Source organism: Panthera tigris, chromosome C1 (assembly GCF_018350195.1).
Source record: "Panthera tigris isolate Pti1 chromosome C1, P.tigris_Pti1_mat1.1, whole genome shotgun sequence".
In the NCBI taxonomy this organism is placed as follows: Eukaryota; Metazoa; Chordata; class Mammalia; order Carnivora; family Felidae; genus Panthera; species Panthera tigris.
This window is the reverse complement of record NC_056667.1, coordinates 24,041,348-24,094,692: the sequence shown is the minus strand read 5'-3', so window position 1 is coordinate 24,094,692 and position 53,345 is coordinate 24,041,348. Positions and strand designations below refer to the sequence as shown.

Genomic DNA, 53,345 nt, shown 5'->3' with positions numbered 1-53,345 from the left:
ACCTTAGGAAGTTACTTGACCTCTCTGTGCCTCAGTTTTTTCAGTGTAAAAATGAGGGTAGTCTTAGTACCTATCTTCTGAGATTATAATGAAGATTAGTCTGTGTAAAGTACTTAGAACAATGCGTGGTGCACAGTACGTGCTATTTAAGTATTAGTTACTATTATTAGAACACGGATCTATTATGAAGTACAAAGAAAAGTAATGTGAATTTGATTGAAGACTTTGAAGAAATATCACCTGTAGCTCTCCCAGTTTCCCAGGAACTTGCTCTCTCTTCTGCCAGCAAGAATACTTACATCTGATTTTTATTACAAGCTCCACAAGAGAATCCATGTGTCTTCGTGTTCTTCTAATTTCCTGAGCCACTCTTACTTCCATGTATATATTAGTCTCTCCATCGAACATTCCACATCTCAGGGCTACTCATGCACCTGTACTCATCCAGACATTTGCTTTCCCATGTCTTATAGTATTACAAAGATAATAAATGCAAGCTTTAGAAAATACTGCATTTCTTTTAAAAATTATTTTAGAGACAGAGCATGCGTAGGGAAGAGGAGAGGGGCAGAGGGAGGGAGGGAGGGAGGGAGAGGGAGAGGGAGAGAGAGAGAGAGAGAGAGAGAGAGAGAGAGAGAATCTCAAGCAGGCTCCATGCTCAGCACAGAGCCTGATGCAGAACTTGATCCCATGACCCTGCGATCATGACCTGAGCTGAAATTAAGAGTCAGATGCTCAACGGGCTGAGCCACCAGGCTCCCAACAATACTGTATTTCTTGTTTAGGTTTTCAAAAATGAATAGGGTTTTGGGAGGTAATGCACTTGGAGGGGGGTGGGGCGTGCAATGTGATACAGAGAACAGCACGAGCAAAGGCCCAGAGGTAAGCTATGTTCCAGAAGAGCAAGTCCATTTCAGCTTGGGACTAACTGAAGATGGAGGTGGAAAAATAGGTTAGGTTCTTGAAAACTACATACAGTGAAGAGTTTGGACTTGATTATATTTTTCTAAGCCTGTTTCTTCTGTAAAATTAGGATGATTCCTGTCATTGAATTGTTGTGATGATTAATGACATAAGCAAACATGTAGGGGAGATATCCTATATAAGGAATGGAACGATTGTCATTACGAGTGGGGCAAAGGAATTCTTCTCTCCTTGGTATAAAGCAAACTATTCCACCTCTCAGGTGGCTTGCAATTTAGCCTACTGAGAGCTTATTTCACTGCAATGCACCTATTAACCACCAGGGGGAGCTTGGCACAAAGGAATCAGAGCCCCGGACTCCACAGGAAAATTGTGGTGGGGCCCGTTGGGCAGGGCATGTGGAATCCTGCACCCTATCCAGAGCTGCTTAATGGTATGAATGGGCCATGGATCTAGGTGCCCCCTCTCTGGCTCTTTTCTTCTTTAGACCAATCACAAGATCGATCCACAACCTAGAGTTCAGCAGCTGGCCAGATGTAAGCGGGGGGGTAGAGGATGAGGGCCTAATCTCATCTGGGGGTCTGAGCATCTATATCTCAAACAAAAAAAGGCTTTCACCAACTTTCCTCCTAAGTCACTGGGCCCAACTCCTTCTTAGAACACCTCGTGCAGGCCAGGTAGCCCAGCTAGACCTGGGAACCTTAGAAAAGGAGCTGGAGCTGCAGTGTGAAGAAGCAGAGGAGAGGCAGTGCCCTGACAGCCTTTAATGTTTATTTCTTTTTGACAGAGACAGAGACAGAATGCGAGTGGGTTAGGGGCAGGGAGAGAGGGAGACACAGAATCCGAAGCAGGCTCCAGGCTTCAAGCTGTCAGCACAGAGCTGGACGCGGGGCTTGAACTCACGAACCGGAGATCATGACCTGAGCCGAAGTCAGATGCTCAACCGACTGAGCCCCCCAGGCGCCCCTGCCCTAACAGTCTTCAGAGTGGCATCCACACTGCTCTGGGACTCCAGCTGTTAAGGTCTATCAAGAGAGGCCTAGCTTCTCCAATCACAACTAACCTCATATTTCATAGGATTTTCATAAAACCTCCTTTTGTCTTCTCCACTTAACCTGCAGAGAGTTAAGCAAGGACTTTTCTGTTACGGATGTTAAAACGAAGGCTCAGAGACCCTTAGCAATTTACTCAAGATCATGTAGCTCTCAAGGGCAGAGCTGGGCCTGGAAGCAGTAGGAGCAGCTTGGAGGGGCCCAGGAAAGGGAAGGCAGGCAGACAGAGCCATAGCCTTCAGAACTGCTGTAGCAAGCACTGGCTCTTGGCCAGACTTCATACCCGCCCCTCCAGGGCCAGCTCCGCTTCGAGGCCCCAGGCTGCCAGCCCTGCCTCCACACTCCCACCCCAGTCCCCTGAGAGCCCATCACCCTGGCAACAGCCAGAGAAAGGCCCAGCTAAAATATTTATGGCTCAAAACAGTTCAGAGGCTTCATCTGGGGGGAGGGAGGAAGGCTGATGTCATCCCTTCTCTGCTTGCAGGGCAAGTGACTGACATGAAGGGCAGCTGGGTGGGTGGGCCAAGGCCACTAGGTCAGGGCTCTCAAAGGAAGATCCCTAGGGCTGTAAGTGGTAATGGGAGGAGGCTGTATGTGACAGACGTGACAGGTGACAGGACTCTGGTAAGAATCACAAGCCGGGAAAGAGGAGGAAGGAAACTTAAGTGTTGAGCAGTATTATGTATAGACCCCCATGTTAGGTATTTCACACACATTCCGTTTGCCTCTCAGAGCCCACTCAGTGGACAGGGATTACTATCCTTTTAGGAGTAAACAGGCCCAGAAAAATATACTGCAAGTGATGAGCTAGGATTTGAATGTAGGATTTGGCTTTAGCTCTTGTGAGCTTTACTGTAATTCCACAGCTCCCAGGTAGACATCCTGTGTTTTGGGGGGGGGGGGGGGGGGCGGGGGTTGAGGGCGTGGCCTCCTAGGAACCTGGTGCTGGGTTTTCAGATAGTGACCCAGGCTCTGTGCCTCCATTTATCATTCAGATGCCAAGTGAATCCCTAACTCCCTGCCCCAAACTCCTCCTCTGCCTGCTGAACTGAAACAAGTCCTCAAATGCTAGATAAAGGAACTCTAGCCACAAGGTGACGCCTAAGAGACCCAGAAGCCAAGGAAAATGCAGCTTCAGTGGCCAGCTCTGGACGGTGTCTCAATGCAAACCTAAGTTGACAAACTCATCTTGGTTTGCCTGGGACTTTCCTTGTTTGGGCACTAAAAGTCTAATATCCCAGGAACCTTCTCAGTCTCAGGTAAACCTGGATAAGGTTGGTCGCCCTATACAAATGTCTCACACAAACACAATGCTTTACTGTTTCAAGGTACTTGTGGTGGTTAAGAGGTACAAACAGGTGAAAAGCAGGGACTATGAAGTCTGACAGCTCCTTTTTCTTAGCCTTACACAAGTTATTTATCCGTGAGCTTCTGTTTCCTCATCTGTAAAATGAGTATAATGGATCGGAGGATTAAGTGAAATTGTGCATATAAATACTTGACAAGGTGCCTGGTACAGTCTAAGCACTTAATAAATTATTAGCTCTTATTTATAGTAATCAATAATGAAGAGAAAACTGGGCTCAGAGGTTTAATAAGTTGCCCAAAGTAAATCAACTGATTTCAATGTCTGTTTCCCGCTAAGAACGAATCCAAGCTCATTAGAATGTCCTAGGCAATTAAAATGCAGACAGCCTCTCTTTCCAAACCCAGCCCTCTTCCTAGTTCCTTTGTTAGGATAAATGACCATAAGAGTTATTTTATTAAAGGAAGGATGTAGTATTAGAGGTCCCTAACTTCTGAGGTAGCTCAGGATAAAATCGACCTAGACACAGGCCACTGGAAACTAGAAGGCTATCAAAGGCTGACTTTCTAATCCTTCAAGAGCAAGTGTTAGGCCAAAGAGCTAGCTCAATATAGCTGGAGGAAGAGCGGGAGCTAGACAAGGTGCCTTGGCTCTCTCCCAGAGCTGACAGAAGCTACCAGAGTGGGACCATTCTTCACTTGACCAAACTTTATTGAGCTCCTCGGTGCCAGAGACGTGTCGGGGAAGGGCTAGACAGTACAGAAGTGAAGTAGGAAAAGCCCTGCCTTTTAAGAGCCTTTTGGACAAGGTTAGTAATCAGCAATGAAGAGAAAAACAGGCCCAGAAGTTAAATAACTTGCTCAAAGTAAATGAACCTTCTCACTTGGCTTTCCTCAGACTGTAACAGAGGTGACAACCAGCCTTGGGCACCTCCAGAGGGCTCCCAGGCTGGCACCCATAGCGCAGGTGTGGTATGGCGGGAAACAGGAGGTGGTTCCATCCAGTTTTGCTGGAGGCTAAGGGGGAAGCAGGCAATCTGGGAACGGACACAGTGGGAGTGACCAGTTTATTCAGATCTAGGAAGCTGTGCTTGGGATACTGTTAGTGCCCTTCAGCTCTTTAAAGTCCTAAGCAGGTTTGTTAGCATCACAGTTCCCTGCAGCCCTGAGGACTCCATTCTGGGCCTACAGACTCTCTTAGGGGATCCTAGCTGGCTTTCTGTGGGCAAATCAGACAGATCAAGAGGTGGAGTGGGAAAAGACTGGTGATCTCTCCTGGGTTTCTCTGTGCTCAGCAAATGCCCTCAGGCCAGCCATGACACAGCAGGCAGCTCTCTTGGTTTCCGGAGTCCTCTGATCGCTGCAAAGACACAAGTAGAAAATTAAGAGACATGAAGCTACCCTATCAGGGGGCTTCTTGGCCTCCCATTCGGCCAGGCTGCCTCCCTTACAATCTCCTCATCCCACAGCGCAACTCTAGTTACTTCATTCAGTACAGGTTTCTAGGTGCACAGATGGGTAGGCAGTAGGAGCTCACAGCTTCTAAGAACTGTCTTTTTGCTGTTAGTCAGGCAATGAAAAATGGAGCCTCACTTCATGTACCTCCCATCCTTGGCTACGCCTAAGCTGAGCGATTCAGGGCAGAATCAACTAAACCACTAGGGCCTTTAGCTATACAAGCTTTGAAACCACTAGGCCTTTAGCTATACAAGCTTTGGGGCCTCCAGCTATACAGAGGGGAAAATGGGTTTTGCTTTCCCAGAGATGTGAAAATGATAAAGAGCTTTCTTTAAAGACTTTGGAGGAAAGAGAATGAGGAAAATAGGCATCTTCTTACAGCTATTGTTAGCACCTCAGTCCTAAGCTCAGGGGTCCATCTCTTCTGGCCTCACAGCCCCAAATACCCAGAGTCATCTGCAGGAGAGACACATCCTAAGCCTGGGCCACAGGGCAGGGCCCTGCTCTCATGCCAAAGCCTGTTAGCAGCGCTGCTGTTCTTTTAAAAAAAATGGCACCCCCCCGCTCTGTTGGTCGTTCCAGCCAGCAAGTAGGAACCCTCCTTAATCATGTCCTCTTCTCCCACATCTGATCAGGCACCATACTATGTTTATTGTAGCTCTGGAAAGTCCTTGGATCCATTCGCTTCTCTACATTTTCAGTTATCACCCTATTATAGGTCTTCCTCATTTCTTGTCTGGACTAAAATAAGGTTTCCTAACAGGTCCTCAAAATCCATAATCCACTTTCCACTTAGGAGCAAGTTTTTTTTTTTTTTAAATGTTTATTTATTATTTTTGAGAGATAGAGACAGAGTGCGAGCAGAACAGGGGCACAGAGGGAGAGACAGAATCCACAACAGGCTCTAGGCTCTGAGCTGTCAGCACAGAGCCCGACACGGGGCTCAAACCCATGAACCGTGAGGTCATGACCTGAGCCAAAGTCAGATGCTTAACCGACTGAGCCACCCAGGCGCCCCAGCAAGTGATGTTTAAATTTAATCATGTTGCTCCCCACACCTCACTCCTGGATTCAGTGGTCTTCAGTGACGGCCTCAGAATAAGGTCCAGGTTCCTACCTCGCCTCAAACCTGCCCTCTGGGTAGACTGTGCTATGTATCCTTTCCCCGAACCATCTCGCAAACCCAAACCGTCTGCTTAGCTAACTAACCCTTCCTTTAGATGTCAGCTTAAACATCGTTTCTTTAAAGAGAACCCCCAAGCTAGGCTAGTGTGCCTGTTGTCTGTCCTTACAGCACCTTGTTCTTTCCTTTCATAGCCCTTGTCAAAACTGAGATGATGTATGTTATTTAGGAGGTTAATATTTGTTTAGTGTCTGTCTTGAGGACACTCAAGACATATTTGAGAAATATAAGCTCCGTGAAGGCAGGGACCTATTTTATCCTATTTACTTGCCACTGAATCTCCAGTGTCTAGCACATAGTAGGTGTTCTAATAATATATATCAGCCAATGCACTTATTTTATTTTTATTTGAGAGAGAGTGAGAGTGAGTGCACACAAGGCAGGAGAGGGGCAGAGGGAGAGAGAGAGAGAGAGGATCCCGACACACGGTTTGATCTCATGACCCCACATCATGACCTGAATCGATTATCAAGAGTTGGACGGAGGTTCAACCAACTGAGCCACCCAGGCACCCCAGCTAATGCCTTTAATAAAATGAATGAAAGGGGTGGCCATTTATACTGACCTCTGGAAAGAAGCTTATGAAGAATCCTATCAGAGCACAAGGTATTTCTCTTTCTCAAAGGCAGATGCAGAACTTTTTTTCTGAACTCCAACCCCAGAGAGCCTAAGAAACGGAGAGCGTCCATTCTGTACCTAAAGCTTGGCCATGAATGGGAAGCATGAAGGCTGCAGGAGCCAAAAGCCTGAGAGGAATTAGTTGTATCTGAAACCCAAACTCTTCTATCTCAAGTTCTCACACCACAGTGTCTGGAGAGAAGAGACTGAGGTGCTAAGTGGGCTGCAGAGGTTAACAAGGGAACAACAGCTCATACAGACTTCTTAATGCGGTATTGAGAACAGGAGGATGTCCAATTTCTTAGCAACGTGTTCTACTTAGGTGATTGATCCGGGTTGATGGCCTGGCTGTGTCTCAGACTCTGCCTGGACACGTCTCAAATGAGCTGGCTTTTTTCAGGAGTCTCCATATCCTCCCCAAGTTTGCCCTGGAAATGACGAGGCCTCCTTGTAGCAACAAGCTCCCTGGGGGTAGGTGGGGAGAAGCACTGGGATAGCTTGTGTCCCTGTCTGAGAAGTTCCTAGCTGCCCATCTCCTGCCTGAGACAGCAGCCAAAGACTCTCACCACAGCAGTATACCCACTGCTGAGAAGCTGCTATGTGCGGTCAGGGAATGTCAAGGAGCTGACCCTCAGCAGCATGGTTATGAAATCCAAGTCCCTTCCAGAGACAGTCTCCCTCCTCTTAGAATGGAGAGCTGCAGCTGGCGGAACACTGGATGAGAACATGGCCTCCGCCCTCGTGCCAGCACAGGTTACAGAGGAGACGACTTTCAGCCCAGGGGTCAGAAAATTGCTTTTAGAGGTCAGTGAACTTATCTGCTCACTACCCACCCCCCACCTCCCCAGTCCCCACAAGGTTTGGTCTGCTGCCTGAATGCAGCCTCCTTGGAAGCTCAGGGAGCAATCAGGTCACAACAGGACTAGGGTGCAGTGCCCACCATAGATAGGCCTTTGTTCCTAAGGAGCCTACGAGAGCTAGCCCAGGGAACAAAAGAACAAGTAGTTAGGCAGGGCAGTGCACTTCCTCCCCTTCCCCCCAACAGCTGCTGTCTCAGACAGCTGTATCCAGCCTGTCTGCTCAGGCTATTAAATATTCATCAGATGCTTGCTAGCTTTAAACATGCAATGACTATTAATCCAGAGAGCAAGAGATACATGAAGGTTGTGGAGAGAGAAAGGGAAGGCTTAGAAATATTCAATTCTTTTAATTTCACGAATCTGGAAACACAGCACGGGGTATCCATCCTGTACACCAAAGCTGGGAACTACTTTCAGTGTAAGCGGATCTTCTGGTGGCCACTGTAGGTACAGAGAAGAGACCAGGAGGCAGTTAAGTAAGAGCAGAGACATGGGTCTGAACTCCAGCTCTTGGGCCCTTTGGTCATCCTAGCCCAGACTCATCAGTTTCCCAGCCTAATCCCTGCTTCACAGGGTTGTCTGTGAGAATTAAGTGGGTCGCTGCATATGATAATTCCAGTGGAGTTAGCCTAGAATTAAGAGCTTAAAATGGAGGCAGAGACTTCACGCATTCAGGTCCCAGAGTGAGGAAGCAACATTCCTTAAGAGTGAAGTTTCTATCAGAGGGACTGAGTTCTCGTCTCCAATTCACAGGGTGGGTTAAAGGGACAGGATGTGGGAAGCCTCCCATGACATGTGGCAAAGGCCTAACATCCCACCCTCAAATAGCCCAAACGTCTGAGAGGAGACAGGATTATTCTTTCTGAAAAAGGTTAAGAACCAAAAGGCTTCTGGTAGGAGGAGAGCAGAAGGAAGGCAAGGTGAGGGGACAACATCCCTTCACTCTCTGGCAAAGAAATGGTGCCACTTTACCAAACTCTGCCCTTCTGCTTTCCTTTCATACCTACCTTGGGCTCAACTGCAAACACAGGTGTGTTCAAGTCACTTTCATGCTCAAGGCCTTTAACAGCTCCCTAACCTTTAGGATGAAGACCAAATTCTTTGCCTAACATTTAGCTTTTCAAAATGGGCAGCAACCTACTCGCCCAGCCTCTATTTATAGTTAACATTTACTGAGTGCTTGCTACAGGTCACGTTGACCGTTCTGCAGGCATTCACTCAATCTTTACAACAATGTTATTCGATAAACGATAACCTCTCATTTTGCAGATGATGAAAGTGAGACTCAGGGAGGCTAGCTCACCTAAGGCTCCAAAGCTAGTGAAACTACCTCTCGAGGCAGCAGGCACTGACATTAGTCTGTTTAAAGCCATAATAAGGTGCTAGGTGAATCTGTCTGCCTGGCAAATTCTTGGTTATCCTTTAAGACTCGACTTAAATGTCACTCCCCTTCTCCGATGCTCCCTAAGACTCCTCGGACAGCTCCCCCAGCCTCCTTGATATTCAGTTCAGCAACAGAGCACAACCACACACTACGTGACTACTGAAGACTTATTCTCTTCCATTAGACTGAGCTTCTGAAAGGTAGACACCATAAACTGATGGAGACCGGTGACCTGTAACAGCCAGAATAAGGACCTACGTGGTCTCAGCAATGTTCACTGCAGCAGCAATAATATACCTGCAGAAGCAGCCTCCTTCCAGAGTAGAGAATACTGTATAGGCCGAGATGGTTCTAGCTGACAAGTAAAACTCTTTTTAAAATTCCAGCACAATCTAGTAGTTGAAACTGATCACGGACTCTGAAATCAGACGGCTTGAGCTTGAATTCCAGTTCTGCTACTTAACAGCTGCATGACCTTGGACAAGTTACCTAATTTTTCTGGGCCTCAGTTTCACCATTGTGTAAAAATGGGACAATAATAGCTACTTTATAGGTAGATAAGGTAATACATACACATAGCAAAGAATAAATGTTAGAACTGACAAAATGCAATAGTTAAGATACATTTTCTTTTCGGATTTTAACAGCTGAAATCAGGATGCATCTTACACTTGATATGAAAACAAACTACTGTGTTGGTTTAATTGGCAGTATTTTTTCTTTCTTTGCAGTACTTGATACAGCTTATAAAAAATGGCCTCAGTATCAATGAAATATGGTGTCATCTTACAGAAGCAGTGTGCTCTCAGCATAGAGAATTGACTTCAGTATATAAAAATCCTGAGAGGCACACCCCACAACTTGCTACGCAATGATGGTAAATTACTTCACCTCTCCTAGTATCAGCTGCCTCATTTACCAAATAGGGACACACAGGAGGCATTCAAATTAGAATTAAGAGCTCCTCCCTTAGCCAGGAAGAGCTGCTTATTTTCCCTATGTCACTTTCTCCTTCCCTTACCAAGTGGGGTCAAGATCACTGCATGGAAACAGACCAAGGAAAAATTTAATGTTTATTTTTGAGAAAGAGCATGAGTGGGGGAGGGGCAGAGAGCGAGGCAGACACAGAATCTGAAGCAGGTTCCAGGCTCCAAGCTGTCAGCAGAGTCCAACGTGGGGTTCGAACCCACAAACTGCAAGATCATAACCTGAGCCAACGTCGGACCCTTGGGCCACCCAGGTGCCCCAGACCAAGGAAAAATTTAAATGACTACTTAACAGTAACACTGCCAGCACATAGCAGCCTGTACAGGCTCTCACAAGGCACAAGAACATAGAAAGACGGAGCCCGTGAGCCTTGAGGGACATAGAGCTTTGGGGTTTGAGACCAGGCAGGGAGTATTTAAGTTTCAAAAACCTCAGTGTAAACATCTACTACCACACCACCCCTACTCCCCTATTCACATGGTACAGTGCAACTCTGTGTATGTGCAGGCAAGAGGCTTTTGGGTCTTGACTCTCAGGCTGCTGTTCCTAAAACAAAACACAATCTGAGTCTGTTTCATGTTTAGCAGCCAGAGAGCCCTAGCAGCTGCTGAGGCATCCTTACCTTCATTCTTGGCTTGGGACACAGGGTGGAAGGGGGTGGGAGAGAAAGCAAGAAGGGACAAACCCTAAGGCTACTTGAATAACTGTAGTATCCCTAGGTAAGAAAGGGTGAGAGTGTTCCTTTAGCAGCAACAGTCATTGCCATTAACACCCTGCAGGTTCGATAGAAACCCTGGAGAGAGATGGGGACAGGAGCAAAGGATGTTGATAGTGGAAGAAAGGGCACACAGAGCACAGCCTCTAAGCCTCGGAAGAACTACATATGGCCAAGCATGGCAGCTAGAATAGCTAGCCTCCTTTCCCCTTTAGCAGCCAGAAGTATAAACGCAGGGTAAAGACAGGGTTTGGAGATATCCATATGTGGGATCAAATCCTAGCCCCATGACTGACTATTAGCCTTTAGTGATGCCAAAATAATCCAGTCAGCTATTATTTATTGAGTAGCCACTATTTGTCAGAAATTACTCCAATTATATCAGTAACTTTTAGTAATACATATTTTAAAAGGTAGTAGATCTATATCGCTGTGGTCCATTGGTGTGCCAGTATGGACAAGGGTGCCAAGATCATCCAACGGGGAAAAACAGTCTTTTGAATAAATGATGCTGGGACAACTGGATATCCACATGCAAAAGAATGAATATGAGACTCCCACCTCACACCATATGCAAAAGTTAATGCAAAATGGGCGACAGACCTAAACGTATGAAATAAAACTAGATGGAAATAGGTATAAATCTTTGGAACTTTGAATGAGACAGTGGCTTTTTATCTATGACAGCAAAAGCACAAGCAACAAAAGAAAATAGATAATTCGGACTTCCATCAAAATGGTACTTTTGTGGTTCAGAGAATGTAAAGAGAAGGGTGCGTGGCTGGCTCATTTTGTAGAGCATGAGACTCTTGATCTCAGGGTTGTGAGTTCAAGCCCCACGTTGGGCATGGAGCCTACTTAAAACAGAATAAAACAAAAACAACCAAAGAAAATAAAAAGATAACCCATGAAATGGGAGAAAAATACTTGCAAATCACCTATCTGACAAGGGTCTAGCACCAGACCATATAAAGAACTTACAATTTAATAATAAAAAGATAGTCCCATGTGAAAATTGATAGAAGATTTCAATAGACGTTTCTCCACAAAAGACCTACAAATAGGGGATCAGCACATGAAAAGATGCTCAACAACATTAGTCATTAAGGAAGGTACAAATCAAAACCACAATGAGATACCAATTTACGGCAAGCAGGATAGTTACAATAAACAGAGCAGAAAATAACAAGTGTAGGTGGAGAAATTTGAAACTTCATACATTGCTGGTGGGAACATGGTGCAGCCTCTGGCAGTCCCTCCAACAGTTAAGCAAAGGGCTGCCGTCTGACCCAGCAATTCCTCTCCTAGGTGTACGTGCAAGAAACTGAAAACATATGTCCACATCAGAACTTGTACATTAATGCCCAGAACAGTATTTTTTTAAAAAAATGCTTAGTTTTGAAAGAGAGAGCACGAGCTGGGGAGGGGCAGAGAGAGAAGAGGACACATGATTTGAAGTGGGCTTAGCGCTGACAGCAGTGAGCCTGATGCAGGGCTCGAACTTATGAACCATGAGATCATGACCTGAGCTGGTCCAATGCTCAACCAACAGAGCCACACAGGTGCCCAGTATTTTTTTGAAGTTTGTTTGTTTATTTATTATTTTTAAATGCTTATTTTTGAGAGAGAGAGAGAGACAGACGGAGAGAGAGAGAGAATGAATGAATCCAAAGCAGGCTCTAGGCTCTGAGCTGTCAGCACAGAGCCCAAAGCGGGACTCAAACCCATGAATGGAAGATCATGACCTGAGCTAAAGTGGATGCTTAACCTATTGCGTCACCCAGGTGCCCCTAAAGTTTATTTATGTTGAAAGAGTGTACACAAGCAGGGTAGGGACAGAGAGAAAGAAAGAGAGAGAGAGAGAGACAGAGACAGAGACAAAGAGAGAGAAGGAATCCCAAGCATGCTCCACATGCTGCCAAAGCCCAATGCGGGGCCCAAACTCATGAACTGTGATATGACTTGAGCCAAAGTCGGACACATAACCGACTGAGCCACCCAGGAGCCCCACAGAATTTTTCACTATGGCCAAAAAACAGAAACAACCTAGATGTCCATCGGTGGGTGAACGGATAAATAACAAGTGCAATATACATCCAATGAAACAGTATTTGACATTAGAAGGAATAAAGTACTGATACGTGTTATGACATGGATGGAGCTTGAAGACATTATGCTAAGTGAAAGAAACCAGTCAAAAAAGATCCCATGTTGTATGATTCCATTTACACGAAATGTCCAGAACAGGCAAGTCAACAGAGGTAGGAAGTACATGAGTGGTTGGTTAGGGCTGGGAAGGCAAGTGGATGGGGGAGATGGCTAAGAGGCATGGGAATTCTTTTTGGGGGGTGATAAACATGCTCTAAAACTGAATGTGGTGATGACTGTACAATCCTGTATATATTAAAAACCACTGAATTGTACACTTTAAATGGATGAATCACAACCATGTGATTCTCAATAGGGGATCACATCTCCATATGGTATCTCAATAATCCTAACATGTCTTTTAATTTGTATTAATAGAAGCTAACCAGAGGCTGTAAGCTGGTAGGCTTACGGGCAGCATTTGGCTTGCAGCAGAGGTTTTACAGGGGCTAATACTGATCTGAGTAAACATTAACTGCCAGTATAGGGGTGCCTGGGTGGCTCAGTCGGTTAAGTGTCTGACTTCAGCTCAGGTCATGATCTCAATGTTCGTGAGTTTGAGCCCCGCATCAGGCTCTGTGCTGACAGATCAGAGCCTGGAGCCTGCTTCGGTTTCTGTGTCTTCCTCTTTCTCAGCCCCTCCCCTACTCACGTTCTCTCTCTCTCTTTCAAAGATAAACATTAAAACAAAAAAACAAAAACAAAATGAAAAAACCCAACAACTGCCAGCACATAAAATCCAAATTACTAGTTCTTGAAAATCAGATCTAGGAAGTCTAACAAAAAAACCTTCTGGAACTGGAAAAGAAACACGAATGAAAAGGATCTTCAAGTGCTTGACAGGCTATTTCTTCAGGTGTCCAAGGCAGAACCAGTATAAGTTACCAGAGTGACTCATTCAAAGTGAGGGAACACTTCTAATACTTGCAGCGGTCTTAAATGAAACGGGTTGCTTTTGGAAGTAGTATGCTTCCTATCACTAGTACAAAGTAATGATACAGGGGCACCTGGGTGGCTCAGTCGGTTAAGCATCGGACTTCAGCTCAGGTCATGATCTCACAGTCTGTGAGCTCGAGCCCCACGTCGGACTCTGTGCTGACAGCTCAGAGCCTGGAGCCTGCTTCAGATTCTGTGTCTCCCTCTCTCTCTGCCCCTCCCGTGCTCATGCTCTGTCTCTCTCTGTCTCAAAAATAAATAAAAACATTAAAAAAAAAGAGTAATGATACATGCTGTAATGATACGTGGATGATCCCTGAAAATATTATGCAAAGTGAAAGAAGCCTATCACAAAAGGCACATATTATGTAATTCCATTTATGTGAAACATCCAGAAGAAGCAAATCCATAGAAACAAAAAGTAGGTTAGTGGTTGCCAGGGGCTGGGGAGAGAGGGGAATTGGGAGTGACTGCTAACAGGTATGGGATTTCTTTTTGGGGTAATGGAAATTTTCTGGAATCAAATAGTGGTGATGGTTGCACGGCATTGTGGATATTCTAAAAACCACCAAACTGTACACTTCAAAATGGTTAAAATGGGACGCCTGGGTGGTTCAGTCAATTAAGCGACTGACTCTTGATTTCAGCTCAGGTCATGATCTCACAGTTTGTGGGATCAAGCACCATGTCCAGCTCCATGCATACAGCGTGGTGCCTGCTTGGGATTTTCTCCCTTCCTCTCTCTCTCTCTGCCCCTCCCTTGCACATGTGCGCACACATGCACTCTTCCCCTATCTCAAAATAAAGAAATAAACTTAAAAAAAAAAACGGTTAAAATGATAAATTTTATGTTACTCAAGTTTTATAACAGTTAAGAGAGAAAGGTAAAGAAGACCAAATGTGGGGCGCCTGGGTGGCTCAGTCGGTTAAGCGGCCAACTTCGGCTCAGGTCATGATCTTGCGGTCCGGGAGTTCAAGCCCCGCGTCGGGCTCTGTGCTGACGGCTCAGAGCCTGGAGCCTGTTTCAGATTCTGTGTCTCCCTCTCTCTGACCCTCCCTCATTCATGCTCTCTGTCTCAAAAATAAATAAACGTTAAAAAAAAAAAAAAAAAAAAAAAAAAAAAGAAGACCAAATGAGATAATTCTTATTAACTGCTTAGGATATTATCACACAGTGATGTTAACTACTATTATCAACTTTATTGAGGCCCAGAGAGGGATTAAAGGTTTTGTTTTCGTCAAAACAGAGACAAATGATGAAGCAGAGTCAGGACAGGTCCCCAGTCCTGCCTGGCTTATCTAAAGCTTACAGGACTGTAATAATAAAAATTCACAGGTAGTGACAGAAAGCTATAGAAAACACTGGGACTAACTGACTAAGCTACAAACTCAGAAAAAGCAGACCACTTGCTGCAGATCCAGATCTGCCAACAATAAAAACCTGTTTTTCCAGGCACAAATTGTAGGCCAAATGAAGAAAGAAGCATCCCCCCAATTCTGCTCTTAAGACTACCCTAGGGAAGAGTCAAGACTAATTCTCTGTATTCAGGGACTTTCCCCTAAAATTGCCTTGCCGTTCATATAATCAATATCAGACTTAGGACTTCCTAGGTGCCCAGAACCATGACCAACACACACGGTCTTCTGGAGTCTCCAGATCTCAGAGGCTCCTGGGAGAAGCAGGTCAGGAAGACATGATCTCCCAAGAAGGCAGATATCACCGTCAAAGGCTGTATATGCCTTTGGCCTACTAGTTTGGTCCTTTCCCTTCAGTGCCCTCTTAACCTTAACAACTCTCTTGGGAGCAGAGGGATGAATCATCCACCTAGCTCCTCGACAGCTTCAATCCGCAGGAAGGCTTGCTCAGTTGCCCGAGCCCTCGCCTACCCAAATCAGGGGGTTAACCTTTCTTCCAGAACACCAATATTTAGTATATATAGGACACCAAATTGATTGGCCTTATACATACCAAAACTCATTCAGTTTGCCAACCACTCTAAGGTGTACAGTATCACCATCTTCCTCCCTAGATTTGGAAATAAGTGGTTTGTGTCAGGTCACTTAACAAAGCTTGGAGATTCAACTCTCTTTGTCATTGTCTCATGCCCTTTCTACTATGCCACACTATCCCTTCTGAGGGATACCTCAGGGTGAGAAATACCTCTTTCCTTAGATTAAAAGCAGTATAATATAGAGAGTGAAGATGTTAGGTTCTGGCAACAAACTTGGGCTCGATTACTAGCCATACTAATTATATGACTCTGGGAAGTACTTAACCTCATTAAGTCTCAGTTACTTCTGTAATATACAAATATTACTGGACAATTGTTTTTTGGCTTCCCAGTACCCGTTCCTTTTTCCTAATAACATTCTGGCTTCCTTTTGCATAATTAGTTTTTTCTTCCCACATCCTGGTAAAGAATGAACATGTGACTCAAGCTAATACAGTCTGACATTCCCTCCCTAGAACTTGAATCTCAAGGGAGAAAGCAAACAAACACAGCTAGAGTTCATTCATTCTTGCAATAGCACCTAAATAGCTAGTCCTGTCTTCAAGAACATTCCAATGATCTACCACTGCTGTCCCAGTTCTCTGCAATCTGGTTCCCATGCCAGATTTTCTAGCCTTCACACTAAATCTGGAGCCCCTAACACATTTCTAATAAGTGCCCTTTTATTTACATTATCTAGTCACTTTGTTGCTTATAACCAATGAACTCCAAATGAAACAGTGCCCCACCTCGTAAGTTATTGACAGGATAGAGTGGGATTTAATAAATAGAAGCTGACACTAAGATCATAACAAGTAAATTCAGTATGGATCGTAAACCAACATTTAAACATAGTTGTGTTGTAAATAGGATACGTACGGATGACAGGCAAGAAAAGTGTGCCCACTGATCACCTTCCAGGCCACCGCCTGGCAAAACTATTTTATACTTAGGATAAAAGTCCCACATCCTTAGCAGAAATCACCTTAACCTACCTGACATGGGTCTTCACTACCCATTCTACTCCAGGAAATGCCTCAGGAGTTTTCAATCACCTGAAAATGGAGAAGTAAGAGGTCAGTCTTTTGAAGAGGAAGTTTTAAAGACATACAAAATAAAAGATAGAGATCCTGCATGCAGTTTACACATTACAGGAGAGAAACATGCAACTTTAAAGAAATTTTAAGTAACATTTCATTGTGAATATCAATATGGGGACCTATAGGGGCTCATCCTTGTACATTTTTAAATAGCTGAGCAGAAAGCTTGACTTTGGGGAGCAGCAGGTCTAATCTACATTCATTGAAATTTTACAATGTGTCATTTAAGATGTCAGACTTTGTGCCCAGGTTACATTACAGTTCACTTGTGATGGGCAGGATTATTAAGAGTTATGGCTAATTTATGCGGCAGCATATGGTTTTTCTTTTTACAGCTATTTTTATTAAACAAGTTTTGCAAAGTTTTAACATTAAAATTAACAGCTAAAGAATTGTTTATGCAAGTTGCTGTCACAGTTTATGTAAAAGAGAAATATGTGCTATTAAAATCAGACATTTAGGTTACCTTTGGTTTTTTGCGATGCATGTTAGCTTTACACATCCTGATTCTCTTGCGATAATTTTCCTTTAAAAAGGGGGGTATAGAGTGATCTCTTTTCATCAAAACAAGACATAATGCCCTGAAAGCTGACTTCAAACCATGGTTGAAAATTCAGTTATTTACACTTTATCACAATCTACAAATACATTTTTTTGTTGGTGTGTTTTAAAAAGAAAAAAAAAAATGTCCATCATGCACTGCTGCAGGCAGCTTGGCACTTCATACAAGAGGATTTTTCACCCCCGAGCAGTTTAGGTGGCTCCCTTAGGGAAGGCATGAGAACCCCGAGAATTAACAGAGGAGTGGAAACAGGGCCAACCAATTCCATCATTTCCTCTCTTGGTCTCTCAGGAGGGAGTTCAGAGCCAGCCTAACATGCCAGATCCTGCCCCAGCCCAGCTGATTTGTCAACAGCATTTCTGGGACTGGAAGGGAAACCCTTAAGGGCACCCAGGGTTTGCTGAACTGTCGTATCTAAAGGCAGGCGCTATCTCTTTCCAAGCTCACAGAGGTTATTTGGTGTCACTCTTAGGGCCACCTGGGGGCTCTACAGAAGGTGCAAGCGAGGGTGGCTGGCACTTTAAATACTGAGGCCTATGTATGGAAACCAATCCAAGTTTCGGCTCAGTTGGGTTTTTTCTCTCCAGAAATTAGAGCTTGTGATATAGGACGGATAAAACTGCTGTCAACAACTTCCAGGGGGTGAAAAAGCTTTGGTTATTTTTAAACTAAAACTTAACAACTCGATAAACTTTTTTTTGGTAAACTTAAAATAAAATCCCCCCCACCACTTTTAAGAATGTCTCCAAATTTTTAACAAGCCCATTAACTTTAGAATTAATTTAAGTTTATTTGAAAGAGAAAACTATTTTATTGTCCACCCAAAAAAAAATGACAATTCATCACATTTACTTTGATTAAAAAAGGACTAAACTTTATTGACAAACTGCTGCAGACATTTTGACATAAGTTTAAGCTACCTATTTAGGCAGACTTACACATGTAGCATTTAATCTTCCAAGAACAAAATGGGAGGACGGTACAAATCCAATTAGGACTTTAACTTATGTACAAAGTGGATTTTGATTCCTTTTTCATTCAGCTGCAGTGTCCCTTTTTATATCATGCTAGTGTTGAGACATACTTCACTAACTACCTTGGGAACAGTTCAATATTGACAACTGTCAACTTAAAAAAAATCATCAGCTTGTGGCTCTAAGTGTCCAAGTGAGCTTTACATGGAGTGCAGAATCTCAGATGGACAAAACACTTTGTCTTTTTAAATACTGAAATTTTAATTATTAGTATTACTATTGAAAGGTTTTTCATGGCTAAAAAGCTCTGCATCAAATTCAATCCAGGTGGCCAGCCCCTCTCCCCAAATCAACCTCTTCAAATCGTACTCCCCGCTAAGTATCTCTCAACACTGTATGTCTGGGGCTAGATTTCAAAACCCACATAATGAAAAAGTCAGTTTTACAAACCTAATTTTGTTGTTGCTGTTGTTTTAAATCAATTAACGTTAAAAATTGCATCAACTATTTAATTCATGAGGATCTTTCATATTAAAATTTAACCTTAAGATTCAACCGCCATGTGCTTTTAAAGGAAACATTTTTAGAGACGTCTGAGCTCACTTTTACATGGTGGCACCTACTGCCGTTAACGTTTGTGATTTTAAATCTTAAACAGCCCTGAATTTTGAAATGTAGCCTAGTTTGGGATTCTGCAACTACAACTTTACGGGATGCCTCAAATCAAAACTAAGAGAAAGTTAACAAGCCTTAAACTTCAGAACCTTTAAAGCAAGCAATGTCACTTTTGAAACTAACAGGTTTGTGGTGTTTTTTTTTTTTTTTTACTCAACTTCTTTTTTTTATTATAAAAGGTACATTTCTGTTTATATTTAAACAACAAAGAAAAAAAGCATCTACACACTTAAAAAATTAATTCGATATTCCTAAATCTATTTTAACTCATTTTAAAATACTACATACAGAAGCCAGAATGCAGAGTTAAGAATGGAGTAAGGTGGGGAGAAGAAGGGGACCACGAAGAAAAACACTTAGACAATTACTTGTCTGTTGTGGGTAAAGCAACAGGAATCCTGGGAGATACAAGAAATCAGTAACAACTTTGCTCATAACTGATATTTTCCCCTCATGTGTGTTTTTAATAACGTCCATATGGGTGCTCTCTGTATGCTCCCTTCACTGGCCTAGCTGGAGGGGCCTTCAGCGACGGCCTGGTCCCATTCCAGTCGTCTTGGCCTGTGGGGAAAGCAAGAACAGTTTAATAAACCACATGCCGCTGGCATCTTGGGATGAGCAGGAGTAGAGTATATGGTAAAGATCACCAGAAACACTGCTTCGCTTCCAGCGTCATGCCACCTCCCAGTGGTCCTTGCTTTTTTGCTCTGCTTGGACCTCCTGAACAGTTTAGTTCATTTTCCAGCTGTAGGGCAATTTGGAGTGGGCAGACGAGAAACAGCTCAGAAAAGACCTGGAGTCATCTACAGCAAAGAGGTTCTCCACAGGCAACATGATCTCTACTCCAGGATAACCCAATACCTGGATAAACCCGACACCTTACTCAAGACAGTAAAACAAAAATCAGTCTCAGTGGGTCCACGACGCCCTTTTTCCTGTTCCCAAAGGAATTTGGCAGAAAGCCTCAGGTAACGTGGCAACTTTGGGAAGTCTTTCAGAATGGAAGTAGGCAGCTCCCTTTCCAACAGCAAGTCAGGTTTCCCTGTTGAGGCATGTCCTCTGGCTCTCTGGGAGAAGCAAACAAGGGCCACATTTCATGAGGCCTCCTCACCAACAGAGCTGGTCCACTGCTCTGGTGGAGGGAAGTACAACAGAATGCGTTTATAGCACTGATGAAGAGAATTCACTATTTTCTTTCTTAGGCAATAGCCCAGACAAGCCAGACACCATGGTTGACATCCTCAAATGGTTTTCCTTTGTCACAGGGAAAAGCCCGAGGGAGGTATCACTTACTTCTATAGCTGACCTTTCAGGAAAAAGAGTTGTGTTTATGAGCTTATTCTTCCCACTCGCCCCCATACTTTACCCAAGCCAGTTCATCCCTGAAGTATTTCTCCAGCTGCCTGCATTCACAAATAAGAGCCTCCATCACTATAGGTCTCAAACCTCTATGTGGATCTAAAGTCCCAAAGAATCCTATCTAAGCTTGTTTATACCCTTAGTGTAATAGGTATATTACATCCATCACTTTCCAAGTGGCTTCTGGTACCAACAAGACGGTTTATTTTTCTAATTCTGTTTATAAACGCAGAAATCGTAACAGATTAACTGTGGCAACATCATACCAGGAGCAAAAGAGGCAGCCTGCCTCTTTCAGTCCAGTCTCTTCTCTGGCAAAACAGAAATGTAATTTAGTCAAACACATACAGAGGCCCCATTGTACTGTCTCGCCGATGGAGGGAAATACCCTAGGGCAATCCCACCGCCCTTCTAAATAGTGGCATGCGAGCAGAGCGGTGCAGTGTTACCGATGGCAACTGTCCAGTACCATTTAACGAGAACTGGTAAAAAACTATTTCCCTGGGCAAGCAGCTGACTGGCTACTACATACTGTGCTGAGGAATTAAGCTCAGCTGGTCTCAGCTCGAAAAGGCTCCCCACCCCTTCTTTTCAACCAGGGGTAAGGGGAGACTGTTAACTAGTCTGTTAAGATGACGTGCCAACTGAGGAGCCCCTTGCCAAGGACTCTGGAATTCCCTCAGGTATGCTGAAAACACATGCATTTCAAAGGCTGCTCTCTCTGCACCCACTGCCACATGGCACTCCCTATGGGGCCCATTAACCCAGGGCCATAACTGGCTCTGGAGGACACTCTTGAGCAATGTGTTTTCAACTAAACCTCAGGGAAGACAGCTTGGTCCTGCTGCCATTCCAGCCTCTATAGCTCTCTTGGGATCAAGGACTGACCTGACATGTCTCCAAGCCAGTAAGGAGCTTGGTGCCAGTACTGCCCTGACCTGGCTCCAGCCCCTAAGGCCTCAGATCTGAGACTGACAGGCACTATTCTTGCATCCAACCTGCCCTGGCCAGCTACTTGCCACCTAGCTCCCCTTCAACTAACATTTCCTCTACATAGATTCTTTTTGATGAGAGCTAAAACTGTTCTTAAAAAACAAAGCGGGGCTGGAGAATAAAGCTAGATACGATGAAGTTCTTGTTATCTACCAATGTGGCCTAAGCACCAGCAGCAAAGGCCCTGCAACATGACTTAGGCCTAGCCATCTCTCCTGACCTGAAGTAGAAAACGAGCAACACTGGCTTAAAAGTCTGCTGTTCCAACCAGGCCAAGCTGGACCTGGGCCCTAGTTTAAGACATCCGCTTAGCTTTCCAAGAGTAACAGTAACCCCATCTCACCTTAAGAGCTCCTCTTTCTATGGCACACCACACAATTTAAGTAAGAGCAGCACTGCTATTGTCACATCTCCAACATCTCAGCTTTCTGAAGTCTTCTCCTTAGGTGGGTGACTGGCGGACCCCCAATAATCCAGTCACCAGCACTCTCCCTGGCACTTACTTGCACATTCTGCCCACCATGGAAATAAAGACATACCATAAGCTTCATAAGAATCTTGAACCTCCCCATGTCCATAGTCATAATATTCTGAATCCCTGAAAGTCAAAGACAGAGTGTTAGAGAGCTCGAGAGTTAAGTCTGTTTTGGTTTCACTTCCCCCACATCTCAGTCATTCTACTACATGTATAATACAGGAAAACGCTAATTCTGCTCCATCTCCAAACCAGAAAATCCTTCCAAAACATGTATGCGCTATGCATTTATAAAAAAATGACAATAGCAGAGAAAAATGGATACCACATAATTTAAAGTGAAAAACCAAAATTCTAAACTGACCATCTTAATCACAGTGCACACAAACACACATTTATAGGGCTCGCTGGAAAAGAATACACAAACATGCTGTTCTGTCCCCACTGTAGAATTATGAGACACTTACAATCAATCACAGATACGATGCATATACACAAAAAACGTTATTTAAGAAAAGTGCAGAAAATAACCTCACTTATGGTAGTGGGATTCTAGCTTCCTTTTAAACTTTAATGCACCTTTAATGTGGCTGTGATAGTTTTAAATAATAAATCAAAACAATTTTAAAGGCATTTTCCCTTTATTTCCATGTGGTCACGGCTCAGGAATTTTCCATCTGCTATTTCCAGATTCTACACCATAAGATTCACAGTTATCTAAATGAAACAGACCCGTGTGCCTTACTGACATGGAAAGCAAAGGAGATACCCTCCAACGAGAAGCCACATCGCTCCCTAGATGTGTGCTTCCTAAATCTCTGTTGCTCCAGCTCCTTCCATCCATCCCTAGGACACGAAATGGCACTTCTGTTGCCTGACTCACCCTTGGCTCTGGCTGTAATAGCCTTCGTAGCCTTCATAACTCTGTTCTGCATATGTATCATCATATCCCTAGAACAAATAAAAGGATACCGAAAGTCAGAATCACACAGAGTAGGGGAGGTAATTACATCCCATGGGAGTATGGCAGGCTTCTGGATTAACAGAATGCGGAATTTCCCTCCAAAATTAACACCCACTGTGGAATGGCTGAGAGAGGAAGGGTTATTTTCTTTTTAAATGAAACAAAACTGGACCACCAACCAACCAAACATGTGGGCAGGAAACAAGGTAAAAAGTTGAACTTCAGCATTATCAGTAGTAACTAGTGAAAAAACCCCTTAGTAAAACACTGTATATATCAAGGCACAGCCTATTTCCTGTTTAATCTATTCACACATAGTAAACCATGCTTAAAATGGAAAAATCTTCTCGTAGTGTAACAGTCACTACAAGAGAGCAGACTCCAGATCTTACAGGCAGTCCCTGCCACCTATGTTAAGGGCCTAGGTGCTGTCATTCAACTGCCTTTGGCAACCTTCTAGGTATTGGGAAATGGCACATTGTTCAAACTTCTTACATATTCTTCATATGTTTCTGGTGCAGGGGGTGGAGGCAAAGGTATTCTCTGGATGCCTGCTGTCCGCGCTCTTGGTGCTGGCGCACCCCTCACTGTAGGTGGAGGTGGCACTCCTCGAGTCACGGTGGCACCTCTGGTGATGGCTCCTCTCACTGGTGTACCACGCACCAGAGCCCCCCGAGGTGGTCCAACACCACGGCCCCTGCAAAGGAGAATTTATTTTTATGTTTTTAAAGGATAAACTTAAAAAAAAAAAAGTATTTATTTTGAGAGAGAAAGAGAGAGAGAGCGAGCGCACACGTGAGGGCACGAGAGGAGCAGAGAGAGACTGAGAAAGAGAATCCCAAAGCAGGGTCTGTGCTGACAGCACAATATGGGGCCACATGGGGTTCAAGCTCACAAACTGTGAGATCATGACCTGAGCCGAAATCAAGAGTCAGACATTCAATGGACATTCAGTTGGACCGAACTACCCAGGCGCCCTGGAAAATTTACTTTAAATAGAGCTTTTAAAACATAGGTTAGTTTAATGTTCAGATTTCACGATGCCTTAAATCAACTATTATTACAACACACAGGAATGTATGGGTGGGTAAAGGACCCAGTCCCACTGTGGACCTGTGAATGTCTCATCAGCGGACTACCACTTTGGGAAGTCTGAACACTCTATTAAAGGTCAGTCACAGGTAAAATTCTAAAGTCAGAGACCATTTTGAAAATGCTAGAACTGTCCAAAATTAAAAAAGCAAAAGTTTCAACAGGACAGCTGCACTTGACTATGACCAAAGTGCCAACATCTACTATTCCACTCTTGATGGTACAAATCCTGAGGCCCCCTTCTAAGCTGGAGCACCACTAAGAGAGAGATGCTACTGGCAGTCAAATTTACATCCTGTTTCTAGTCACCTCCATTATTTTTACCTGGGAACAGGTGGAGGAGGAGGTGCCGCTCCTCGGCCTCTCACTGGCACCCCACGTCCGCGAGAGGGCTCCGGTACTCCATTCAAGTAGGAGAGCTCTAGAAACTGCTCCTGGCAGATATCATCCATCATATCCTGCAAATGAAAGATAATGAGGAGTACTGTGCTACATCTCCACCTTCTGCTGAGAAGTCGTCCAGCCCACATAAGCCTTGGATCCTAAGACCAGATCTGAATGCCTGGATGAAGACTCAGGTCATGCACTCTCTGAAGTCAAATGGCACCCTACCTGTCACCTCTTTGAGGAAAGTCCTGATGGCAGACCCCCTCATTATTCAGCTGAAGCTCTTCATCATCGGTCCCTACCTAGCTCTCAAGATCACTTCCATCCACTCTCCATGGACAACCTCCTTTCAAGCCATGTAAAATAACTTGTAGTTCAGAACCTGGCATACTTGTACATCCATCCATACAAATAGCTTCCTCTTCCTGGAACAGTAAAAGCCACTACCATTAGATAGGCTCTATGCATTGGGCACTTTATAATAAGCTCTCTATAGATTCTGCAGTTTAATCTTCAAGGTAACCCTGAATTAAGTAGGCAGATCTTCCCATTTTACAGTTGGGAAACAGAATCAGGGCATATAAAGCCACCAGCCTAAGGATATAGAGCTAGTAAGTGGCAGACTCAATATGAATTCAGAAATTACCTGTCTCCCAAATCTAGGCTTTGAATCATCAGACTATATTGCCTTTTTTTGTCCACCTGAAACACTCAAACTTACTCTTACAAGACTTAATCTAAAATACTACCTCTTTTGAAAAACTTTCTTTGATGCTACCCCCACTCCCTCCTCTTTTTCTAGAGCACTGTGTATTTTCCCTACCCAAGCACTTACCACGTCATTTTAGAATTGTCTGTCTTTCTCACTAGATTGTGAGAAAGGAGCCATTTTTGTAACTTCAGACCCAAGCATAGTATTAGGCACCTACCAGATACTTAACAAATGTTTGGGATGAACAAGGAACCTGAGGCTCAGAAAAGTGAAATAATAACTTGTCCAAGATGACGCAGATAAAGGTCCCAGTCCAGTGCTCTTCCTACTGTACCAGGAAGCCTCTCTGGTACAGTTAATGGTTCTAAGGGGAAAACGGAGGCTCTGGTCATGGATGCAAAAATAGGGTCACTTTTTTTGTCTTCACAAGAGAGAAGAACTGAGTCAAATGCCATTTGCATATCTTTTCAATATTTCCTGATGAGAGCCATTCAGTTTTAACACTCCATGCTTTTTTATATATCCCAGGTGGACAGAGCTTCGAGAATAGATGATTCTAGTTACCACAGGGATGCCCCCCGCTTAATCTTCACCTCCTTCCTACCTTACACATTACTGACGCTTGAGACCCACAGAGGAGAGTCAAATGACCAATGACAGCCCACGTGCCTAGATTCTTCTGGCTGAGGAAACCCAGATCTGCCTGGCAGGCATCTTTTCAGAAGATCCACTTACACGAAAGCCTTGTAAAGCTACCCCTTTTGAGAAATATGCTGAGACTAAGGATCAAGAGGAGACGGGCATTCCCCCTATTCCTTCAGAAACCGGGTGGCTAGGATGCTTCAATAGAACACCTCAAAACGAGTAAAAAGAACTCCATCAAGGGAAAATTTACCGGCTCTTTTTTCTCTCAGATATTTTAAATCAGCTGTTTCGTGTTTAAACATTCTAACGAAGAGGAGGTACTTGGAAGCAAAGCCGCTGCTGAGACATCTGAGACGGGGCTGGACTTCGTGGAGCTCAACATTATAGGTACACACTGCCTGTAAATTTTTGCTCTACTTATTCTCACATCTGCTGACACCACGTTTAGTTCCAACTCCTCACTTTACGTACACAAGAAAACCAAGAACTGTATCTCCAACTCCTCTTAGTTTTAGTGATGCAAACGTGATGCTTACCCAATTCTAGTTAATAGTATTTCAATGCTTCCTAAGGTTCCAGATTCATCCTTGGTCATTAAATATTCAACTGTAGTATGTTAACTCTGACAACTAGCAGGACTTGCTGAAAGGCAAGAATCACACCATTTTCTACTTATTCAAAGAATGGACCCTCTGACCAGGTGGTAATAATTATCCAAGACAGGTAACTTGGTCTGTCCCAACTCTTCCTGGGCCTCAGTTACATTCCAGAAGGAGATGCACACCCATGTGTTTAATATCATCGATAGTCGAGCCTGTTAACAATCATGCCTCTTTCAAATCAAACTCTATGTAAGTAAATTCCTCCAGGAGAAAGAGTCCTGAATGTACCTAGGTCAAAATTTAATCCATTAACACTGGATGTTAGAAGCTTCTTGCTGTTAGTTAACCCTCTAGAGCCTAGAACATAATTCCTTGAGTACAGGGGGGTTTACGACTATCTTAGCCATTTTATCATCATCACCTCCCAGTTCCACACTAGTATCAATACACTTAGCTCAGTGAAGACTCTGTTCAATCTTTTTTAACCAGATGTTAAAATGCCAGACATACTGTGGACTCAAAATACTGACAACAGATACGGCTATATAACTAAAACCATATTAAAGAATAGAGTGGGTTTGGGGCACAGTGCTTTAAGAACTAGGTACAACTAACAGACTACCGCAGAAAAGTGAACATAAATGTAGAATTTGATATGCAATTTCAGAGATCATGATTATGCAGAGATCATGATTAAGAACCCCTGCCTTAGCAACAACACTAGATCCCAGTTCTCTCTTGCTCAAAGATATAGAATGTGGGATTCCTTACTGGTACTAGGAACTTCTTGACTTCCTCCATAGCATGGGCCATAAGAGCATAAGCCTCACATGGGGGTCCAAAGACTTCAATGAAGACATGCAGATCCATATTCAAGTGGGCATATTTGGGATCTCCGCCTTTGCGCAGCTCTTCTTCCTATGGAAAAAATGCAGAAAAACATCATCACGTGAATGCGAGAAAATGATGCCGTTACCTCCAGTCCAATGAGACGGCAAAAAATAACCTAAACAGGTGAGAGAAATAGTAAAAGTGTAAGAAGAAAGCAAAACAAGGTCTGGAGAACAGTAATTCACACAACATACTAAACCTATAATCGGTCTGCTAAACAGTTAACTGAATTCGGTGCATTGTCCAAGATGACACAGATAAAGGTCCCAGTCCAGTGCTCTTCCTACTGTACCAGTAAGCCTCTCTGGTACAGTTAATGGTTCTAAGGGGAAAACGGAGGCTCTGGTCATGGATGCAAAAATAGGGTCACTTTTTTGTCTTCACAAGAGAGAAGAACTGAGTCAAATGCCATTTGCATATCTTTTCAATATTTGGTCATGAATTCGGTGCACTCACTGGAGCTCTTATTAGATGTATAGAAGAGACTCACTTAATTCCAGTCTCCATTCAGATATAGCAGTTTGCCAAGCATGCATGCATTCATTCATCCATTCATTGCCAAGCATTTGCTCTTAAATCCCAAGTAGAGCCGTTAAACACCAGCTTTTCGTTTTTTAACTTTTATTTAAAAAAAAAAAGTTTTCGGGGCGCCTGGGTGGCTCGGTCGGTTGGGCGTCTGACTTCGGCTCAGGTCATGATCTCACGGTCTGTGAGTTCGAGCCCCGCGTCGGGCTCTGTGCTGACAGCTCAGAGCCTGGAGCCTGTTTCAGATCCTGTGTCTCCCTCTCTCTCTGCCCCTCCCCTGTTCACGCGCGGTCTCTCTCTGTCTCAAAAATAAATAAACGTTAAAAAAAATTAAAAAAAAAAAAAATTTACCTCTCTCTATAAAAAAAAAAAGTTTTTTTAATGTTTATTTATTTTGAGAAAAAGAGATACAGTGCAAGTGGGGGAGGGGCAGAGAGAGAGGTGAGAGAGAATCCCAGGCAGGCTCCACGCTGTCAGCACAGAGCCCAATGTTGGGCTTGATCTCATGAAACCATGAGATCATGACCTGGGCTAAGATCAAGAGTCGGATGCTTGGGGCACCTGGGTGGTTCAGTCGGTTGAGCATCTGACTTTGGTTCAGGTCATGATCTCACCGTTCATGCATTCGAGCCCCACATTTGGCTCTGTGCTGACAGCTTAGAGCCTAGAGCCTGCTTCAGATTCTGCATCTCCCTCTCTCTCTGCCCCTCCCCCACTCAAGCTCTGGGTCTCTCCCTCTCAAAAACAAATACACATTAAAAAAAAAAAATCGGATGCTTAATCAACTGAGCCACCCAGCACCACCCCCTCCCCCCGCTCTGTTTTTTAATGTTTATTTATCTATTTTTGAAAGACAGCACAAGCAAGGAAGGGGCGGGGGGGATCCCAACCAGGCTCCATGCTGCCAGGCTCTACACTATCAGCTCAGAGCCTGATGCAGGACTCAAACTCACAAACCATGAGATCATGACCTGAGTTAAAACCAAGAGTCGGATGCTTAACTGGTTGAGCCACCCAGGTGCCCCTAACTTTTTTCTATTTATTAAGTCATCTGTAGCCCCAATGTGGGGATTGAACTCACAACCCTGAGATCAAGAGTAGCAAGCTCTACTGACTAAGCAAGCCAGGTGTCCCAGCACAAGCTCTTCTTATTTGCTTATATGGTCTGGGGAGTTCTAAGGGAGGAAGGAAATCAGGATAGAGTGAAGAAATTTCATGTAAATCTCATTAGCTAGAATAACACACTTCAACCGTAACTGTATTCATCTAGTGAGAAATGTGAGGGGACAAAAAGAGGCTCTGAGAAAACAATGTTTGTCAATTCAGGCTACATAAAAGGAGCCCTGAATAACTTTTAGGCTGTACCCTGGTTATGTCTCATCCAAACAGCTGACCCTAGAAGATAATACCGTTTTAGTGGGAATTTTTTTTAGCACTTACAAACACAAAGCCTATGGGGCTAGAACATGGAAAAACATATAAGCATTAGGTTCTGTTGTCAGGATTACTCATGGTTCCTTTCCAAATTCTTTTAGTGGGCTTCACATTCCAGCTGGCTAAAAAAAAAAAAAAAAAAAAAAAAAAAAAAACAACAGCAAACCCAAACAACCAGTCCTCAGACTCGCCTGCAGACACAACGTTATTGCTGTCACTTTTCCATATTACCGGAAAGGGAATGTGCTGTTCACATTTTAGTGTGTTTAGTCTGGATAAGTTTTAGTACATCCAGTCCCCCTTCCAAGTTTTCACAGACAAGCTTACTAACATGAAAACTGCTACTGCTGCTTCTATTACTACTATACAGTTAAGAACCAGAAGGAAAAAAAAACCATGCAACCAGCAGGGCACACCTAGGCTCTTCCGGGTTGCCAAACAAGTAAATTAACCTGGTCTATAATCTCTTATATCCAAGGCAAATTTAAAGGATTTGCATCCTGTACATATACAAGTGTTGGCTTCCAGAAGGTATGTTTTCTTGCCTCACTCACGTGAGCTTACCTTGGCTTTGTCTCTCATTGAGCCCTTGCCCAGAACAGAGATCTTGGCACCTGTCTCTTCTTGCAGTCTTTTGATTGTATTCCCTTGTGGTCCAAGGATCTTCCCCACAAAATTGAACTGACAGAAAATAAAAACAGATTTCTATTATACTATATGTTAACTAACTAGAATTTAAATAAAAATTTGAAAAAAAAAAAAAAAAAAAAAAAAAAAGACTTCTAAATACCCATGTTCCTATAAAGCATTTCCATATATGTTATCTCATTTGGTCTTCAACAACCCTGTAAAATAGGGAGTTACCATTCCCGTTTTACTGAAAGATATACTGAGGATATACTGAAAAGGTGAATAATCTAAGATTATACAACTAGGAAGTAGCAGTTCCTAGACTTGAACTTGGGTTTCCTAATGTAATCTGGTGCTCTTTCCATATTATCACACTACAACCCTTAGTATTTTAACACACATAAATATTGGTAATGCAGTGACTAACCTCAGAACAGACAAATGACATTCTTTTGTAGTACTTGTTAGGTAAACTAAATATAACTAATCTTTTTCCTTAAAAAGCGGGGGGGGGGGAGGAGAAGATGTGGTATGTATGTACAATGGAGTACTACTTGGCAATCAAAAAGAATGAAATCTTGCCATTTGCAACTATGTGGATGGAACTGGAGAGTATTATGCTAAGCGAAATTAGTCAGAGAAAGACAAATATATGACTTCACTCATATGAGGAATTTAAGACACAAAACAAATGAACATAAGGGAAGCAAAAATAATATAAAAACAGGGAGGCAGACAAAACACACAAGATTCTTAAATATAGAGAACAGAGGGTTGCTGAGGGGTTGTGGGAGGGGAGATGGTCTAAGTGGGTAAGGGGCATTAAGGAATCTACTCTTGAAATCATTGTTGCACCATATGCTAACTAACTTGGATGTAAATTAAACAATAAATAAATTAAAAAATAAAAAATTTTTAAAAAGGGAAAGAGGAGGAGAAAAACAAGAAAGCATTTATATAAAAGTAAAATGTTAAGAAATAAAATTAACTTCATCTTGTCAAGGATTTGTGTTAAATTTCCTATACTTAGATTTCATGTCATTGTATCCCCTATGTCAATTTTTTGACAGAGGACAACTCTTTAGTTTTTCTCTTTGAACTTGGAGGATGAACAAACATTTCAGAAAGAAACTCTTTTTGATAATAAAGTTGATTATATTTCCTTCCTGGCTATAGGTATGCTGTTAGTTTATGGATGTAGATGTTTCAACTGCCAGGAACAAATACTACCAAAAGCAGTATTTGGAAGAGAAGCTTCACAGGCTCAAGTATCTGATGTGTCATAATCTCCAGAAGTCTTTATTGCAGCCCGTGACTCTTACACCTACAAAGATGATGAAGTGAGGCCTTTTCTGCCTTACCTTGGGATACTGCTTGACAGGTATCAGTACCCGCTCCTTCAGCTTCATGTTCTTGTGAGAAAATAAATCCAAGTAATTCTCCTCGTCATCCTTTTTTGAATCTCCTTTCTGAATCTTCTCAATTTCTGAATAAGACAAACACAATTTAGTTTTGTTCTGGTAACTAAAGGCAAGTTTCCGAGTCTGCATAAAGCAGTAACAGTCGAAGACCAAACAGTTCAGATGAATGTGTTAATTTCAGAGACTGGCTGAGAGCACCAAAGCTGTGTGGAGTTGACTAGGAAACCCAAAGCCTGCTTCGCATGAAAGCAGTTTGCTTTTCCACCCCCACCTGAAACTGCTACATCAGAGCTGTTCAAATGTTTCCTTAGAATAAATGGATTTAACAAAACCAATGCACAGAGATGGGGAAAAAGGGATAAATGAACGAAAAAAAGTCTGCATTAAGAAAAAGCACAAAGTCGTATCTTGATGAAAATACAAAAGTCAGTAATTTAAACATACAATGGAGAGCGCTGTTAAAGTTTCATTGTGACAGTAAGTAGTTCTTTGGACGATAGTCCTTAGGAGTTTGAAAGACACAGTTCTTAGTCTACCACTCACTAGTTTTGTGAACTTTGAAAAGTTATTCAATTGCTGTAATTTTTGGCTCCTTCATCTGTAAAACAGAAGCAATATCCACCTCATGAGGTTGCTATAAAGACAGAGTAAAATAACATATGTACATATGCTAATTAAAACCCTTGGGGGGGGGGGGGGCGCCTGGGTGGCGCAGTCGGTTAAGCGTCCAACTTCAGCCAGGTCACGATCTCGCAGTCCGTGAGTTCGAGCCCCGCGTCGGGCTCTGGGCTGATGGCTCGGAGCCTGGAGCCTGTTTCCGATTCTGTGTCTCCCTCTCTCTCTGCCCCTCCCCCGTTCATGCTCTGTCTCTCTCTGTCCCAAAAATAAATAAAAAACGTTGAAAAAAAAAATTAAAAAAAAAAAAAAAACCCTTTGGGGGGGCAGGGAGGAGGGCGCCTGGGTGGCTCAGAGGTCGAGCATCCATCCAACTTCGGCTCAGGTGGTGATCTTGCGGTTTGTGAGTTCAAGCCCCAGGTCGGGCTCTCTGTGCTGACAGCTCAGAGCCTGGAGCCTGCTTCGGATTCTGTGTCTCCCTCTCTCTCTGACCCTCCCCTGCTCACGTTCTGTCTCCCTCTCTAAAATAAACGTTAAAACAAAAAAACATTTCCTAGGAAGTGCTTAATATACAGTCAACATTAGTCCAAATTCAATGTCCTAAAAGAAAAAATGCACCAAGGCACTTTCAATTCACAGGTCAAGATAGTTTCATCAGATATGACCTTAGTGTTCAAAAAGATTTCCTATCATTAGGGAACTTCATTCATTCACTCATTCATTCATTCACTCACTCACTCACTGGAAGTGTCTGAGTGCTTCCTATAGAGAGGCAGATGAAGGGAGAGATACAGGATGATCATTAACCACTATGGAAGACTTAATAAGGGCCAGACATCTATCCTACAAAATATAGGAGATACAACAGAACAAGTCAGATATGATCCCCACCTTCACTATATTTATACGCTGATGTTAGTACAGTCTGTGAAGTTGGCAATGAAGGACAGATAAAGTGCTATGACAGGAGTACTAACAGAGATGGAGTGGTACGCACAGGCAACTAAAAAGTTATGTGGCCCACTGAAAAGAGTAAGAAAAAAAAATTATACTCCCTAAAATTATTAGAAAATTCTAAATAACACATAATGTTCTCCTTATATACTATTCTAACACTGTGTTTCTATCTTCCATAATTTTAAGGTAAGGGTTCTCAAACTTCAGTATGCATCAGAATGGCTTCAGAGGGCTTATTAAACTAGATTGCTAGGCCCCAACCCCAGTCTAGGATTTGTGTTAGGAATGTGCATTTTTAGCAAGTTACCAGGTGATGCTGGTATTACTGACCTAGGGACCACACTTTGAAAGTCACTGGTTTAAAATATAAAGACTACTACTTCAGGGCACCTGGCTGGCTCAGTCAGTGGAGTGTGGGGCTCTTGATCTCCGGGTTCTAAGTTCAAATTCCACATTGGGTGTGGAGATTACTCAAGGAAAAAAAAAGATATACTACCTCAAACACATTATTCAAACCCATACCTTTAACAGTTTTGAAAAATACTGTTTACACTAAGTCCAGCTGTGAAGTATATAGATGAAGAAAAGTCACTTTGACAGACTTCGTAAGAATTCAGAATTTCAAACTAAAGTATTCCGTTTATTAAAAAGCCTAATTTCAGATGTTATAGTATGGGGTGAGCTAACCTGCTTATGCCCAAGAACACATACTCTCTTGCTTTCTGACAATTAAAACTGCTAATCATATTGTGAATCTTTTTTTTTTTTTTTTTAAAGTAGGCTCCATGCTCAACATGGAGCCCAACATGGGACTTGAACTCACGACCCTGAGGATCAAGACCTGAGCTGAGATCAAGAGTTGGACGCTTAACTGACTGAGATACCCAGGCACCCCCATACTGTAAATATTAAGTAAACCTTTACTCCTATGGGAAGAACTATAGACAACAGTGCTCTTCACACTCCTATGTTCCATTGCTTGGAAGAGAAAACAAATTTGGCCTTTCAATTAACAGGCTAAATGCTTCATTCAACACCCTATTTGTTTGTTGTTTTGCTGCTGATATATCCTGACCTCTATTCCCTCCTCCCACTTACTGCTAATATTAGCTTTTTCTAGCCACTAGTTTTGAGCCTACCATCTTTGAATACTTCTCTTCTTGAATTTCCAAAACTGAAAAACTGGGTACTCAATTCTCAAAAGTCCTAGGAACAAAGACGCCATATTTGTGATCTGAAAACATCACTGAGGAGCTTCTAAAAACGTGGAACAAATTACACGCCTCATTTTATCTATGTCCTAATTGCTACCCTCTAGTAAGGCCCTTCTGCTGTATTTTATACTACTTTCCAGAAACTTTACTTGGCCAGTGCAAGAAGATAAGACTCAAAGCCTGTTGATCTGTTGTATTCCTATAGTAAGCAAGGTTGCAAAAATTGAAACCAGTAGAAAGATTTGTTCTTATGCAATGTAATGCACCCTGAGAATTTCTAACAGGATCTTTCTGTTTTATTTTGTACTAGCCATATCTTAATTAGAATCTCTTTGTCCGGTTTATCTCACAGTTTTTAAAAGAATATTAAGGGGGGGGCGCCTGGGTGGCTCAGTCGGTTAAGCGGCCGACTTCGGCTCAGGTCATGATCTCGCGGTCCGTGAGTTCGAGCCCCGTGTCGGGCTCTGTGCTGACAGCTCAGAGCCTGGAGCCTGTTTCAGATTCTGTGTCTCCCTCTCTCTGACCCTCCCCTGTTCATGCTCTGTCTCTCCCTGTCTCAAAAATAAATAAAACGTTAAAAAAAAAATTAAAAAAAAAAAAAAAAAAAAAAAAAGAATATTAAGGGGGCGCCTGGGTGGCTCAGTCGGTTAAGCGTCTGACTTCAGCTCAGGTCACGATCTCGCGGTCCGTGAGTTCGAGCCCCGCGTCGGGCTCTGGGCTGATGGCTCAGAGCCTGGAGCCTGCTTCCGATTCTGTGTCTCCCTCTCTCTCTGCCCCTCCCCCGTTCATGCTCTGTCTCTGTCTCAAAACTAAATAAACGTTAAAAAAAATTAAAAAAAAAAAAAAGAATATTAAGGCATTTTTAGAGAATTCTAAGAATTCTTTATAAGAGAATATAGGTTATTTACATAAAACTGAGAACTGAAAAGATAAAAGAGTCAGGGAAGTTTAGCCTTGAAAGAAAAACACAAAGAGGCAACTTTATGTCTTTAAGAGGGGCCATCTTCCATGTTTAGAAGGGGAAGGACTGAATATTAGTTCACTGTCTACTATGTATCAAATACTGTACAAATACTATCTCATTTATCCTACAGAATAACTCAGTGATGTAGCTGGTACTATCCCCATTTTACAAATGAGGAAACAAACTCAGAGAAGAGTCTCTAAGTCACAAAGCTATTAAAGTATCAGAATATAGTTCAAAACCCAGGCTTTGTCTAACTTCAAACCTCATACTTTTATTACTGCCTCTCAATGAGGAGTTTCTGGAGGGAGCGGGGCACTTTTTTTCCGCAAGGAAGAGTTGATTGTGTAAAATGTTGGGAAGTACAGTTCTACCCTCAGAGACGGTCATGAGGTTAAAGGCAATGAAAGGACTCTGTGGGTGCTTCAGATGTACAGTAGCCTGATCTTGCTTTTCTTTTCCAATTCTGTATTTCTCTCCTTGGCTTCACTTCTCTTGGAGAGCTGGGAGTAGGCCGTATTGGGAAGGAAAAAAAAGTCAAGAAGCTTCCTAAAAATGGTTTAACCCTCAGGCATAAGTACTTTCTAGACAACCTTTCTGAAACTAACTCATTTAAGTGATCTTCACTTGTGCCTCTGGAGACCTTGGATGTCCCCAGAGCCAAAGAGAGAAAAGTGAAAATGTAAACAACACAGAGAGGTGACCCACTTGTTTTTTAGCCAGGTGCTTACAATAATCACATTCCACCTAGTGCCTCTACACATCAGAAATTCTGTATTGTTTCATTGTCTTTCAGCCAGGACTATCCCTATTTAGCAGGTGAAAAGAACCTGGGCTCAGAAAAGTTATGTAACTTGTCCAAGATCACAAAACTAGTTAGGGACAGAGCAGGTACTTAAATCCAGGTTACTCCCTTCCAACACTTGAAGCAAATTCAAAATCTTGTGGCATTTCTCTTACTCTAACTTAACCATTCCTTTTTTGGTAGATCTTACCACAATCAGATTGTAAACTCTAAAGGATGAGAACTGTTTCTTAAACGTATGCCTCAGAGGAATGAGCAAGAGTTTTAAAGCCAGACAGAACTGGGTTTGATTCCCAGTTCTGCTATACGCTTGGAATGTGACCTTGAGCAAGTCATTAAACCTCTCTCTTGAGGGCACCTGGGTGGCTCAGTCAGTTCAGCGTCTGACTTAGGCTCAGGTCATGATCTCACAGTCTGTGAGTTCGAGCCCTGCATTGGGCTCTGTCCTAACAGCCTGCAGCCTGCTTCAGATTATGTGTCTCCCTCTCTCTCTGGCCCTTCCCCTCTCGCACTCTGTCTCTATCTCTCTCAAAAATAAATAAACGTTAAAATTTTTTTTTAAAAGCCAACCTCTCTCTTAGTCTTCCCTGCTTACTTTTAAAAAGGAGGAAAATAAAAAAAGAAAAAAGAGATTTAATAAACGCAAAAATGTTAATACTAGAGAAGTTTGGGGAAATTATACACAAACTTTATCATCTGGATTGGCTTAAGTAAAAACAGATTACCATGTACATTTCATTAATTGAACATTTGATAAAGGCTGCATAAGCAACGACAATGGTCAACATTTTCTAAGGCATCCAATGATAGCGTTTCTAAGAGGGCAAGATTCATAGAATATCTGCTCCAAAAGGTCAGGGGTCATGCCCTGCTCTCAATTTCTGCTCTTCTAACCACACTACTCCTTCTCTTGTTAATGATTTCCAGACCACTTCCATCACTAAACTGTGTACCTGCCATTTTTAGTAAATTACTTAATACACAATAGGCATCTATAAATATTTACTGAAAGAAACATATGTTAACACCCTCAACTTTCCTTAGAGATTCATGACTTTATTATTCCCAACTTTATAATTCTCTGCCCTATACCTTTTTTGTTGGTACCACCTTTTGGAATCCCAATTCCAGTATATGCTTACTACCTTTGTATTAAAAAAAAAAAAAATCTGTTCTTTTTATTTATCAAATTACTTACTATATTAAGCAAGAGCACAGACCAATAGGTTCTTAATCTTTTTTGGGGTCATGGGCCCCTTTGAGAATCTGATGAAAGCTACAGATTATCTCCCTAGGAAAAGATAACACAGTATTTCACATACAGTACAGACTGAGGGTGGGTACTGGTTCAGAAAAATCCCCCAAAGCCTGAGTTAAGAGCCCTCTAAGGGGCTCAATTCTCACACTCCAAGATAGTGGCAAACCCTATTATGGTATATTGACCATGGTCTCCTGAATCTCTTTCTTAGGATACATTTTAGAATTTCTAAATTTTTTTTTAAAAAAGCTTTTTGAGATAATTATAGATTTATAAGCAGTTGTGAGAAATAAAAGATCTCATATACCCTTCACCCAGTTTTCTCCATGATAATACTCTGCATATACACAAGACAGCATCATAATTAGAAAATTAACATTAATACAATCTACTGACTTTGTTCAGGTCATCAGTTTTACACCTACTTTTGTGTGTTTAGTTCTATGGATTTTAATCAGTCACGTGAACACCACCACAGTCAAGATGCAAAGCATGTCTATCACAGGGATTCCTCATGCCACCATTTTGTAGCCAACTGTCTCTCACCACTGGCAACCACTTCTGTCTGTTCTCCATCTCTATTGTTTTGTATTTTCAAGAATGTTTAATTAATGGAATTATGTTTCCTTTAGAGATTAGCTCTTTTTACTCAGCCTAATTCTCTTGAGAGCCACTCAAGTTGTTAACATTTATCTCTTTTTACTGCTGAGTAGTATTCCATGGTAGGAATGCACCAGTTTATTCACCTATTGGAGGCATATGGTTTTCAGTTTTTGGCTATTATGAATAGAGCTGCTATGAACATTCAGGCACAGGTCTGTGTGAAACTAAGTTTTAATTTTTCTGGGATAAATGCCCAAGAAACTGCAACTGCTTAGTATGGTAAACATATGCTTAGTTTTGCAGAAAGTTGCTTTATCAGAAAAAAACGTATGCTAACAATATTTTGCTTAATCTTGCTAGTATTGTGTTCTGTAAAAATAGTATTGTACTGTATGTATCTAGCCTTATGGGACTTACTTTTCAAACATTAGATTTCCAACATTTCTCCATGTTGTTGCTTGTAGCTGTAAGTTTTCATTTTCACTGCCTTGTAACGATCTCATTTTGAAAATCTCACAGTATTCAATCAATGGTGAAACAAGTTGCACCATTTTGTGAACAAGGTGCACCACTTTATGAATGAGGCATCATGTGCAAAAGTTTCTATGGGCATATTCCTAGGAATGGTGTTACTGAATTTTAAGAAATTTAAAAGTTCAACTTTCAGATGAAATGCTAAACTGTTATCCAGAGTGTCTGTATCAATTCACACTTCCACCAACAATGTTTAAGAGTTCCTTCTAATTAGGAGCGCCTGCATGGCTCAGTCGGTTGAGCATCCGACTTCGGCTCAGGTCACAGCTCGTGAGTTTGAGCTCTGTGCTGACAGCTCAGGCCTGGACCCTGCTTCTGCGTTTCCCTCTCTCTCTGCCCCTAACCCACTCGCATTCTTTCTCTGTCTCTCTCAAAAATAAACATTTAAAAAAAAAAAAAAAAGAGTTCCTTTTAATTCTCATCCTCTCAAGCCCTAAATCTTGTTTGACCTAGTTAAAAATCAACATGTCCACTTAAAAGTCCTATCATAACACTAGTTCCCCCCATTCCCACAAGCTTCCCAGGACATAAGGCATATTTGTCTTTTCATTCAGATCTTCCTTTATCACCTTCAGTAAAATTTTAAGTTGACAATAAGTGATCACAATATTCTTCTTCTGTAATATTGAGAAAAAAAATTCTTCTTGCCTTACAGAATGGCCAGGAGACAGAATTAATGAGTAGCATATCTCATGGCACATATTACATGCTCTAAATGTTATTTAATGTTATTGTTTATGATTATTTACATACATCTTGAGTGTTTTCTTGCTAATTTCAAGGCAATTGATATATTCTTTTAAATTTTTTTTTAATTTTTTGGTACTATTCTAAAAATGAGATTTGTCAATTCTTTTCTAATTGGGTCCTGCTCATGTATCAGAAACCTACTGATTTGTACATCTCTATATTGTAATCAGCCACATCACTGACCACTTTCTTAAGTAAACAACAATGTTGTTGCAAATAGTTGTAACCTCTGCCTTTTTATCCTACTATTGACACTTATACCCATATTCGGTCTAGAATTCCTTTGCAATTCCACTTTCTGATTTTAATAGGTTTTGCTAGCCTTGTAGAATGAAATGGATATATTTCTATGACATATTGTGAATGAAATAAAGGAATTAAGTATTTCGAAGTTTCAACAGACTTTGTCTTTAAATGTCCACTGGGTGCTTTTGAAAGATGGATTTCTAAGTATACTTTCAAGGTCTTCTGGGGACTGTTAATCTCTTCAAAATGTTTACTTACTTCTGAGTCATTTACACTAACTTATATTTTCCTAATTGTACAAAGTAGAATAAAAAACACTGAGACACATAAAAGCATTTTGTTTATTATACAAATATGTAACACAAAATAAATTATTTTTGTTTTAGAAAACAAGCATGGGTAAACTGATTCCTTGCATGTCTGCTAATGCATTTAATTGTCATCACAGCTTGAATATCAACTTGGCTAACACAGAAGTCTATATTCAAAATGTAAATTCCTCAGAACTACGTTGATATTTTTCCATTATGCAATGAAGATGAATACTCATTCATCAAATATTTAGTAAGAGGCCATTCTGTGCGGCAGTCTTCAAGGAACAAGAGATACAGCAGTGAACAAAGCAGACAAAAGATCCCTGCCCTGGTAGAGCTAACATTCTAGCTGTGAAAGAGGTGTGGTTAAATACATAACTACAATAAATGGGGCATCAGATGCTGGTGAGTGCAAAATAAAGTAAAGCTGGGAAAGGGACAGGAAGAGGTATGTGACTGCTGAAGGAAGAGTGGGCTGGATCTTGAGGCACCTCCTCGGAAATGAGCAGAGGTGCCTGGAGGAGTGTTAATCCCAAGAGCGAGGCTCTGCTCTCTGGGTTTCCTTCTTTTTCTTCTGGCCTTATTATCTTTACTGTCATGTTAGCTACCACTCCAATGCGTTCAAATACATTACAGTATTTTGTACAAGTAGTACAAAATATTTTCAAAGTACAATTTTTTGCAGGTACTATATACAGTAAGGGGTGGGGTGGGTGGGGATGGTTAGGTGTGTGGATCCAGATTCAGATTGACTTCAAATCCTACTTATGCTGCTTACAAATCTTGTTGCTGTAGGCAAATTAATCTCTGTGTGCCTTCATTTCCTCATTGGTAAAAGTGAGGATAAGAGTAACTTCCTCATAGTATTGTCACAAAGACTAAATATTTGATATAAAAAGTGCTCAGACCAGTGCCTAGCACAGTAAGTGTTAAGTATTATTTTTCTTACATGTATCCTTATCAGACTTTAAATACTACTATTCTGTCTTCTCAGAGTCTCACTTCCTCATAGTTGGTGGACTTCACACTCCCTTTCCCAGATCATTCAAAAATGATCCAGGTCCAACATATATCAAGACTTACCCATGCTAAGAAGCATCCATATACCCTTCTAAGACTGTTCTTTCAATGAGCCGGCATTACCTCAACCCCAATTCTCCAATTAAAATTTCAAATTGATTTTAAAACAGAAAGAAAGAAAGAAAGAAAGAAAGAAAGAAAGAAAGAAAGAAAGAAAGAAAGAAAGAAAGACAGACACCAAAATGTCCAAGTGAAAAATAAGATTGAAGAGCACTCTCTTGTAACAGAATTTAAGCAGTGAGAGAAGAGTGAAAACTGTAACTGTTTCTAAAAATATTTTTATTTTTCAGGAATCTCTACACCCAATTTACAATCCCAAGATCCAGATTCCCATGCTCTACCGACTGAGCCAGCCAGGCACCCCTGTAAGTAACTTTTAATGATCAACAGTTTTTGATGATCAACCTAAGAAACCATCTTTTACTTAAAAGACAAACATTGTACTAGACATTTGGTGTGGTTAAGCAAAAAATATCTTGCTTTCATACCATATTCAGTACCCTGGATTTACAACTAGAAGAAAACTGTGGTGACAAGTCATTACCTGATTACAGACCAAAGGGAATGGTGCTAGTGCTTTTACATGTCATTTAATTCTCTCAACTCACCATCCCACTTTACAGATAAAGTTACCAAGGTTCAGAAAGCTTCCCAAGAATAGGTAACTAGTTAAGGGTCAGAATTTCAAACCCAAGCCAACACCTAAAAGTTCTAAAGTTTGTTATTCTCTTGCATTTAATATGGACTGCTTAAAGATTAGAGAAAATAAAAATTAGACTACCAGTCAACCTTTCAGAATTTAGCCTGACATTCTGAAATCTGCCCATGTACTTGCTTTCCGATTCAAACACCTGGTGTTTGTTATATGCAAGACAGCATGAAAAATATAAAGATAAAAAAAAAGGCATTCCTGGCCTTCAGAAAGATTGCCAGAGGCACACAATGAGCAGTAATGTTTCAAACAATCTGTGTTACAAAAACAGCAAAGCATCAGGTTGAAAATGTAAGCAGTTCATCTAAATGTTATTCCTGACCACAGCCAGCTTTGTTCATTGAGTTAAAAAGTAAGGACCCCTCACCAATGTAGGGTGCTAGAGAACAAAGGGGAGGGAAATGATCTTTTCATAACTATCTGTTCATTCTATCAGCATTGCCAAAGAGTCCACCTACTCATTTAGTGTTGAAGACTGCAACTTTCTACTTGATTAATAAAATGTAGGTATCATAAGAAATACTTATTAAAACAACGTTGTAACTAGAAGTGAGGGCGAAACGGACGGCTTTCGGGAGAAACCAGAGGGACCAGGTGATTGGCCAGGGCAGGAAAGGAGCGTGGGTCTACAGACAGCGAACAAAGACTATTATTTCTAATCTATTTCACTACTGAAGCAAAAAATAAAAAATAAAGACCCGAGTCTTTCAGGTACAAGCATCCTGCCATTTCTCTCAATTTTGTCCATCTTGTTGGAGAAAGTCCTGCACACCACCCTTTACCTCCTCCTATCCCATTTCACGAGAGTTATTTTTTCCCCCTTCTGGTGGACACCACGTTGTAAAATAAAGGGGTCCGATCTTCCGGCTCTGTAGCCATCACCACTTTACCGGCCGAAGTGGTAAATCTGATTCGGAAAACCTCAAGCTCCGATTCCCACAGGTTGCTTCTGCCTCCGAGCAACTTAAGCTCCTGTTACCGCTAAGTCCCACCCGGCCCCAGCGACCGCGGCGCGCTGGACAGGGCACTCCGGCCTCACCCCATTTCACCTCGGCCCTCCCTCCCACGGTCCCTCCCCGCTCGGGCCGGCTTCGCCTCCTACACCCTCAGTAGAGGCGTCTACCTCCACCCGCAATGAAGAAACCTTTCCCTTTAGGGTAGGGGGAGGTAAAGGTTCATTTCTGGAAGAATCTGAACACTCGGAGGGCAGGGCAGCTGCAAGAAGTGGGAGGGGGAAGGGTCGGCAAAGGGGCGGGGAGCGCAGCGCTATCCATCAAGATCTTTGCGCTAAGAGATCGCCAAGTCCCCTTCGGGCCTCCACTGCAGCCTAGAAATTCTCCCTCACACCGTGGGCCGGGACAGGTGCGGAATCCAGGATCCCCATCATCCCCCCAGGATGAGGATAAGAGAAGAGGAGTTCACAACTGCCTTGGCCCCGAGGGGGCGGGAAGCGGGAGGAACAAAGCCACTGCCACCCATGCCCCCGAGTGGCCAGGCGACCCAGAGGGACCCGGCTTACCTGCCGTCAGTAGCTGCATGGCGTGAGTGAAGGACGGGTCGAGCGAATCCTTCTCGGCCATGAGTTCGGGCAGGTACTTGTTCTCCGGCTCCATCTTGACGGAGGCAGTGGCTGAGGGGGGCAGCAGCGGGGTCGGCGCTGGACCGCCCACTGTCGCGTCGGGACCGGTGGCCGAGGGCGGCAGCAGCGGTGGTGGCTGCGTGGCGGGCGAGGCCCGGGCGCCCCCCCGGGATCCCCCTCCGCCTCCCCGGGATCGGTGAGGCAGCGGTGGCTGCCGAGACGGCGCCTGACGCACTGAGGGGTGGGCACCGGAGGGGTCCATGGAGCCGCTGCGGCCTGAGGACCGGCTCATGCGCGCGGCGGGGTCGTCCCGGCGCTGCATTGGGGCGGATGTACGATCGAGGGATCGAGGAAGCAACGCGGCAGCGGCAGAGGCCCAAGCGGCGGTTGGCGGGGGTGGGAGAGCGGGAGCGACAGCGACCGAAGCCGACCCGAGCGACCCAGCGAAAGAGAGCACCGGAAATGAGGCGGCGCGCGTGCGCAGTCAGCCACCGGCACCGCCCTTGGGTCTCTCCGCGGAGAACAAAGTCTCCAGTCGGGCCACGGCGCCTGCGCACCGCCGCGGAGCCCGAAGAACTCGCCTCCCCGCTCCCCTTTTCCCTCGGAGCCCGCCAGGCCAGAGCCTTGTGCGCGTGCGCAAGTGGCCGCGGGCTTCGTTCGTTTTCTTTTCCACGTGACTCGGCGCTAGCGGGACACGTGTCTCCTCCCCCTCTGGCCGAGTGCGCGGAGGGGCGGGGGCTGTGGAATGTCTTTGTCTGCGCGCGGGCCCGCGGAGTGTGGGGCGGGAGACCTGTTACTCGCGGGGCCACGCCCCCGCCAACGGCTGAGCTGGGGGGCGGGGGGGTTGTGCTCCGTGGCGGTGGAGTGGGGGGAAAAGTGGGGCGGAGAGGGGGGCTCACTGAAATGTAAGGAGACCCGAGTGGGGGGGTCGCGGGAGGGAAAGGAGAGGGAATGGAGGCGGTCTGGGCAGGAAGAGAGGGGAGAGACTGCCGGAACGGGGACGGCGGGGGGAAAGAGACAGGGCACGGGGGAAACTAGGGGTGAAGAAGGGACGATTCAGGAAGAGTCCTGACTCAGAGATGAGGGGCTTGCAGGAAGGACGGGTCAGTGGGAAGACTGGAGAACTTGAACTAGATTGGAAAACTGAAATCTAGCAAGGAAAAGGGCGCCCGACCGAAACGGAACCCCATAAGTCGTGTCCCGTTTTCCAGTATAGTAGGCTCTAAAACGTTAGCCATTGTTGGTCTGAGAAGTCGCCTTAAAAGACGAAGCATTTTAACTCTTTACATATAGGGCTGCTTTCTGCTGAGTTCAGTGTTTCTTCCGCAAAAAAGTGAGCAAGAGGCCAGGTCCTTAATCCGTGATGGTTGTATCACTAGGATGGCTCCTTCTATTGATATGAGTGCTAATGCCCTTGCTTCTGTTGGACCCTTCACAGTGGATCGTTCCAGCTTTGCTCAGAAAGACCCTTGCCACTGTTCTCGAGTCCAAGGTGTGTGTGTGTGTGTATATATATATACATACATATATATATATATATATGGTGCACCGTCTCCCACAGCAGTCTTCTCATCTTTGGATGCTATATGCAAATGAGCATAGGTCTCTAACATGAACTGTTTCAAAACCTGGTGCTTTCTCTAACCTTTCTTTCCCTCCACAGATTTTTGCTTCCCCCATTCAAAGGACTCTCCTCCCTTTTCCTTTTGGATCAGTTCCCCTAGTAAGACTGTGCTTTTCAAAACCATTTCTGAACATTGTCTTCTGTGTTGCTCAAAACTGTTGATTTTTGGGTCTGAAACTTAGAAGCCTTCAAGTAGGGAGCATTTAAGGCCTGACAACTTTCTTGGGGATGGGGAAAAGAAATTATCCACAGAAATGAGAACAAACACAAATATCTCCATAAACCATCACGTATGTATTCTGTATTTCCCTCTACCGCCAGTATTTTACTTTGAATTCACGTAGGTATAGTTTATAGGTAGGAGAAAAAATGTTTTTGAGTAATTGTAATAAAGAATGTAATGTGACCAGTGCCAAAAGATACGTGACTATTAAGTGAGATTGGACTTCAAGGCAGGAGATAGATTTCGGCCAGGAGAGAATGAGTTCCAGGCAAAGGGAAGTATGAACAAATAGAACATTCAAGATGAAAATGTCAGAGATGTGTTTAAGGAAGAGGAGTAAACCAGTTGCAGACTGAAGAAATAGGTTGAGAGAGCAAATGCATAGAGGAGGGGAGAGGGGGCAAGATGGATTTATAGCTCTCTTGCAAGTCATTTCTGCTGCTGTCCTTGAAAATCCTGCTTGGGTGGGGGTGGTGTTACAAATGGCTGAAGTGTCCTTGCTCTGTAATGAGATGCCCAGATGGAGGTACCTTGAGCTGAGGCTAATGAAACTTTGATAAAGAAGTGTCTGAGAAGGAGCTGGGTAGTGGTATCTGTGGGTTTCTAAGACGAGAATCACCAGTCTTTCCAGATGGCTGCCAAACCTTTACTTAACTTGAAAAGGGTGGGGTTGAAGGGAGATTTGAACTCTTCTTCCAGGTGAGACATACAAAAGGTAATCTCTGAGGCAATAGGTTGTGAGGCTGTGATGTACTTACAAAGTAAGTGATAACAGCAGCCTTCTACTGGGGTGGGGGGTAGGGCTGGTGGCAGGAGCTTGGGGGGTGGGGGTGGGGTTCTCCGGGGGCCAGAAGGGTAATTCCTGTCTTGAAAGCCCAGAGGTCTGGAGCTGATTTTGTGTCGACCACAATATCACATCGTCCCCCCCCCCCCCGGGTTCACCTGAAGGTACTAACGGTATAGCCTCGTGGAAAGAACTGACTTTGGAGTGAGGCAGACAGATTCAAACCCAGCAATGCCTTGTCCTCACTGTATGTCATTAGGAAAAGCACAACCTGTCTGGATCTTAGTTTCCTCCTCTGTAAAGTGGAGGTAAGGATATCTACCTTGCAGAATTGTTGGGGGCAAATACCAGTGTAAACCTCCTGACAGCAGAACTTACGAGCGAAAGAACTAATTAATGGCCATTTAGTGCCCAGTGAAGAGTTTGGGGTGCTTCATGTTGGTTGTGGATCTGAAAGGCCTGCTTTCTAGAATCTTGTCTCATTTTCACTGAGTATAACTAGACTGTGTTTTGGAGGGGGAGTTTCCAAAAAGACCAAGTAACTTTTACCCTATTGCCTCCCCTGATCCAGTTACTATGGTGTAGGATGCAGGAGTAATTGACAGCGTAGTGATTCAGATGGATTTAGGCTCTTCTTGACTGCTGGATGCTTGAGCACATTACTTACCTTTCCTCAGCCTCTGCTCCCTCCTCTTTGATAAAACGGGAGTCTGAACAATGCCTACCTCCAGGCTGTGAGGATTAAAGCACTCAGCCCCTGCTGGCGATTAGTAGGCGCTTGAGAGGTGATAGCGACCATTGTTATTATTACTACACACATTTATTGAGTACCTTATTGATGACTTTCACTTTTGTGTGAGTCTCTAATGGAGATGGTTGGGAAAGATGGAAGTTTGCCTGTAGCTGCCTGCTGTGTAATCTCCACCAATGGGGGATCTGCAAGCCCTGCCTACCTCCCCTGCTTTGCAGCCAGTGCCTGGGGGAAGGACTCCAGCCCTGAACAGGAGAGTTTCTCTTCCAAGAGTGTAGTTCATCTGTTCAATCTTAAACACCTTACTTGGTGCCTAATATGTGGAGAGTGGAAGAGAAAGAAGGACCAAGATACATTAAAAAACTTTTTTTCTAAGTTTTTTTTTTTTTTTTTGCTACAAAAATACATGCTCGGAGCACCTGGTTGCCTCGGTTGCTAGGGCATGTGACTCTTGATCTCAGGGTTGTGAGTTGAAGCCCCATGATGGGTGTAGAGATTACTTAAAATCTTAAAAATATATTTTTTAAATATGTGTTTATAGAAATATATAGATTTAAATTTATATATTTAAATCTATATATTTCTAGTTTTAAGAAAAATCCAACCATAAGATAGGCATAGTGAAAAGTAAAATTCCCCCCATAACCTTGCCCGTTGCCTTGACTCCCCGTCTCCAAAGGGCATTGTCCAATGGTTGCTTGTGTAGCATTCTAGACATTTTAATACAGCTATATGCAAGTCTATATTTTTTGTTTTATTTTTTTTTAATTAAAAAAAATGTTCATTTATTTTTGAGAGAGAGAGAGAGACAGACCATGAGCAGGGGAGGGGCAGAGAGAGAGGTAGACACAGAATCTGAAGCAGGCTCCAGGCCCTGAGCTGTCAGCACGGAGCCCGACGCGGGACTCGAACTCACGAACTGTGAGATCATGACCTGAGCCGAAGTCAGACACTCAACCGACTGGGCCACCCAGGCACCCCTATTTTTTGTTTTAAACACAAATTATAGCATTCTACACGAACAGTTTTACTACTTGATTTTAACATTTTTTTTGTTGTTGTTTGTTTTTTTTTAATTTATTTTTGGGACAGAGAGAGACAGAGCATGAACGGGGGAGGGGCAGAGAGAGAGGGAGACACAGAATCAGAAGCAGGCTCCAGGCTCCGAGCCATCAGCCCAGAGCCCGACGCGGGGCTCGAACTCACGGACCGCGAGATGGTGACCTGGCTGAAGTCGGACGCTCAACCGACTGCGCCACCCAGGCGCCCCACTACTTGATTTTAAATATTCTGGTCATCTTCCCTTCTCAGCATATATAAATCTGTTTCACTTTTCATGGCTGCTTCGTATACCATCGATTATTACCTCTTAAAAAAAAAAAAAGAAGAAGAAGAAAGGAACTGGTTAAGTTTTATTTATTTTGAGAGAGAGAAAGCAGGAGGGGGGGGGCAGAAAGAGAGAGAGGGAAGGAGAGAATCCCAAGCAGGCTCCATGCTGTCCGTGCAGAGCATGACGTGGGGTTCAATCTCACAACCATGAGATCATGACCTCAGTCGAAATCAAGAGTTGGACGCTTAACTGACTTAGCCACCCTGGCGCCCTTAACCAGTTCCCTTCTGATAGAAATGTAAGTCTGGTGCCTGTATTTGGAAATGTGGAAAGGTGATTCCACCTTTTCAGTATGGCAAATCATAATGCAACGAGCATCATTGGACAGCATTTTTGTGCACTAGTATCAATATATCTAGAAATCTCAATATTTCTAGAAATGGCCTAAAAAGACTGTACCAAGCAGCAGGGGAGGCAGCATTCTCTTCTCCCTTCTCCTCAATCAATTCTGAGTATCATCCCCCCATATTTTTGGCCTTTGCCTGTGGTAGATGAAAATGGCATGGGATTGAACATGGAATAAAGGAATTCCATGCCCTCAAGGAGCTTGCTGCCGAGTGAAGGAGACAAATAAAACCAAGGTTACTGTGTAGAGTGAGAAGTGTTACAGTAGAGGACTACAAAGAGCTGTAGGAACACACAGGAAAGGGTGATTGACCAACTACAGACATGAATTAAGGAAGTTGGCTCTTTGGGAAGTTGCCAGGTGGAGTGGGGGCAGGGCATTTAAATGTTGGTTGTTTAGGAGAGCTTGGTCCCTGTGCCTATTCTCCTTTTTTCATGTTCATGGTTCTGGAATATAGATCTCTAGCCCAGACGTCTGAGTTCCAAATCTAGATAGCCAGTTGCACCCCTGGCACGTCCTTGTCTGGCTGTGTCAGAGACCCCTCCAACCCCACGTGTTCCCGACAGAATTCAAACCGCAGCTCCTAGCAGCTCTGCTTCAGGGCCCAGATGACTTAATGTTAATAAGCTCCTTTTTCCAGGACCAGGCCTGATCCAGCACCTTGGAAGCCCAGGGCCAGAAAATCTTAAGGAGGCATTCCTTCTCAAGGCCATGCTCCTCCTTGCTTGCCTCGTTCTAGTCCCAGGGTGCTCTTGGCATTCCCACAGACGGTGCCTCATTTGGTAAGGACAGTGGGGGATCAGAGCAGGGTTAGTGTGCCCCATAACTTAACCCACTGCTTTATCTGACAGCCGCTTGTGAAAAGTCCCTAGAAGTGTCCCAAGAATACTTAAAGGGGACTTTGCAGGGCCAACAATGGGAACTCAGGATGATGATTGCTGTTCCTGTGGCTTTGTTGGAGTCCACAGGCTTGTGAAGCCTATATGATATTTGAATTATAATCATCTTTTTTTTTTTCCCACCTGTCCCCCCCAACCAGAAGGTTAGCAGCTTATGGGCAGGAAACATTTCTGTCTTTGTATACACCGACAGGGCTGGAACAGAGCAGGCATTGGATAAATGTATGTTGACAAAGTAAATATCTGCAAAATAATTAAACTGCCATTCTCCCCTTGCCTTTCTTTACCACCAACCTGCTCCTCCTCCAGTGCCCCCCATCTTCGAGAACAGCGCCCCTAACTTACTGCACAGCTGGAAATCTGGGAGCCATCCATAACTGCTCTCCACTGCCTCACCCCCACCATACACATGCCTAAATATTACCTCAAAAATATTGCAAATCCCATCCTTTTTTCTCTATCTCCACCACCTTTGTCTCCATCTGAGATGCTGTAATGCCTCATTTGAACCAGGCTCGAACTCACGAGCCAGCCGCGAGATCATGACCTGAGCCAAAGTCGGACGCTCAACCAACTGAGCCACCCAGGCGCCCCCCTCATTTGAACTTCTAGACCCTTTCTCTATTCTCTACCCAGAAGTCAGCATAATATTTTCAAAATGCGGATCTGATCATGTCTGCCTGCCTGCCTGTCTGTCTCTCTCCCCTGCCCCCCTTTGTAAAATCTTTTCAGCGACTTCCCATTGCCCTCAGGATTAAAGACCAGAACCCTTAACACGCCTGGCTCCACCCTGCCCACATGGCTAACGCCGCCTGGCTTTCTTGCCTCATCTCATGCCTTTCTCCTCAGTTCCTGTGCTCAGTGACCCTGGCCTTTTTCAGTTCCTCAGTTCCTGCCTTCCCCAGAATGCACTCTTTCTGGTTCCTTATCCTAAAACTTCAGTCACTGCTCTCCTGCCCCCAACCCAGCCCCTCCCTTCCCTACTACCTCTTTTCCTTGGGTGCTATAATTTCAGATATATGAAAATATCACTTCTTTAAGAAAGCCTTTCCAGATCCCCATGGCAGGTCAGATTAGCCCCTGTTGTTACATGTTCTCATGGCTCATTCCTAAAACCTGCCACGTTTTAAATTTACTTTGTGTGACTGAGTAATGTCTACCTCTGCCGCTTGAATGTAAGCCCCATGACGGCAAGAATTTTGCCTGTGGTGTTTAAGGTTATGTCCCTAGCACCCAGCGGAGTGCTGGGCTGGACTGGCCGATCAATGAAGATTTGTTGGCTCGATAAATAGAAATAGCAACAGCACATACAGAGACATTAAAGCATTACAAACCTTGGCATGGGTCCCTGGTTTAAAGTCATGTCCTATGACCTAGATTGAGCGGGGGAGGGGGAGCGTGCATGAAAAATGGCAGATGAGGCTCAAAAGGTGTCTTGACGCTCAAGTGAGGAAATAGAATGCCTACAGAGAGCAGTGAGGTGACGTGGCCACAGATCTAGAGTCCAGAAGGAAACCAGTGACTCACAGGTTACATTTGGCCTGTGCGTATATTTTAATTGGCCTGCCTAATTTTAAAAAATGAAATTTGATCCCGGGTTCCGGCACCACCACCACCACCACCACGACAAATGAAAGAGATGCCGGTACTTAAACATTGGGAGAGTCCACATTTTACAAAAAATTTCTGGGTTTCTAGTTTTTCTTGAAACATCAGATGTTCTAGGAACCTTGGGTTCGTATTTCTTCAAGCAATAATTAGGTTCTGCCTTTAGAGGGCACTGCCTCTAACTTCCTGGGCATTTTTGCTCCCCACCAGACTAAACATTGGAGTTCGTGACCCAGTTCTAGAGGGACTGATTGGTTGAAACAGGTGGGGAAAGAACAGGAGGGAGAGAAGGAAGTTCACATGGGAGTTGGAGACACCTAGACCTAAGGGACATTAAGTCCGGATCCAGTCAGTCTGGCCCAGGCTTGGGGTGGGGGAGGGGAATAAACTTCAGAACCTAGAGACTCTCTTCGGCCGTCAGCAGTGTTTGGGGACCAAAGGGGAGATAAAAACAAAGCAGGAAATCTACCTTGATCCTGGCTGCGCTGGGAGTAAGTGAATGGAAACTTTGGAATTTTAGCAAGATAAATGATAACTTCTTCAGGGCTCACCTTTGCCCTGTTCCTGTCAACAAAGAGATAAAAGATGAAGGAGAGTAAGATCCTTACTGTTGAAGAAATTGACAGTCTTGTGGGAGAGAAATAACTAGATATTATGTGCTAGATAGTAGAGAAGCACTCATTCAATTAATATATTTTCAGCACCTACCATGTGTCAGACACCGTGCTAGGTGCTGAGTTAGAATTATGGAGAAGCTCTGACTCAGAGCTTATACCTAGGTGGTTTGGGAGATCAGAGGATGATGGGATTAAATCTGATAGGAGTCTTACATCTGGAAGAGAATCGTTTGAGTTGGGCCCAAAAAGAATAAAATTTTGCTGGGGCTGGGGTGCCTGAGTGGCTCAGTCAGTTGAGCGGCTGACTTTGGCTCAGGTCATGATCTCACAGTCCGTGAGTTCGAGCCCTGCGTCGGGCTCTGTGCTGACAGCTCAGGGCCTGGAGCCTGCTTCAGATTCTGTGTCTCCCTCTCTCTCTGCCCCTCCCCTGCTCGCACTCTTGTCTCTCAAAAATAAATAAACATTAAAAAAATAAAAATAAAAAATCTGACAGGCGTCTTACATCTGGAAGGCAATCATTTGAATTGGGCCCAAAAAGAATAAAATTTTGCTAGGGCTGGGGCGCCTGTGTGGCTCAGTCGATTAAGTGTCCAACTTTGGCTCAGGTCATGATCTCATGGTCTGCAAGTTCAAGTCCCACATTGGGCTCTGTGGTGACGGCTCAGAGCCTGGAGCCTGCTTTGGATTCTGTGTCTTCCTCTCTCTCTGCCCCTCCCCTGCTCCCACTCTGTCTCTCTCTCTCAAAAAATAAACATTAAACATTTTTTTGGCTAGGGCTTGGCTTGGGACACGAAAGGTCCATTCTAGTCAGAAGAAAGAACAGGAAGCACTGGTGAGAAGGTGTGAGATGTTTGAGGAATAGTGAAATATTGGGTTGGAGAGATTTTTGTAGGAAAGAAGGAAGTGATTTTTTTTAGACCCTAGGCTGCCTTTTAACCTAAAACCCATTGGATTTTTTTCCCCCTAGAAAGACATTCTTTAAAATGGAACTGTTTCAAAAACAACTAAAATGCAAAACCAATCCAGGGGTGAAAATACTATTGTCCCAGTGTAAAGAGTTTCAATGTAAAATAAGGTCGTCGTTTGAGACCAACACAACATTCTAGAACTTACACATTGAAATGAGAAGTTTTGAATTCCTCTTTCAAAACTTTCAAATTTGTCTTCAAAGCCTAAAGTCCATTCTTCGGAATATTTTCAAAGGTGACACCTTTTTATTCTTGAGGATGACTATAATTTGGGGAAACAAATAATTCAGAGCCAAAGTTACCGAATAAGATAGAAATCAAGTTGGGGAAGGGCCCCTGGCTGCCTCAGTCAGTAGAGCATACGACTCTTGATCTCAGGGTCATGAGTTCAAGCCCACTTTGGGTATGGAGCCTACTTTAAAAAAAAGAGAAGGGGGCAACTGGGTGGCTCAGTCGGTTAAGTGTCTGACTTCGGCTCAGGTCATGATTGCACAGTTCCTGAGTTCGAGCCCTGCATTGGGCTCTGTGCTGACAGCTCACACAGCCTGGAGCCTACTTTGTGGATTCTGTGTCTCCCTCTTTCTCCATCCCTCCCCCGCTCATACTCTGTCTCTCTATCTCTCAAAAATAAATTAAACTCTAAAAAAAAAGAAAAGAAAAGAAATTGAGTTGGGGAGAAAGATTTTTAAAGAAAAAGGTGTAAAGACAGAGTAGTGACTATGATTTTCTTGTATAACTTTTAAAGTGATCCTGAAGTCAATTCTAAAAGATGACATCTGCAATATTTTTGAGTAATGATGGCTCTGTCAGAACAAGGGTAGACACACCCACCCAAAGCAACTCCTTCAAGTATGGAATTTGTGCATAAATGCATTCTTCCATTCAATAAATATTTATTAAATACCTACCTAATAGATGCCAAGCATTGTGTTAAGTGGTGAACAAAATAGACAGATCCCTGCTTTGGTGGTACTTATTTATTTATTTTTTTTAGTAGGCTTCACGCCCAGCACAGAGCCCAATGTGAGGCTTGAACTCACGACCCTGAGACCATGATGAGCTGAGATCAAGATTCAGACACTTAACCTACTGAGCCACCTAGGGACCTCCGGTAGTACTTTCTAAAGTGGGGAGGCAGATAATCACCAAGTACACTAACCAGGTCAAAATAAGGGTTTTTTAAAAAAATGTTTATTTATTGGGGCGCCTGGGTGGCTCAGTCGGTTAAGCGGCCGACTTCGGCTCAGGTCATGATCTCACGGTCCATGAGTTCGAGCCCCGTGTCGGGCTCTGTGCTGACAGCTCAGAGCCTGGAGCCTGTTTCAGATTCTGTGTCTCCCTCTCTCTCTGACCCTCCCCTGCTCATGCTCTGTCTCTCTCTGTCTCAAAAATAAATAAACGTTAAAAAAATTTTTTTTAAATGTTTATTTATTTATTTTGAGAGAGAGAGAGAGAGCACCAGCAGGGGAGGGGCAGAGAGAGAGGGAGGGAGCGAGAATCCC

The 53,345-nt window shown here is 43.4% G+C and overlaps 1 protein-coding gene across 3 annotated transcripts; it reads right to left on the bottom strand.

Annotated features, from left to right (window-relative positions):
• Nucleotides 1-4,331: 4,331 nt before the first annotated feature.
• KHDRBS1 (KH RNA binding domain containing, signal transduction associated 1) lies at nt 4,332-43,238 on the bottom strand. 3 transcript variants are annotated; one of them, XR_446331.3, is made up of 11 exons: nt 42,574-43,238; nt 30,943-31,067; nt 29,516-29,632; nt 26,873-27,019; nt 24,080-24,213; nt 23,159-23,360; nt 22,583-22,650; nt 21,764-21,822; nt 19,241-19,433; nt 16,557-16,616; nt 4,332-4,641 (listed from the first exon to the last, which is right to left on the bottom strand). XR_446331.3 is itself a non-coding variant. In XM_007092404.2 (9 exons), exons 1-9 carry the CDS (start codon nt 42,953-42,955, stop codon nt 19,336-19,338), a joined length of 1,332 nt encoding a protein of 443 aa, XP_007092466.2. In that variant the 5' UTR covers nt 42,956-43,238; the 3' UTR covers nt 19,082-19,335. The 3 variants fall into 3 exon arrangements, 1 of the variants encoding a protein (XP_007092466.2); XR_006221142.1 differs by lacking the exon at nt 4,332-4,641 and adding an exon at nt 6,420-7,841; XM_007092404.2 differs by lacking the exons at nt 4,332-4,641; nt 16,557-16,616 and having other exon boundaries at nt 19,082-19,433.
• Nucleotides 43,239-53,345: the final 10,107 nt, after the last annotated feature.

Bases quoted from the DNA above. Each gene is read 5' to 3' on its own strand.
- KHDRBS1 (XM_007092404.2), bottom strand. From the start codon at position 42,955: ATGCAGCGCCGGGACGACCCCGCCGCGCGCATGAGCCGGTCCTCAGGC. The intron at 22,651-23,158 runs GTAAGAAGTTTG...TATTTGTTCTAG, and splicing joins CAGAAACATATGAAGAATAT to GGATATGATGATACATATGC. The intron at 21,823-22,582 runs GTGAGTCAGGCA...TTTGACTTTCAG, and splicing joins TATTACAGCCAGAGCCAAGG to GGATTCAGAATATTATGACT.